Raw genomic sequence first — 72,089 nt, forward strand, 5'->3', positions numbered from 1 at the left:
TCAGTGTCTTCCCTAGCTTGAACAGAGACATTTGTTCAGATCTTCCCAGGAAAGTTATACAATGTTCCTGTGCAAAAAGACTTTAAAAGTGATTTCCCAGTGCTCAAAGAGATGAAGGAAAATGGGAATCAGTCCCGTGAGGACAGATGAGATGCACTAACCATATGATGAGTGCATTTCAGTTTCATTTACAGTCCAATTAACATGTATTGGCCCAACCAGAAGGAGGCAAGGACTGGGAATGTAAAAATCTAATAAAAATATTTGAGCTCTAAGTATTTATAAGAAGCTCTCAGATGAGATAGATTGATTTACAGAGCAGGGATATATAATAATGGGCAAGATCATTGGCTAGAGAATTGTGTGGCTGAGGGTTCAACATCCAGTATGCAGGCTGACAGTGGCCTGCCACAGCCTCCTCCCTACCACAGTATCTCTCTAAATTCTGAGTTTCTCTGTGCTTTGGAGAACATGAGTTGAGGGTAACTCAACTGCTAACATTCACTCAGTTAGAAGGACTCACTTTAATTTTTAACATAGCCACTCATGTAGGAAGCTACAAAGGCCATAAGAGGGGTCAGGAGGAACCACAGCCTGAAGAGGTGACCTGCAGTATGGGTGTTGTTTGTTTGTTGTTCGTTTCTTCGCTCATTTGTTTTAAAAGTGTGACATAAGAAATACAAATTTAGGGAGAGCCTCCTGTGGTGACTTGAATAAGAATGGCCCCATAAACTCATGCTTAAATGCTTGGTCATCAGAGAGTGGCACTCCTTGAGAGGTATTAGGAGGTGTGGCCTTGTTGCTGTATGTGTGGTCTTGTTGGAGGAAATAGATCATTGGGGCTTGGTTTTGAGATTTCAAAAACTCATGCCTGATCCAATGTCACTCTCTTCCTGCTGCCTGAAGATCTGAATGTAGAACATTAAGTATATCTTTAGCCCTAGGCCTTCCTGCATGCCACTGTGCTCCCCACCATTATGACGACAATAGGCTATACCTCTAAAGCTGTGAACAAGACGCAAATGCTTTCCTTTATAAGAGTTTCCATGGTCGTAGTATCTCTTCACAAAAATAAAATACTAAGACAGCAATTGGTACCAGAAAAGGGCTATTGCTCTAATAGAGCTGACTGTGCTTCTTGTTGACAGAAAATAGACATAGGGTTAGGAAAGCAGTGCGGCCTAATGGGCTACACTAGTAGGAGTGTAGAGCAATGTAGATTATGGCAGCTTGTCTCAAGAGGTTCCAGAGAAGAAAACTATTAATAAGTGGCCTAGAGATCCTCCTTGTGGTTGCTTTCTGCTCTTGTCCAAAAAAAAAAAAAATGTTTGAGGCTAAATTGAAGAGTTTCAAATTAATTACTTTGGCAGAGAAGATTTCAAGACAGCCTAGTATTGAACCTGTTGTTGGTTATTAGTATAATGCAGATCTATAATGATAAGGAGGAATTTGAGCAAAGGAAAGTATAAAATGTACAGTTTGAGGAGAAGAATAATGATGCCAAGTCCGGCTCTCAAAGATATTAAAAAGTTTAAGGAAAGGCCTAATATTAGGTGAAATAAAGGGAGTGGTGAACTCAAGACAAGACCACATCCAGCTAAGCTTCAAACATGTGAACAGGAACTACAGAAAAGAAAACTTAAGTAATGAAGACAACTATCAACTACAGCAAGCTGATGAAAATGTTATGGTCCATCCCCACCAAGCAGCAGAATTTGGCAGCTTCAGCTATGTGATTCTAGCTTTAGTGTCAATGATACAGGATGTTATGGAATCTTCCAACGTGACTAAGAAAAGCCACTGAAGCCAAGTGTGTGTCAGGTGTGTTTCTGCATGGAAGCCCAAAGAAGCCTTTGTGTGAAACTATGTAGGTGAAGCCTGGAATGTGTTGAAGACCCCAAGATATTGAAGATGGCATTATCATAGGATACCTGCACAGAGAAGCTGCAGAACAGGTGTGGAACCAACTCAAGAGAGAGAAGTGTGTGACAGACAACAAAGCTGAAAGGAATTGGAGGTCTGAAAAGCACTTTAACATTGGACATGGAGAAACAGAATTTAGAATTTGCCCTCCTGGTTTTTGATCTTGCTTTGATCAAGTATTTTTTCACTATGGCCCCTTCTCCCTTTTGGAATGGTAAAGTATATTCTATGACATTGTATGTTGGAAATATGTGATCTCTTTTTTTTTTAATTTTTATTATACAGAACATTACAGAAAAGAGATTGTCGTGAAACTCTGAAGAGACTTTGAAGTTTGCACTTTTAAATGGTGACAGTTTTGAGACTGTGGTATGTTATGAAGACTTTTGAAGTTGGACTGATAGATTTTTCCATAAGGATATGTCTACAATCCTATGGACGTGGGAACAGGATAGAATAGAGTAGTATGAGTAAAAAATGGACTCCTAGGCTCATATATTTATACATGAATGATTGATCATAAGGGGGTGGCACTAATTAGAAGGGACTGGAAAGTGTGTCCTTGTTGGAGGAAATGTGTCACTGTGGCTGGACTTGGAAGTTTCAAAAGCACAAGCCAGGCCCAATGTTGATCTCTCATCCTGCCATGTGTGGCTCTGGATGTAGAACTCTCAGCTACTTCTCCAGCGTAGTGTCTGTCCACATGCTGCCATGCTCCCTGATACTATGATGATGAGGATAACGATGATGATGATGATGATGATGATGATGATGATGATGATGATGGAGGAGGAGGAGAAGGAGCAGGAGGAAGAGGATGGACTAAACCTCTGAACTATAATCCAGCTCCAATCACACGTTTTCCTTCATAAGAGTTATCATGATCATGTTGTCTCTTCACAGCAGTAGAACACCAACTAAGACACTTCCACTTCTGGAACCTCTAAAATGAGAAGGATCTGGTTTTTGTACTAATGAAACTTCAAGGTCAGTTGTACCTAGATGGCCACAGAATTGGGGCTAAGAATTAGGGATTTCAGCTACATTCGATTTCTGCAGAAAGGAGAGACTCTAGGGGTTGATCACACATAAACAACGGCTTAATAAACCATATGTGCAAACCCTAAAAATTAGGGTTGACAGAGCTTCTAGTTCAGGAAAGCAGTCTGCCTGGAAAGGGTACAGCTACCCCAGACCATGCCCTTCTGCTGCTGGAAACCTCTCTTCCGTCTGAACACTCCAGACTTGCACCCTTTCATAATAGATTCTAATTCGGTAAGTAATCTGCTTTTCTCAGTTTCCCTGAGCCACTCTATGTAATTTACTCCATAATGGAGCAAGAAGAACTACCATTTATATCTGGTAGACCAGCAACACAAATGACCATGTAGACTTGTGACTGACATCTGGAGTAGAGGCAATTTTGTGGGCTTGAGCTCTTAACATGTAGGTTCTGACACTGTTCTAGAGAGGTAGTGACAGAATTCAGGGCACTCATTCATCTATCTGAGAAGAAAATTATATTATTCTTGAAAAAATCCTATTGATGTGCTTAAAGTTGAGTGAACCTATAAAGAAAACATTATTTATTTGTTCCTTGTTGACAGGCACAAGAATATAAGAAAAGATATGTCAAAGCCAAGATCACAAAAAAGTCATCAACTACAGTAAAAATAAATTGGGCTGGCAACTACAACACTTAGGTTGAAATTGAAGTCTCTGACCTTCCATCATTACATTTGACACCTCCTTGCCCAGGTCTCAGTGTTAACTTACTCACCTACTTCACCAGCTAACTGTTTAGAACACTTACAGCAACAAACACTAAATCTTCCTTGTCTATTTTTCCTATGTGGAACAAAGAATACTGGTGCTCCAAGACAAGTCAGAGCTACTATCTTCAAGAAGCATGGGATGAAAACCATGCCAAGGAAGGTATGTTCTAGGTGTTTGGGTCTAAGGGTTTCCTGGGAGCCAAGGGATTTTCTCTTTCTCCTGACTTATCATTGGAGTTGCTGGACAGCGTTGAGCCAGGGTTGGAAAGGAGAGGTCTTATTTCTTGATCATCCTTTGCTGCAGACAAATTCAAGAAACAACCATAGCACGGTCACCAACTGAGGGTAATTCTGGCCCCAGCTTTCAAAATGGAAGAGTGGACATGATTTTTTAAAGTTGCAGGAGTTGTGCTGGTCTTCTGTGGAGCTCTGATGTTTCCAATTGGCCACTTTCTTATTTTCAATATGTGGCAGCCCTTTTTCAGATGGCCAGTCAGAGTCACATCCAACATTAGAGGTGGGAACATAGAAAGGCATAGCAGGAAGTTTTTCATTCAGCTAAAGGATAGACTAGATCTCGGCTTAGTTCTAAACAATGCATGGATAATATTTTGGGTATCCTCACACCCATCACATGCCCATGCCCATAAAGGGATGCTCTAGATTTCAGTGTTAGCATAAGTTGTGGTCGCAAGTTCTTTTATGGTTATATGGTTATCATGGATACTTTGTCCAGTTGATTCAAATACTTGGTGCTGGAGCCATTTCTAATAGCCAGTGAGATAGACTTCTCATTATTCATATCCAGCACACACACATTGGAAGTATCCGTAGAGGGGACATAGATGATGGCTCTATCAGCTTCACTCCTCAAGTAACCCTAGCCTACTCTATCATAGACAACTATCAGATGAGGCCACAGCTTGGTCAGCACAGGGTCAACTAATCATGGATCTCATTCCTGAGAGGTGGAGATGAACTTTGCATTGGCGACAAGGTTTTATTGTTAGCTTTGACTGTGTCACCGAACTTGCCGCCAGAGCAATCAGAACTGGATGTAGACCTGGTAGATGAGGTTAATGAAGGCCACATTCATGAGAGTAACATCCCTTTTTTTTTCCAGAGTAAAAGCAGATTTGGTGATCATGCACTCTAATAGAGTCAATTCCATTTGCTCTGAACTTTTATCACCATGTCACAAGGACTCAGCTGCCTCTGAGAAAAATGCAGTTTCATGCAGAATGAAGAGGATCCAGGAGCCTAGTAGTTTCAAATTTTCATTAGGTATTGCATTCTTTGCAGACAATATCTCTAATTCTTAGAGCAATCCTGTTAAGTAATATTTATTTCATTTTCTGATAGAAGCATCTAAGAGATACGAGAGAGAAATATTTGAGCTAGAAATACATAAGATTAAATAGGTTTTCAATGACACAGACCTGGGGAATGATGACCTGGGATGTGATATTACTTAGATTCATTCCATAGTTGGCATGCACTGCTTCTTACACACAGCTTGCCAAACAAGGTAATGTCTTCTTGTGGGGGAAGGAAAGGAGTAGGCTGTAGTGGTGAGGTGCTTTGATTACCATCTTTTAATTGATTACAGAGTCTGTTCAGAGCTTCTCAGAGTGCATTAGGAGCTTCATCAAATTGTCAGGTGAAGGTATCTATAGAAACAAAATGGTTATGTAACCATGAGTGTTCTGTTACCCTGCACCTGATCTGGAATGCCAGTTCAAACATTTTCTTTAAACTTTGGGCACCACATGGTGAATGTGATTGGATGTTACGAGTTTCATCTGGATTAGCTAGTGGGGTCCATGCTGATGACAGGCCAGAGGATCATAACTGAACTAGGGCATTCAGTGGCAGATGGAAGGGATTGAGGAAACATCTTTTCCTGTTTTATTTTTTTGTTTGTTTTGGGTTTTTTATACATTCAAACTGCATGAAAGAGGAGATCTTAGATTTTATGCTATTTTTTAATCATAATACATAATAATCTCCCTTTTTATTAAGGAAAGAGAATATTCAGGCTCCAACCTTCCACTGGGAAATTTTAGCTAAGAATCTCTTTAATAAGATAGCTCTGTTTATTTTCACAGTTCTCTCCTATTTATGGAAACTGATTCTAGTTTTTTTCTCCTTATGGTAATGACTTCCATTTCTCTATTATAAAACTTTCATTTAAGTTTGCTTGAGCGAAACCAAAGTGGGTCAATTTGAAGAAGTTATCAACTAAATAATAGACTACATGATACTCAGGCAGGGCAGGAAATCAAAGTTCTTGTAGATCACTGAAACTCATCAAACTGAGTTTTAGGATCCTGTCAAATCCTGACAAATAAGAACCCATGGTGAACAGCACCAAAAACCAGACTAGACAGAACTCAAACACTCTCCGTGGTCATCTCTACTTCTGCCCTCCCTAAGTTCTGAAGATCTTTTTCTCTTTCCCATGCTTTGTTCTGTAGAACTTTCTTTTATATCAGCAACCCATTTCTTTTGTCAAAATTAAAAAGACACTTCTTTCTATTGCATACAACTCACAATGAGGGCAGGTGCACCTTCAGGTCTGCCAAAGGGCTTTCCATCATGGGTGAGACATGAAGGTCTAGGACCAACTGAAATACCTGTATTCATAATTAAAGACATTTTTATTAGTGAGTGTTGTCAAGATTTCTAAAAACAAGTCTGTATGTAGAGAAACTCCAAACGTTCCTCATTTTTATTTTAAGGGTAATTACCTATCTCAGTAACCACAAATAAATGACAAGAATGTAAGTGCAGATGATTCTGTTATGATTTATTAAGTGCCAGCTGTTTATTAGTCATTATTTCCAGTCCTGAAGACAGAAAATATGTTTAATATTCCAATAGCTACAATTCGCTGCATGCATGCAATTTGCAGTGCAGCTTAGTTCTAACAACAAGCCTGTAAGATAGAAGACACTGCATGTTAAAGACAAAGAAGCTTGTATCCACAGAGTTTAGAGAGATCATCCAAAGGACCAAAGCTTACAAGTGACAGGATTAGAGGTTCAGTTCTTGGGTTCTTGTGTTGCACTGTTTTTCCTCCCAGACTCTCAACCATTGGTAGTATTTGACTCAGCAAGACCTACATGTCATTAATATACCTAGACTAACAGTCTATCTGGAACGGTGTTTGGTGAGAGATAAATAGGAACATGCAAAGCAGTAGAAGAGGAGAGGTAAGGCAGGGGCAGTGGCCTGTTTGGTTAAATAAGAGTCTGTGTTAATAATCAGAGGAACAGAAGAAGAAAGGTTGACTGTGCTGGGATGTACAAGCATTCGATGGGGAGCTTTTGGATTTATTCTACCTGCAAGATGCCCACTGAAGTCTCTTGAACAGGACAAATTGGTAAAGAATTGCTTGTTTTAAAAAAATCCATATGGCAAGAGTATTCAGATGAGTCACCAGGGGAAAGAATTAAGGAGGCTGGGGCTGTGGACTTGAAATTACTTCAAGATGATAAAAGTTCGACCTGAGTAGCCACCATCCAATCAAAGATAGGACACATGTGTCTCAGAAGCCACCCAAGGTTACATATCTATGGTGCCTCCCATGCAGTTTCAAGATTCCTCTTTAGAAAGGGGTCCACGGTAGTGACTCGGGGAGAAGACAATCAAAACTGAACCTTAGTGAGTCGGAACACTGGAGGAAACCAGCTAAGGGGTCCTAAGAGGATGTGTCTCAGGGTAGGGTAAGGAATCAATGTGGGTAGCATTGAAGGTAGGACTTTGGGGAGAGAGGAAGAAGGGCAGAGGAGAGCTCCCACACCAATGCTGGGTGTGGAGGGTGCAGAGAAGACTGTGGGCGTAGTAAACAGTGATCACTTATGTCATTGTTTTGATCCATTTTCAAAGACTTTGCCAGAACCAAGTCTGTGGAAACAAATATTTCAGATCTATGATATTGCGAGCTTGCTGCATACAGTCCACCAGGGAAGTATTTTGTGACTCACAAATGGCCATCTGTCCTGTGACATCACTGCCATGTGACAATCTGCGACCAGGTGAAGTTTCTGCTTGGCTTTATTATTTGACTGCCCATTTTTTGAAGTGTAATTAGCTAGTAAGCTATAAACAAGGTAGAGTTACACTTTCTGGCAAGTTCTTTAATATGACTGATTACCCTTGGCCAAAAACTGCAGTTGCATGAGATTCTTAAATAAAAACCACAAAGTGATCTTCCCATCTGTCTGAGTCTCATGATAATCAAAGGCATCCGCAGCGCATAGAATTAGCACGTCAGGATTTGTTCACAGGTTTGGAAGAATCCATCATCAGTTTGACAGATGGAACTGCTTTTGATTTCTCCATTTTGCTCTCATTTCTGCAGCTACACAGCCCCTATTAAGGGCTCATTGGAAGACTAAGACCTAGACCCAGGGTAATTCACTGCAGGCAGGATCTGCTAGGTTGCTGCATTGTTTGTCATCAGACATAAGCTGAGATTCTATCTGCACACTATTAGAAGGGATCAATCTGCCCTGCTATCCCCTCGACACCGGAGAGAGCTCTTAGGGAGGGCACAGGAGGACACCTGGCATGTTCTGTGGAAGGAAGAATGGATGACTCTGCCTCTCTGTGCGCTTCTCGGAGCACCTGCTGTGTTCTCAGCTGCTACTACAAGAATTAATGATGAGTCACCAGTTCTACCTGCACATTCTAGCTCTAGCTATGGCTTCACAATGACATATAACAACAATGACAAGGACAGTAGCTGGAGTTGTTAAGCATCATGTCCAAGGCATGGATGTCATGTGTATTCTTTGCTTTACTGGAACAGGAACAGGGATCCACAGAACCTAAGTCTTGACTGAATTCTCATACTTACTAACAGGATCAAAATGTAATTCTCTGCTCACAATAATCTGTATAAATAGCTAGCTACGTCTCATGGTAGACAGAATGATTTATTTCTTTTCCATACTCATGGAATGTCTATAAAGAAGACAGACGAGAAAATTAATAAATGTATTATTCATCTTGAGGTAGAAGTAAAAATGATACCCAAACCAGCTGAGAGATGAGTTCTAAAATGTATCTGTAAATTAGCTTCACGGCATCTATTTATGGAATGATATGTCTGGGAGATATTTCAACATAATGATGGGATAAGATTAGCTGCATCTGGTCATGTGCTGATAATTGTTGAAACAGGGCAATGGCTACACTGGGGTACTAATAGTTGCTGTTACTATTTGTGGAAGTTTTTCCATAATAAAATTCATGTATAAGCATGTGTTTGTGTGGGGATATTGGTATATATATGTTTGCATATGTGTGTATATTTGTATGAGTAGTATGTATGTGTGTGCCTGTGTATATGGATACAAAGATATTTAATATAAAGAATTAGGCCATGCAATTAGTGGAGAATGAGCAGTCCAATAATCAGCAGGGAAAGCCTGAGAAACAGGAGCACAGATTACATCGTCCAGTTGTCAGAACAGCAAATTCTGAGGCCTTCTGTGGATTACTGGGGTCTGACTGCTATGGGGTAAGCTGCTCTTCTAGTCTTCCAACCCCAATCTTAATGAGAAACATGCCCACAATCACGACCAACCAAGTTGACATAACTGTTGCCATTGTGGTTGTCTGATGTATAACATGTTTAAACATAAGACAACAGAGGAAACAGGCAAGTAAGTTATCTAATAAACTTCTCTATCCTTACATTAATAGAGAGAGCTGTGTAAATTTCATAGACGCATGGAGACACCGTTTAAAACAATATAGCATAACACCAGTAAAATACAAAATTTTCACACCCAACTAATATGAGGGGATCCCAGAAAGACACAACTATTTTTGAACCCCCAAATGTTCTGCTGGTCCCGGCCCACCCACACACCTTATAACATAGTGAGGAAATAGGGGAAAATACCAGAAAAATTCATCAAGGTCAATTGTGATAAATACTACGAAGAAAAGTATGGGGACATTCCAGTGCAAGAGTGAAGTGTGATTTAGGGTGGGGTGTCTTCTCTTTGAGAACAATGGCACATGGGTCTGAAATAGTGTTAGCTTCCTACATTGCCCCAACAAAGTGTCAGAAGCCGATGGCTTCAGCCACAGAAACGCGTCCTCTCACAGCTTAGGAGCCAGAGCTTAAGCTCCAGATGTTAATGGGTTTTTATTTATCCTGCTGTGTATGAGATCACCTCCTTACTTTACCTCCTAGACCATGCCTTTGTCTCAGTCTCCTTTAGGAAGAAGATAAAGTCACACTACGTTAAAACCTACACATGTGACCTAATTTTATCTTAGTCACCCTTAGTCAGCCATACTTGGAGACATAGAGAGGTAGAGTGCACTCATCAATATATGAGTTTTAGGTAAACTAAAAACAGGTGCAATATAGGAAGAAGAAGTTGGAATTGGGATTGGAAGGTACAATATAAATTTGGCAACAGACCATAAAAACACCCCTTTCTGATAAAGTCTACTTATTCTGGGATATATTAGGAACTGTCACTGGGAGAAGATGTTGAGGAGAGGGAGGGACTACAAGGTCTAGAACAGAGAAGATGTGCACTAGAAGTCACAACGAGGAGAAAGCTGGATTGTTGGGAAATGTCCAGGGCTCTGCTGACACCTGCAGGGGCAGGGTATAGATTTTCAACTTCACTAAGCAGCAAAGATGGGGGTAGTTCATTCCAGGTGGGTTTCTGTTGGAGGTGTGATTGGAGTGTTAATGCACAAGACACACATTGGGGTACAAAGAGTGGCACCTGAGCCAGGTAACAGAACTGGAGGAAGGGAGGGAGAGGAAGGGAAGGAGAAAGAAAAGGAGAGAGGGAAGGAGGGAGGGAGGGAGGGAGAGAGGGAGGAGGACTTCTGTTTTATCTCTGACTTGAGCAAAAAGAGTTTGATCCTGAGAGTCCCTGCTAATACTGTCCTGCTATACAGACCTAAATATCAAATGCCAACAGACACTCGTCAAAGAACTTATTTTAATAATGGTAGAATTCATTAATTTCAGAATCTCAACTACTCGACATTAAAATGCAGTTACGCCTTCCATTATAAACACATGTAAAGTATATTTTGCACAACTGTGCCAAGTGACATCTCCCAATCATCCAGCTTTGACTTAATGACTGTAGGGGTGGGCCTATTCCAATATTGATTAGTAAAATATTTATGATCCCAGAATCCTCATGTATGTGAGAATGTGATGAGGTATGTGGTGACCCAGATTCCAGCCATGCCTTCTCTAAGCCTGAACTCATTGTTCTAAATCCCATCGTCCGGCTGACTCAGCAAAAGGGCAGGTGTACTGCAGTTGTGAATCACGTCAGGACCTCTCCACTCACCACTCTCACCACTCAACCGCGACAAGCAAGGCAAGTGCTTGCCCAACAGAAAACAAAGCCTTCTGTTCAGATTCCAAAGCGGGTCCTTCTTGTTCTTGAAGCTCTTTGCCCTGTCCTGCCCTGTCCTGCCCTGTCCTGCCCTGTCCTCCTCATCCCTCCTTTAGGTTTCTTTGGGAACATAGTTTTTTCTCTGCTTTCACATCTGCTCTTCGGCTTCCCCGGGATAGTTTCATTGCCTTCAAAGCCAAGCCTGTTCCTCAAACCTGTGTTTTCTTGGATATAAATGCCGAAAGGGACTAGAGACAGCATATGTCCAAAGCTGTCTGCATCCACGTGAAATGGACTCCATGGGTCTAAAGCAGGGCACGCGGGGGTGGCAGAGAGGGTGGTGGGGGCTACAGTTAGAGCTGGAAGAGAAGTGGGGACGATTGTAACACAATGCACCAAGTTCATATATGAAATGCTCAAACAACAAATTTAAAAACAAAGTTTTCCACATAGCTCCTGCTGCCCGCTTTGGTAGAATGTTTTGAAGACGATATTCTACATATTTATTTTCCTAAGCACTACTCCAGAAGTCTCGTTGTAACGGACTGGCAGATAAGCTAATCTTCCTAAAGACTGATTCTTATTTCACTGTAACAACGAAGCAAAAATGTTAGACTTGTCATGATTAGAATTTAAAATGTTTTAGAAAGAGTAATACACTAACTACTGCAGCTCACAGGGAAGAAGTAGATGGCGTTAGATCCCAGACTTACCAACCCCGAGATTCTGCTGACCGCAGCATTTCTAGATACTCTTTAGAATGCGGGATATCAGGACCCACCCCAGACCTCCTGAGCCAAATTGCTCATCACTCGCGTGTGTCAAAGTCTGGAAATGAGTGTTTTAACACACTTGTGTTTAGAATGCATGCAGATGTGTATGTGATCACTCTCCAGCAGTTTTTGAAGTGGTAGGAAGAGGAAGCATTTGAGCCTCAAAGAGAATGATGTCACCACTTAGTAGTCTTATGACTTTGGTAAGCTACACAACCCACTCTAAGCCTGGAGTTATTCAGCTATATAGAAGAGGTTAGGTTACAGTTTCTCACAGTGGCACCAAAGAAATGCCAAGATCATCTAGGCATCAGAAGAAGTGGGTGTTGAATGGGGTCAGCCAGAATGAAGGGGCGGCATGATAGAGAGTGTGCCACCTGCTGGTGGGAATGTGTACTTGCAAGAGTTGGTTGACATCAGAAAAGAAGATTTGTTTTTTCTTTTGAATTTAGTTTTATTGTCTTTTTGCCTTTACATGACTAACATCTCGGAGAATCGTGGTACACTCCAAGACAAGCACAACCATGAAGAAGCAAAGGCGACATAAGGGCAGACACACAAGTTAATGAAAAAGTTCTTATAAAAAAACAAACTTACATCATACTAAGTGAGGTAACCCAGTCTCAAAAGATCAATCATGGTATGCACTCACTAATAAGTGGATATTAGCCTAGAAAACTGGAATACCCAACACATAATCCACACATCAAATGAGGTACAAGAAGAATGGAGGAGTGGCCCCTTGTTCTGGAAAGACTCAGTGTAGCAGTATAGAGCAAAACCAGAACGGGGAAGTGGGAAGGGGGGGAACAGGGGGAGGGAAGAGGGCTTATGTGACTTTCGGGGAATGGGGGGTCAGAAAAGGAGAAATCATTTGAAATGTAAATAAAAAGATATATCGAATAAAAAAACAGAAAAAAAAACAAACTTACAAAAGCATATGTAACATCTCTGACAGTTACTCTGGTGTCAAATGAATTGATGTTTTCTTCTATTATAAGCCCATAATTTTGGAATTCTAGCTTTCTATATGCTAATGACTTTTTAAAAATTAATAGAGGATATTAACTTTTTGAGGCAGAATAATGGTTTAATCAAAATGTTCCTGATTTCTTTGATTTATTGATATAATTTCAAAAGTGAAGGAAGGAATGAGGAATTCATCTATTCTAACATTGATTGGATAGGACAAAAATGTAAAACTTATTATATTAAAGAGGTTGTTTGAGCAGGCTCCTAGACAGACAAGTTTCCTTGAGTGATTCCTTTGTCCAAAAGTGGGCATTACCTGTGTTTCTTTGGATGATGGCATTGTACAAAGTATTCTGCAGGCAGCATTGTGTAGCAATGATACAAACAGCACTCATACATTTGTAGACTTATACTTTTTAAAACCTACTTTAATAAGGGTTCTCAAATGTTTTAACCTGCCTTTTAGCCCACCTCCCACCAGAGGTAGTGAAAAGGAAAGGATTATAAGGCAAAATGGGATGTGGGCCTGTTTAGAAATAGTTTTGGGGAAAGATTCCAGTTGTCATTGTTAGGATATCAGCAGTTCAGTTCACACGAATTAGGAAGAGTAGCTAGATCCACTTACAGACACCATTCATGAATCAATAATGGGAGTTCAATTCAGAAGAAACTATGAGGCTCTGCCAATCAACCCAAGTCCATAGAAGTAGCAAGAAGCTGCCAGAATATGATGAGAAGTTCTTTGGTGTGGTTCTCTCTACAAAGTCGGTACAAGCAATGATCAACGAAGAAGAAGGCAAGGCGAACCAATGCCACAGTGTCATCAGAGAAGCCCACCAGCAGCAAAGCCCAAAAAAGACCAGCAAAGAGTGACAAGGTGCTGCCCACAGCGTGGTCCAATGTCGGGTTATACTTATACCAAATATCACGTGCTCACTCTAGCAAAAAGTCTCATGTCTTTTTTCTAGGAAGCTTCTAGAAAAACATGTCTGTTCTCAGCAAATCATCCTTTCATGTGTCTGTTTCAGCAAACCATCCTCACATAAAAATATCACATGACACAACTGAGTCTCCAAAGAAACCAAAAATTTCCACTTCACACATTAAACTACAGGATGTGACTTTGTCTCACAAACCCATCACACCTTGAGTTCCAGGATCCAGAAACACAGGATTCCAAATCAGCATGAAAAGGAAATTCAAAGCTTTGTTTTTCCAGAGTTCTCAAAGCCTTACCACTATTTGATGTTGGGGAGGACGACTAAAAACAGTAATGTGGTATATATTTTTTGTGGCAGGAATTACTTGGTTCTGCCTGAATATCACTTTTGGATATTTTGTTCTTTTCTCTTAAGAAAATAGTTTCACAAATGAAGTTAGGTACATTTGAGTAGCCCTTGACAATGCTGTACAAACACAAAAACAAATGCTCAAAATGTGACTGTGTCATACTGGAAGCTACATGCATAAAGAAAAACAACTTCTCATGACTTACGGCAGGGCAAGATTTTTGAAAAGCTTCATTCTAATTTTGGCAAATCATCATATCTTCTTTACTCTCTGGAAAAAATAGAATAGAAAAATTATTCAAATAAAACTGTCCTATCAAAACCCAGAAGAATCCAGGCAAGATTTAGAGCCCATATTTCAAAGAAAGTAAGGAGATCACAGAAATCTAAAACAATGCATAATTCATGACCAAGCTTGGCATAGTTAAAATGTCCTTGAATTTTAATTGGATGCCCAGATAGAAGCTTCTATAAATTCTGCTCTATGATGGAGCTATAGGGAGTTTTTATACTTGTATAATAACTTAGTTCACCTCTGGAAAAGAAAAAATGTGAATTGAGAATTTCTTAATGAAACAAATGTGTGCTTCTGTTTGCAAGAGGAGTGGGAAGTCTGTAGTTCCTGACCAGCAAGGTTTGTGACTCTCATGTGTGGGTTTTGTTTGTTTGATTTTTTGTTTTGTTTTGTTTTACTGAGTATATGCATGTTTTGCCTGTCTGCATGCCTCAGGCACCAGCAGGCCAGAAGAAGGACTCAGTTCACCTAAAACTGGAGGTCTAGACCCTTGGGCACTGCTATATGGGTGCTGGGAATCAAAGCCAAGTCCTTGAAGAACTGCAAGTACCTCTAAGAACTGAGTCACCTCTCTAGCTCCTCACTCATGCTGTTGTTGTCTTCAATCATTGAGCAAAAAACAGAAAGTTTGCATCTCATTAAAGCCAATAAAACTATTCATGTGGGCTGACAGCTGGATCACCCAGTACCACCACTTAATGACTCAGTGACAACAGCTTAAGTGTACCTTCATTATTTCACTTCTCAAACATTAGGGTCAGAAGGTTACTACAGTGTTCAAACTGTTCTGTCTTCACTAGTATTTTTGGATGGAGGTATGTAAGTCATGTGAGCAACAAACGAATATAGTCTGAGAAAGGACAGATTTGAAGGTATTCATTGGCAATAATCAAACTATCTGTCTTCTGAGTATTACCCAATGTTAAAAGTCAATTTTCATCCAAGTGGCATATATTTAAAATAGCTTAGATGAAAGTTATTGACAGAAAACAAAGATAAATAGTTCCATGAGCTTAAAATTATATTGTGTCAGACAGAACACCTGCTAATAATATTAGTAGGTGTTATTATTTTCCTTTATGACAATAAACACACATCTGTTATATTTAGAGATTCATTCATCCCTTTTGAGTCAAGGTGGAAAAAATTCCCTCTAACATATAATCTCAATACAGAGAATGAGTCAAATATGCCTCACTGATGGGATCTTAACTGGTACAAATTCCTAGCACTGTAATAACAAAGTGTCACAAGCTATTGCTTAAAATGGTAAAAATATAAACTTCCTGGTCCAGGAGGCACAAAATCTGAAATCAGGTTGTTGGTCAGGCTCGACGTATTCCACAGACTCAGGTGAGCACGCATCTGCAATTCTTCATTTTCCCCATAGTTGCTGGTGACTTCCTGCTTCTCTAATGGAGTGCCTCATACATTTGATCCACCTCTGTGTCTGTGTTCACACAACCTCCTCCTCCTTCTTCTTCTCCTCTTCCTTCTCTTCCTCCTCCTTCCTCCTCCTCCTCCCCCTCCTCCTCCTTCTCCTTCCTCCTCCTCCTTCCTCCTTCCTCCTCCTCCTTCCTCCTTCCTCCTCTTCTTCCTCCTCCCTCTTCCTCCTCCTTCTCCTTCCTCCTCCTCCCCTTCATCCTCCTTCTCCTCCTTCCTCCTCCTCCCTCTTCCTCCTCCTTCTCCTTCCTCCTCCTCCCCTTCATCATCATCCTCCTCCTTCCTCCTTCTCCCTCTTCCTCCTCCTTCTCCTTCTTCCTCCTCCCCTTCATCCTCCTCCTCCTCCTTCCTCCTCTTCCTTTCTCCTCCTCCTTTCTCCTCCTCCCCCTTCCTCCTCCTCTCCCCTTCTCCTTCCCCCCTCCTCCTCTTTCCTCCTCCTCCTCCTTTATCCTCCTCCTCCTTCCTCCTCCCCCTTCCTCCTCCTCTCCCCTTCTCCTTTCTCCCCCTCCTCCTCTTTCCTCCTCCTCCTACTCCTCCTTCCTCCTCCCCCTCCTCCTCCCCCCTCCTCCTCCTTCTCCTCTGTCTTCTTCTTGTCTCCAGTTCTACATGTTCCTTTTGTATGACACCAATCATTACATTGAAATCCTCTACCATCTGGTATGACCTTATGTTATTTTGATCATATCTACAAACGTTATTTACCAATAAGGTCATATTTTGAGGTCCCAGTATTTAGGACTTCAACACAATTTTTTCTGTGGGACACAATTTCTACCCATAACAGTGACTAGGAATGGTCACCCCTTTCTTGCCTCATATGCAAGAAGCTAGCCATTCTCCATGCTCCTCTGGTACAGCAGTGGTAAGAGTTCATATCTTAAGCACTTTGTGGAAAACTCTATGCTGTCTTGCCTCATACCTTCAAGCTCTGACATTTTGTGTTTTTCTACCCACCACCCTCCCTTCTAGGATAACAACCTTGAGCATGTCCCCTGGGGGGGGGGGATGTTTCTTAGGATTCTCATAAAGGTGGCTTCAGGAATAGGAATGAGGTCAGCACAGTCAACATGGTCTCCAGATCCCATGGAATAAGGAATTCTACACTGTGTGTTGGGGTGTAGTCACCCTGAAGATAGCTGGCTCTGGGACTTCTATTCAAATCCTGAGGAGAAAACTACCTTCTCTCTATTTTCCTAATCCGATAGGGTATCAACTCAGAGGAATGTGAAAAAAGAAAGAGGTAACGTTGACAATAGACAGTTTATTAGGAAAGTGTATCATACTCATACTAAAATATCAAACAAAATACTAATTTATGAAATATAACACAGAAGACATCTTTTAGCCCTATCTAGAGTTCATGCTACAGGCAGGAAAAAAAATGTGTGGATGTTGGCGGTCCTGAGCAAAACACATGAATTTTAAAAGCATAAACATAATTAGCATGAAAGATCCATTCACACTTTCTAGTGCCCATAAAATATTGCAACTTTTAAAAGCAGATGCATTTTGTTTAAAAAGCATTATTATACTTTAATCCCCTCTTTTTCCTCAGTGGCAATTGGAATCATTATTTTCTCTCCTCTCCCTGTCTGGTTTCTGGTCCGTAACACTTTAAGGACAAAGGATGAGTTTTATTTATCTTTGTATTCCTAGAATTTACTTAGTGCTTAATTTACATTTTTAAGTTAATTAGTGGCTGAGTGAACAGTACATAAATGGTAAGGAAGCAATCTCACTGGTGTGTTCTGCTTTGTGCCACACTGAATCAAGAATGGCTAAGCCTCCTTCTCACTATCGTTTGCTCTTACATTTTTCTGCCTTCTCTCCTTCAGTGTTTCCTTAGATTTATTAGGGTAGTAAATTTGTCTTACTTAGGCCTGATCCTTAAACCAAGCAGTGCTTACGTTCAGCCTCCCAGGCAACCATGAGTCTTTACATCATAGCCTTTCACCGCAAAGGGAAGCGTCTCTGTTGTGAGTTGCATTTGTTTGTAGAAACAAATACTTAGAAGATCGTTTGGTGCTGTCAGTTTAGCTAAGCAAAGTTGGTTACCCTTGGTTACCTACAGTCTCACCAGTCATGGGTTTTTGACCAGGTTTACAGTACCAGTCATAGATTCTGATCTATGAAATAGAGCTGGAATCTAATTAAAGAGTAGTCGGTTATCCGTATAAGACTTGTGCTGCTATTGCCTAGGTAGGCAAATCTTGAGTGAAAAGCTGATATCACAATGTGTAGGGCTCACATCTGGATGAGACTACTGATTCTTTTTCCTGAGAGTAGCCTGGCGCCTTTAGGCTCTATGGAAGCTAACTTGCAGCTGGAAGTTTCCAGTTCAGTTTTAAGTTGATTTCTCTGTATCTTGCTACTTAGACATGTTATGTCTTTAGCAATAAGATTTTATCACTTCATTCTAGTGAGCAACCAAAAGGAATAATAAGACATTTTACTGTCTTGGGGAACTCTTTGGGTTTTCCTGGCTAGTGTCTCCTGTGGAAATAGCTTACAACTAGTGCTGGGATTTTTGCTTCTGTGAGAAGGATTATCTAACCATGCAGAGTTCCCCTCTTTCAACATTTTGAACATGTCTTACATTTTAAAACTGGGCTTCAGGCAGTGTGCCGCCACGTGGTTTTTCATACATATCACTTTTTATTGCCCACCCTTTCCCCGCCTTCTCGTTTCCTCAAAGCTCCAATCTCTCCCTGCTTAAGACTTTCTTCTCTCTGTATTCTCCTCCATACTTTTGTCTTACCTACATTCTACTAGTCCTCCTCTTTAGGGCATCCCTCCATGGCCTCTTTCTAATCTCCTGGCTTCCACAAGTACTCAAGTTAAGTAAACAAAACAGAAGAAGTGAGGATCCACATATGAGAGAAAATTATGTAGCCTAGGTGACCTCATTCAGTATAATTTTTTCAGTTCCTCCATTTACCTGAACATTTAATGATTTAATTTTTAAAAATTTCAGTGTGTGTGTGTGTGTGTGTGTGTGTGTGTGTGTGTGTGTGTATGTGTGTGTGTCTGTGTCTGTGTCTGTGTCTGTGTGTCTGTAGAAGTCTGAAGAGGGCGTTAGATTCTGTGGAACCTGCATTTATAGAAAAATGTGAGCTACCTCCCCTTGTGGGTACTTGGAACTGAACTCTGGTTTTCTGAAAAAGCGGCAAGTACTCATAACTGCTGAGCTATGTGTCCAGATCCCAAGCTCACTTTTACATATAGCTAAATAAAATTCCAAGACATGTGTTTATGACTTTTCTGTTATCCACATATTAGCTGATGAATCTTTATGCTGATTCCATGTCCTAGCAACTGTGAGCACAATGACATGAAACACAGATATGCAGCATCATCCTATCTTTCAAATCCATGGCCTCTTCTACTTAATTGTTATTACACATACATACATACATATATACATACATACACATATGCATACATGTATATAAATATAGCCAGCTGAGTTTGTTTAGTGTTGCTTATATGTTTATATGTTTAGATCTGACCTCTTAGAGTTGGATAACCTGAGGGTTCATCATTGGCAAAGACTAATTTTTCCATCCCTAGAAGCCATCTATTGCCTGTAGCTCTTGTTCCATGAATAGGACCTTGTGGGATTTTCCAATCCATATTGACATGCAGCTAGTGTGACTCTTGTGCAGGTCTTGTTTAGGTTACTATATTGTTGAGATTTCATGAGTATAATTCTTTGTCATATATGGAAAAACACCATCTCACAGGTGGTTCCTTGTGATGCTTCCTACAATCTTTCCAGCCCTTCTTTCCTGATATTCCATGAACCATAGATGTATGGATTTCTTGTTAATGAACACTTTTCTAAAGTATTCACTATTTGTTTGTTTTTGGTTTTGTTTCATTTTAAGAACTTTGTTTAATTCCATAGCCCATTTAAAATTATTTAGTTTGTTTCCAAAAAAGATAATATTTTAGTTCTTTGTGTTGTCTAGACATTTACAATATTATATCAGACGTATAGCTGTCAAAGATTCTCTCATGTCTTCGGAGTGCCTCTTTACTCAAATGACAGTGTCCTTCGATGTACAAAAGCTTTACAGTTTTATGAGATCCCACTTGTCAATTGCTGGGCTTACCTTGTAAGCTACCCAAGCCTGTCCAGAACGTCCACACCTCTGCCTTTAGGTTGAAGTTTACTCCTTATTTTTTTCCTCTAGCAGTTATACACTTGCAGGTCCCTTTTTAGATTTTTTTAGGTTATGTGTATGTATGAATGCCTTCATGTAGGTATGTGCACCTCATGTGTATCTGGTACCCATGGAGTTCTAAAGTCACAGGTTATTATGAACCACATCATGGATACAGAGAACTGAATCTATGTCCTCTGAAAAAAAAGCCAAGGGCTCTTAACACTAGCCATCTCTCTAGATGCCAAGAGCAACAAGTCTTACACTGATGTTGTTCCTTTTGGAGTTGCATTTTGTGCAGGGTGAGAGATGAGATTCCAGTCTAGTCTCATTCTTCTGCATGTTAAAATTCAAGCTTCCCTGCACCATTTGTTAAAAATGCTGTGTAGGCTTAAATTTTTTCAAAACCCACTTTATTTAGAGTTCTTAAAATCTTCAACCTCCATTCTAACCTACCTACTAGAGGTAGAGGTGGAAAGAAGGCCAATAGGAAAAATAGTCCGTAGACCTGTTTAGAAGTTGTTCCTGGGGGTGATTCTACTCTTTGTTGTCAGGATACCAGCAGTCCAATTCAATGGCAAACACCAAACATGAATCAGTAGCAGTAGTGGATAGAGCAGAAATAGAAAGACTCTGCCAAAAGGACATGGGTCAGTGGAAGCATTCAGAATCAGTGGGAATACCACAAGAAGTTTTTTGGTGCATTTCTCTCTACAAAGTGAAGATCAACGAGGACCAGCAAAGCATTTCTCACTGTTTGTGAGGTTCCATTTAAATTCTTTCTAAACTTCATGTGTCCTCTCAAGTATCTGTTTTCAGCAAAACATCATGTGGCATCTTTGTTTGCTACCAATGATTTTAGAAAGAGCCTGGAAATGTCATAATAAAGCAGAAAGCTACCTGGTTTTGGTCCATTGCTGCATTTCCATGCAATTTCTAAAATCATCCTTAGCAAACATGTTTACAAGCTTCATTGACCACACTTGCCCATTAACTTCCAGGTAGGTCCATGGTATATGAAGAGGCTGGATGCTCTGTTCTGGGTTTAGAAGACCTTTCCTGTGTGCATCCAGGAGCAGAGGCTGCTCTGATCTGCAAGAAAATCTAGCACAGCCTTAGGTATGATCAGTAGACACACAATCTCAACAGCAGCCCTTCACCTCCAACAACCAAAGCAAAACAGCCATGCTTCTGCTGCAGCCTTTGAGAAGTCAGGAGTGTGACGCTCATGCAAACACAAAGCAGACATGGCCATCCTTTTCAGTAATGAGGTAACCTTTGACAAGGCAAGTCCATCTCAAAAGAGGATATGAAGGGACTTCTAGGGTCCAATAACTCAAAAGTAAGATGACCAGAACTTGCTAATAGATACAAACTGGACTAACAGCCAATAAGACAGTGAAAAGCACATCTCTTGGTGTTACTTCTCAATGGCACAAAAATGACTTACATTCTTAACAGAAACAAAATCTGCAAGGTTCGTGTGAGCACACATGTACCTGTACTGAGTGTGGGTGAAGGCACCCCTCTAAGTTTTCTTGGATGGATTCATCACTTTTTAAGACAGTAAAAACTATGCTGACCTACTTTTCTGCCAGAGTTAAAATTTTTGGCTAATGATTTTTAACAAAGACAACAACAAAAAAAATAAGTGTCACCATCATTCAAGTACAAACATTGGTATAAACATCCAATCCAGAAAACAGAGCCCCAGTGAGTCCCGCCATGCTGCCTGCATTCAGCCTGTGGTCTATGATGAGAGGAGCAGTGACAGGTGCCACTACTACTTTGCTTTTACTATACTCAGATAACCATGTAGAGCAGGTAGAAATCTGAACTCTCTTTAGCATCTGACCCATTTTCACAGATTCATCACCCAGTCTTGGGGCCTGTCTCTCTGTCTGCTGGTTTTACTTGGTCTGGGGATACCTCAGCGTGTCATTTATTTAGCCATTAGAATGGCAGGAAGGCTTGGTCACTCATTATTTTGCTGATTTTGCTGTCTTTTGGAGGCTACTACAAAGACTAAGCCAGCGAGCAGAGCTGTAGCCAGGGTTCTGCTAGGATGCAGGGAAGACAGTGGCAGCCAGGCACCACCTGTGTGCAGAAAGGACAGCAGTGGGACATCCAGTCTGCCTAGTCAGGAAAAAGGATGGTTTGCTCTGCGTTGGAAAGAGTAATGGAAACATGTGATGGGAATTCAGGAGAGCCGATTCAAGGTCAGCAGGAAGAAATGGACTGGATTCTCAAAACCACATCAGAGAATACTGACCATCTCTTCCTCGATAGCAGGCATTTCCACACTTTTAATGTCATTAGCCCTTTGCCTGTCATCTGACTAATGCCTTCTCAGATCTTTCGTTAGTCTAGCTTCCAAGTCTGGGTACGTTTTAAACTGAGACCCTGGGTCTTGCTCCTATCATCCCTGTCACTAGAAGGAACTTGGGACTTGCTGTTGGAAGATTTAGTGGCAGATACTTCATTTGTTATGCACTATTTTTAAAGTACTTTGTGAGTTTGGAATGTTTCATATCTTTTCACACATGATCAGCATGGTCATTTCACACAAGCACACATGAGCACTCACCACAGACCATGCCACTCTATCTTCCTCCCTTCCTCCCTTCTTCCCTCCTTTCCTTCCCTCCCTCCCTCTCTCTTTCCCTCCCTCCCTCTTTTCCTTCCTTCCTTCCTTCTCCCTCCCTCCCCTCCTCCTTCCCTCCCTTCTTCCCTTTCTTCCTTCCCTTCCTTCCTTCTCCCTCCCTCCCCTTCTCCCTTCCTCCCTCCTTTCTTCCCTCCTTCCCTTCCTCCCCTTTCCTTCCTTCCTTCCTTCCTTCCTTCCTTCCTTCCTTCCTTCCATTTGCTCTCTCCCAACCATTCATTCATTCTCTCTCCCTATCTTCTAAGATTGTCATATAGCCCAGACTGACTTCCAACCTGCCCTTCTTCACTTTAGCCTCCTGAATGCTGGGATGGGACCACAGGTATGCAGTGTTGTGCCCATGCTTCTTCCGAAGAGAATCTTTTCAAGATGTTTGTGCATTTTATTCTGGATTGCTTGTTTTTAATTAAGAGCTTTAGTATGAATACCAGCCCTCTGTCAGAGACTATTCGGCAGCAGTTGGTGGTCAGGTTGTATGAATCCACTGCTTAATCCACTTAAGCTATTGTGTAATTCAACTCTGATAGTCTTTGTTGGATTTTTAATATATATGACCTGCCTACCCATCAATGATATTAAATAACCCACAAATACTGTATTGGGATTTATCTTTTCCTTTGTGTTTATTGGGTTTACTTTATAAAACTGGATCATCTAAAATAAGATGCATATGGATTTGCAATAATTATATTCTTTTTATAATTTAGTGTGAGTTTATGTATGGTCTATGATCATGTACACTGGAGCACAGTCCATGCTGAGTATGAGTCAGAGAGGGCTCACAGCCTTTTCAGGTCACACAAGTGTGGGAACACTCTAGCCACCCAGGATGTTGTGATGGTGGCAGCAGAGTGCATAGGATTCTCAGTGTGTGCTTACTCTAGCAGTGGAAGTAGAGGCTGTGTTAGGTGCTAAGCATTCCATCATGCACCGATGATAAAGGCTCTGATACTGCTGGGATCATTGGTACCTGTATCCTCTGATGAGAGGGAGGCCTGAAGCAGTCAGTCTACACCAATCAGACTGGTGTTTCACAGAAGAAGGTGGTACCAGGAACATCAGAATTTCCCAGCCTTGTGGAGCTCACACCTAGTTCTGACAGCTGTTTATGGGTATCCAAGGTGCAGACATAGCCAACAGTGGGAATCACATGGGGATAACATCTTTGGAACACATAATTTTCGACATACACAATAATACTGCAAGGTTCCTCCCAACTTTATCTGCAAACTCAATTCTCAACTTTAGAAACAAGAAGAGATCATCTTGTGTCTCAGAATTAAGATTTTCCATTGACCCTACTCTTGTTGCTGGTTTTCTTTCTATAGAAGGGAGCTCTCTTGGCTTTGTTTTCTGTCTTGGAATAGTGTCTGTTTGGAGAACTGGCCATTCTTCACCCACCTATTGTGGAAAAATGCACTTCATAGATCTTCTCTGAATACAGGATTCATTCATTCTTATTTGGGTCTTTCTAGCTTCCTGGCCTGATAAATGAAGTATGTTCATGCTTCCTATAAATCTCAGAGTGTTTCTGCTATGAGTGGTTTTTTCTGTTGATGTGCTGTAGGCTCTCCTAAATGCCTTCAATCTATGCACTGATGTTTCCTAAAGCATCCAAGATTATTGATTTAAAGCACATAGAATTCTACCACATTGGTCACCTAGGTGACATAAATGAAGGCTGCTGTGTGACTTGTGGCCTGAGTCTATTGAGTAGTGCCCATACCACGCATGATTGCTGCTAATTCTTATAGATCACTCAATTCTAATGTTTTTAATCTTATGATTTAAACACATGTATACATTTTTCAAGATAGTAAGACTGTGTGGGCTAAGATAGCCCTCAAGGGTCTCCACAGAGCAAGACTTGATGTAGGAGACAAGCCACGTCTTCTCAAATTTATTCCCTTCATCATGCTGGGATGACGCTCACATGTAATTGAGATTTTTGCATATGTTGCATTCTCATATTTAACCACCAGATTAAAATTATACAAAGTAAAACTTGCCTTTAGAAAAATAATTTTTTCCTTAAAAAGAACAGTGTGGTTTTCATTATAATCTATCTATATAAAATAAGGTAACTACCATTGAAATGGGTTGGCTTAAATTTTGAGAAAAACAGCATTTAATTAATTGTAATATTTTTTCCTAACAAAGGAGATGTCCTCCATGTCCACCACTGCTGACAGCTACAGGAAGATGGCACAGAGTATCAGATGCTGAATGAGTGGTCCTCTTCCTGAGTAGAATCAGCTCAGAATTCAGATCTCTCCCAGGGCACACTGTGTAAGCTGAGTCACTTCTCCTGGAGTCCATAGAGACAGATATTTAACAAAAATTCCCCTGTCACTTACAATAGCCTTTGATGTGCGAAACTTTGATGGAGGGTTGCAAGTCAATTGAAATAAAGAGCGAAAAGGTTTTCTAAATGAAGTTAATGAGCCCTTTCTGCTTTTAAAGTTAAAAAATGCATTTAAAAATAATCCTTGTGGGTTTTGACTTGCTCTAACAGAAATGTGCTAGTTGGAAAAATGTACTAAAGCCCTGTGATCCAAGGACCACTCAGCACGAAGGTCACAGAGGAAAACTGAGCCTACACATATGTAAGGATAAACTGGCTTTGTCATGACACCTTGGGGATTTCACTATATTCTTCTACCAAGAGCTGATCTTTGCAGAGATTAATGACTACCCTAGGAGCATAGGCACAACTTTATCATCAATATTTTCTAAAATAATTGTGTTACATTATTTATTTATTCATTCATTCATTTATTTGGGGGTATACATGTGCAGAGAAATCAGAATTGTGGGAGTTGTTTATCCACTTCCACCATATGGATCCTGGGGATCAAATTCCAGTTACCAGGTTTGGCAGCAAGTCTCTCCAACTACTGAACCATGTCAACATCCCTAAAAGATAAGCAATTGTGAATGCCAAGTATGGACCCGACTCCTAGCACTCTTTCTAGCAAGGATGCCACTGTAGTTAGTCAAGCCCCTGAGACTGGTCTAATCCAGGACAATGGTCCTGATGGAATAGCAACATCCTCTCTCCTATTGCTTAGTATTTAGAGACCATCTTGCGCTGTGGATATAGGAAGCTACTGAACTCCTCTAGAACACACGTGTGAACAGATGAGGAGAATGGAAAGCTGATTGAAAAGTCAAACAACAAACCTGCTTAAGAAACATCTTTGTGGACCTCAGCACTCTGGGAGGCAGAGGCAGGTGGATTTCTGAGTTTGAGGCCAACCTGGTCTACAGAGTGAGCTTCAGGACAGCCAGGGCAATACAGAGAAACCCTGTCTCAAAAAAACCAAAATCAAAAAAAAAAAAAAAAAGAAAGAAAGAAAGAAAGAAAGAAAGAAAGAAAGAAAGAAAGAAAGAAAGAAAGAAAGAAAGAAAGGGAAGGGAAGGGAAGGGAAGGGAAGGAAAAGAAAGGAAAGGAAAGGGAAGGAAAAGAAAGGAAAGGAAAGGGAAGGAAAAGAAAGGAAAGGAAAGGAAAGGAAAGGGAAAAAAAGAAATATCTCTGTGTCGGGATGTATGCTTGCATTGGTAACCTGGACAATGTGTCACACATAGCTTCTCTTCAGCCAGGAAAGCTTAGCTGATTGTGACACATGAATATAATCTGGGAGAAAGGCAGAATTTGCATGAAGAAAGAGAGAAAAACTAATTTATATAAGGCAAAAGATCCTGAATCTAGAGAAAGCCTGGGAATGTCTAAAGAATCAGTATGAAATATGGAATCTTACCTCAGAATAAATATGAAAGGAAGGCATCAACACATAGCATTCCATAAAGCAGAAGCCTGAAGCAAGACTAAAATGTACTAAACATCTATACCAAGGCTGGACCAGTGGCAAGATGGAAATGAGCAGGTTTTGGATATTGAGGCTCCATGATCATATTTGTGTTGACTCCCATTCTCAAAGTAGGAAATATTTGACCTGGAATAACTGTTGGATGATGAGAAGGGCAGATGACACCGACCTGAAACCCAGTGAGCCCCATACATGCCGGGACAGCTAATAGGCCTGGATAGCCTGGGCAGGATTCTGTGGCTTATATCTTCAGACCAGACTAATAGGAGATTGCATAACTCATGCTGACAGTGTCCATCTTATGATACTCTGGAAGCATAGGTGCTGTGAGGGAGAGTACGACTGGGGGACAGTTTCAGAGTCACAAGGAAGGGAGGGAGGAAGGGAGAGAGAAAGGGAGGGAGGGAGAAAAGGAGGGTAGACTAGAGGGAGGGAGAAAAGGGGTAAGAGAGATACAGGAAGGGCAAGTAGAACAGAAGGAAGGAAGTGTGCTAGAGAAGAAGGAAGGGAGGAAGGATGGGGTGGGAAGACATACTCTTGGGGGTTTATTTGATGGGTTGTTAGGGGTTTTTTTTCTTTTCTGTTTTTGTTGATTTTGTTTTTGCTTTTTTGGGTTTTTTTGGTTTTGTTTTGTTTTCTGTGTGACAAAGTGGGCCTTCCTGCAACTTGGTGAGTCCAGACATTGCAGTTTAACCATGAATGGTTTTTACCTTAAGGACTCATTGAAACTGAGGTACCAGGAAAAGGCAGCCTGTGCCTTTCAGAAGCCCCAGTGTACTTGCTGTGAGCCCTCAGGACCCCAGCCCCCTCTCTGAACTGCAGCAGCTATTTATAATCTCGTGGTTCTAAGCTTCACATTTCATAAGGCAGGCACGGAAGACAAACACTGCTTCACCTCACTTCTATATGAATCCAGAAATGTTGATCTCCTGGAAAACGCAGGCAGAATTACTTCACTAGAGGCTGAGGGAGGGACATTGTCTGAAGGGAGTTGTTCAATAAGTCCAACGTTGTATTAGTCAGGAACAGACAGGTTCTGGCATCTTACATATCAGCAGGGTAATACAAAGCAATAATAAAATACATATACCAAAGTGGGAACGTACCATAAAAAACAGTAAAAGTTTAATGTAATGTATATGCTAATTTCCCTAAGTTGATCCTTATACACTATAATCACAAATCCAAAATTGGCATTGTAACTCCTAAATATGTAAAAATAGTGTGTGCCAATCAAAAACAAAATAAACTTTAAAGTTTATTTATAAAGATGGCAATTAAGCTGTTGTCTTCATAGCGTTGCTGTGAAATAAGATGTGTAAGCTATCACACTGACAGGTCTAGAATGCAGACTGCACTGGGTTGTTTTCATCAGCAGATACAGCACAGGCTAGCTATGTCATCTGAGTCATTCGGAGAAATCTTGCACAATCGTGAAGTTGTTCCCAGTGAACTTTTCTGTGAATTTCAGTTTGTGGGGAAAGATAACAGCTCTTTCTGAAAGTAGCTTGTCTTAGAAGCAACTTGTAGAAGTCACCAATCTCTCAGTAAACTTGGATTTATGGTCGTAGTCTCATGGAAACGCTTTATAAACGCGTGATGAGACAAAGCTCACAGGCTTTTGTAAGTGGCAGAAATGGAGGATGGTGGACTGCAGGGAGGTGGTCAGCATTATACTCAGCTAGTTGAGTAGTCAGATATAGCTGTAGCTGCTCTCCAGGTGCTGCCAAGAGAGAGAGACAGAGACAGAGAGAGAGAGAGAGAGAGAGAGAGAGAGAGAGAGAGAGAGAGAGAGAGAGAGAGAGAGAGAGAGAGGTGTCAGAAGCAGGAGCTTCCATAGTCCTTCTTTTACCGATTCCTCCCTCCTTCCTTACCTGGTACTACATGTCTCTTCCCTCCATGTCTTCTCCAGACTCTGCCCATCTTCTTTCCTTTTTCCCCTCCTCCCTTCCTCCTTCCTTCCATCCATGAGCTCTGAAACCCTGTTCTATTGTTACCAGTTTCATTTTAAGTTTGCAAAAATAGAAAGAATAAAATGAGTGTGACTACAGAGATTCTCAGTGAACTTTTACCAAGGAGTCCAGATTACCAAGTTGGTTCGTTTAATTCCAGAACCCATTCCAGCACTTTCTTATCTTGAGGGCCATCATCCTCTCTCGGTCCTGCCTTGGAGTTTTGCTTTTTGCCTTGTGTCTTAATTATTGTAATATCATTTGTATAAACAAGCTTCACCTCGCCTGACACCCCATTCTATGCCCTGTGCCCCCACAGGTGTGTGGGAAGGGTGGAATCGGTATGCAGCTTGAAACCAGTGTTCCCCTTCACCTGGCATGAGCTCACTCCTCTGCATTCTCTCCACAAGCAGAACAGATTCCAGAGCACTGAACTACATGGCTCAGGAATGCCCATGTCACTAGGAGAATGGACAAATAAGAACTAAGGACTCATTTCCTCCACCATGGCACTTCCTCTCAAGAAGGCAATTCAGTTTTTAACTCTCTAATCCTCTTGGAGATTTCTTCTAAAGTTCTTTAGTGTAATTTCACTAGTTGCATACAGAGAGGCAAAGTGTGCTTGTTTCAGGTTTTTCAGTGGTGGCCTACTGCTGCAGAAGATTTGGACCCAACTCTAAATTTTGACCTTTCACACTCACAGCCAAATCCTCCCCAAGAGTACACAAAGATTCCATCTTTCCAAGGCCAATAGCAGAAGTGGGCTTCCTTTCAGTCAACAGTCATAGTTCCTACCCCAAGGCTTTTGAGAGAGTGAAAATAACTGAAAGAAAAAAAAACAGAGATGGATTTGTGACTTCATCTTTTAAAAATAACTTTAAAGTAACCACATTAAAATTTCAAAATAGTAGAAAACAAATCATCCTTGTGTTTTCCTATCCTTCTAAACACTGTTAGGATTTACATGTGTTTCTTACTTGGTTTTTCTATAGGAAAACATTAGTGGCTGCAAAGGATGCAAATATGTCTCTTCTTCCTCATAGAGGTTAAGTGGCCACTGGACACACACCTGTAGTGCTGGAGCAAAGTCAAGAGATGCCAAGATTCATCATCTGTTGGAAAGGATTCAAAAGTTTGAAATGTTCTCCTTTGGGTAGGCAGGGGTAGCACTAAATTCCCTTTTTAGTGTATACAGTGGGAAAAGGATGAGGTTTATCTGTTAAAGGTTTATGTTAGTGTATAGCCTAATCATAATTTCTCATGTGCACAGACATGTGTGTGGCAATGATCAGTAAAAAATTATCTGTAGAGAGGAAGAAAGAAAGAAAGAAAGAAAGAAAGAAAGAAAGAAAGAAAGAAAGAAAAAAAGAAAGAAAGAAAGAAAGAAAAAAGAAACAAAGAAGAAAGAGAGAGAAGCAGGGAGGGCAGGAAAAGGAGAAGGAGGAGGAAGAGGAAGAAGAAGAAGAAGAAGAAGAAGAAGAAGAAGAAGAAGAAGAAGAAGAAGAAGAAGAAGAAGAAGAAGAAGAAGAAGAAGAGAGGAGAACTATTTAAACCTAAACCTATGTCAGTACAAGAATAGTTAAGCATTCATAATTCAATACATGATTAAAAACATGAAGCAGTATGAACAAGAATGGTGTCAGTTAGAAAAAAGTTCGCAACACATGCCATTAAATAATTAAGGCATGCTGCAGAACAATCAATTTAATATAATCTTATTATTTAAAATGACACATGAAAATGTGTACAGACTTTGAGGAGTGTCACTACATCATTAACAATGAGTAAGTACATCTGGAAACAGAAGAAAAATAAAGAGTAATAATTGTTACTTTTATGAATATTTTGAAAATTTTAAGAATGCAATTACATGCATGGATTTGAAAATCTGTAATGCAATTAATTATCTGTATTGTATAATTTTTTAATGTTGAAATAAAACAATGTAGCATTCGTATACTTCAGGCTCCCACAGAATTAGACAGGATCATTTTCCATGCTTTTAATAATTAATATTTTCGTAAGGCCCAGTGACTCATCAGGTAAATGGATGCTTTAAACACTAGAACCCCAGAACTGGGCTTTCATGCTCTTACAAACTCATTCTTTGTCATTAATCCCTGTAAAAGATTTATTTATGATTGTTGAGTCCACAGATATGTATGGAATATATATGAGTACAGTGCCCCTATATGTCAGAAGAGGGTATCTGATCCCCCCAATCTTGAGTCACTGATGGCTGTGAGCCACCCTATGAGTACCAGTTTCCAAGCCCAGATCTTCTGTAGAAGCAGTGAGTGCTTTTAGTCATCGAGCCAAATCCATTCCCTTCTTTAATTCTTGGTAATGCTATAGTAGGGGTTTTGTTGGGTTTTGTTTGTTTGTTTTGTTAGGGGGCTGGTAGAATTCCCAATTTTCTTTATTCTGAGATAAATGTCTAGGTTTCAGCTTGAAGAGAAGAGTTGGTAGAATACCAAGAATCCTAATAAAATTGGAAAAATCCTATAGAAACCAATCCTACTGCTCTTGAGTATCTTGGTTACAGTCGTCTATTGCCAAGAAGTCTCTATATTAACAAGACTATTGCCTATTGGCAGTACTTCCCTATATGTCTTTAAAATAACAATTTAATGAATGACATTTGTGCCATCTTGAAATGCATAGGAAAGCCTGTTTTGAAAGGTTATCCTCCATTCCAAACAACTGCCACCTTGGGATCTGCTTGACAAAGATCATCCCAGCTGGGCTAGTTAACTGTTTTAACAGTTTTCACTTGAAAATCTACCTGCTCCCTGTCACCTGTTGTATACACATAATTCTGCTCTGATTTCATGCAGTCTTGGGTGGGGCTAGAGTACAGATGCTGGGAAAAACTAAGTGGGGAATCATCTATGCATCTATGCAAAAGCCTCATTTCTGCGGGATCAAGATTTTCCATTTTTGCCTATTGTGGGAGGAGCATCATAAGCCTGTTATAAGTTCTCACCTAGGCTCTATAAGCAAATGCAATAAACTCAATGGTTTCCCAGGGAAAACTTTAATGGAATAATGCCTTGTTTGTCATCGGGACTTTTGCAGAAGGGGTAGCCCAACTCCAGCATAGCAGGTTAAAGCAAGATGGCAGGAAGCCATTTCTTTCAGCCAAATGAGCCAGCACTTGGATTGGAACATCAGCTTCTTGCTTTTCCAGAAAATACTCTCCAGTTGATGATGACAACATGCTGGGAAGTATCTCTCCCAGAAAGTGAGGGAATGAACTGGATGGAACAGCACTGCTTGTGTAGAAGAAAATGTGCTACAGGATAGATGGCCTGGAAACTTGCTTTTGGAACAAGGTCTATCTGAAACTCTCTGAACTGACTCATGGAGCCAATCAATAGTATTCAGGCAACCAAAGACAAACACATTCATCTTTTCTTCTTGTTGTTGATACTTTCCCCTGGACAACTGATAGTTTAAAATAATATAAGAATTCTTAAAACCTTTACACAAGTCATGTAGGGTTATAATTAGAAAAGACAAGAGGTTCACATTACACTGGACATCTTACGGTGTATGACAGAGTAATATAAATCACCAGTTAGAGACATTTACATCATAATGCTTCTTTGGTATAAAGGATCATTCAGAAGGGTTAAAGAAAATGTTGGGGTCTGAGCACCTCATCTATATGAGGGCAAGTGTTAAAATCCTAGTCTGATATTTTTCATTTCCCAAAGACTATGGGAGCAAACACTCCCTGACCCTCATTAGCCACTCAAGATGATTCTCCACAAGCTATCCTTCTCTTCTCTGCCAAGTCCCTACCACATATACTTATAAGACATGTATGTATCCCAGAAGCTCTTGGGTATATCTCTACTGCTTCCGACAATACAGTCACTCTCTAGGGTTGGGTCTCCTCATTCTTAAACCCTCTGAAGAAAGCACCATGGATATTAGAGGAAATGATTTAAAGTAGTGGAATTAGGAAGTGTATAATATCTCTAGAGTATAGTCAAAAAGCACATATAATTCACTTGGATGTAAATTCTGTGACACTCAGAAAGAAAAATTCCATTAACTTTCTCAACAAACTTACAAAATACTGTTATTTTTCACCTCTTTTACAGATGGCTTCTTTCCATATTCATTAGACTGCACCTTTCAGAGATGGCCACAGCAGTGCTGTAGGCCCACACATTCTTCCAGGTCCCTTCCATTCTCCACTCAACAGGGGAGTCTATTTCTTTCTTGTCTTTTGGAAATTGGGAGCAAAATTTGGCTTTTCTCAGTGAAAAGATGTCAGAAACAAAGTCACAGTAGTGCAATGAGAAGCCCGATGGCTTCTCCAGGTGATACCACCTGGGAGTTATTTGAAACTTAGCCACTAGTTCTGAGAAAAGGCATCAGTGTGGAAAGGCCATGCAGGGGTGTACCAGACTGCATAGTTCAAAAGTGCCATTCACTGCCAGGCTTTATCACCACAAGAGGGAAAATCCTCCAGATCCACTCTCAATACCCACATCTACCCAGAAACAGATGCTTGGTGGTTTCTGGAACTATTTCTCCTTTTTTAAAACTAGAAGGAAAGTGTTACTGGTATCTCTCAGGTAGAAGTCAAGATGCTTCTAGAATCCTATAGTACCCAGCCCTTCACACAAGGTGAAAACATTTTCTTCTGTCAGCCTGTGTCCTGCAGCTTTTTGAACCACACACACACCAATGCCAAGTGTATATGAGACACTCTGTCCCTGCCAAATTCTTCCCCAACACAGTTTCATAAGGCGAGGTGTTTCACAGCAATAACTAATTGGCATCAGATAAGTGGAAGAGCTGAGTCACGTCCGCAGGTCTCTGGGAGTCAAACTTGCACACCTTCCCAAGCCACCTTGTAGGGACACAGCAATACAAACTATCTATGTAGCTCTAGCCAAAGCATGACTGTGACTGGGGCAGTGATCGTGATATAAAGAAAGATTGTTATAAGGAGAAGGAAAAGGGCCCTTTTTCCATTCTCCATCTCCAGGAGAATACTTCCTTTTCCTTCCTTTGACTGAATATATATATTTGCAGAGACTGTGTCTGCTTCAAAAGTGACTTGTGAATGTGTGTATGTATGTACTCACACATGCATGTACTCACAGATATGCTAGTCTTTGCATGTGGAGGGTAGAATCCTCTATTGATTTTTTACCCTACATTTTGTGTCAAGGTCTCATACTGGACCTAGAAATTGGTGGTTACAAACCTCAAGAATCCACCTGTCTCTGTGTCCTCCTAACTAGCACTATAGACATACACCCCTGTGCCTGGGTTTTTACATGGTGCTAAAGAATAAACCTAGGTCCTCACACTTGCTTGGTAAACATTTGACAGACTCTACCATCTCCCCAGCCCCATGGGTGTGATTTAGAGGTTTTCATGTCAAGTGGTCCCAAGTAATCCTCTCATGATTCCTAGCACCCAAGACTATAGAACTCTGCCTAGAAGTCTTTAGAGGGTCACACCACAACAAGATTGGAACCTTTAAAAGGTCAGTCACCAGGATCTCACTTAACCTGCATCTCACTTTTAGTTCAGGACAATTCTTTTAAGTATGAACCAGTATCAACAGCACTTTACCACTTGAAATGGAAAAAATATCAGTAATTTCACCTGGAGGTATCTATGCTAAGAAAAGAACCTGAAATTTAGAGCAAATATTTATATGCAAAACTGTTTAATGCAAGGTTATTTGTAAGACTTAAAATCTGGAGGACCCAAATCCCTTTAATTAAGGTAAGAAAGTAATGGTAGCATGTTACACTATATACCTGCATCAGGACACTATGGAGATGTTCCTGGGCTGCTCCAGGCAGGCTACCTGGTTCATCTGCTATTTTTTTCTATTGCTGTGGTAAAACACCATGACCAAGGCAGCTTATACAAGACATACTTTATTTGGGGTTATGGCTCCAGAGAATATGAATCTATGGTGGTAGAGCAGCAAGGGTATCACAGGTGGGTAGAAGGTAACAGGCAGCCTGTGTGGCAGCAGGAAGCAGGAAGTAAGAAGCAGGAAGCAGGAAGTAGGAAGTAGGAAGCAGGAAGCAGGAAGCAGGAAGCAGGAAGCAGTCAGCATGCATGGCAGAATAGTAGTTGGAAGTTTACATCTTGAACTATAAACAATAAGTAGAAGAATGGAAGCCTGCCCCCAACAATACACTTCCTCCATCAAGGCCACACCTTCTAAGCCTTCTGAAACAGGAGAACTATCTGGAACTACACATTCAAATGTCTGTGACTACAAAGGGAAGAGGTATTTCACGTTCAAACCATCCTAGCCAGTATTCAACTTCCCTACAAATGATCTATGCTGGCAAAGGCCTATTCCTGTTTCTCAACATTCATTTCTAAGCCTAGACCAAGCCTATTTAAAGTTCACCATATGTTTCTGAATGGACAGTGTTCAGTGTGCAACATCTCCTCTCTTCTCAGTGGCTGTCACCATCCATCAGATCTAAGCAGAACAATTCTCTCTTGCCTGCATGTCCCATATCCAATAGAACTCCAATCACTCCTATAATTCCATTACTGCTGTTCTCTCCCAGGTCATGATCTTCTGTTACCTGGGTTACTTAAAGTTTCAAAATAGTGTTCAAGTGCTCTTCTGAAATCCACTTCAATGTGACAAACAAAGCAAACTTTCAAAGCACACACCTGGTCATAGTATCCATTTCTTTAGGCCAGTAAGATAGCACAACAAATAAAGTCACTCATCACTAGATAAAGCCCACCTGGTAGCCTGAGTTCATATAGTAGAAGGGGAGACCCACTTGCAGTAACTTACAAATAACTATTATTTTGTTTTCCCAGAAAGCTCCCCTGCAACTCCCCATTGTTTGGCCCATACTACTTGATGGGGTTTGAAAAGCCATGTGGCCAGAGTTCTGCTTATCTTACTGCCTCCTCCTGGAACAGTTCACTTCTTCAAATATCTTTACAATTTCTGCTCCAAGCAGATTGTAGCTCATACTTCTTTCTGCACTCTGCAGATCCCTTTGTTTTCAGCTAAGTTGCCCTGTACCGTTCATTGCCATCACTGTTCATATTCTAATGCTCAATTTTTCTCCCATCTAAGCTCTTGAAATTATAAAGCTCCCTTGCCTCTGATCTTACCTTCTCTTCTTTTTGTGGGACCACTCTTCAATAACACACACACACATACACACACACACACACACACACACACACACACACACAAACACACACTACTAAGAACCAATGGTGTCCATAAAAAGCACAGTAGGTTTATTGTGGAAGACAAAACTAATAATCAAAACCATATTATGTGGCTGGTACACATAAAGAAATTAATGACTACTCAGTAACAAGGGAAATAAAAAGCATTAAATAGTCTGAGGCTGGGTTTGTTTGGCGAAAAGTCCACCTAGCAGACATGTCCAACTATGGCATTATGTTATGATTTACAAAGCTTGTGATTAAGAACTCTTGTGTTTTAAGGATGTTCATAATTTTTGTATTGAGCAGCACTCATAACTGTCATGTGAAATCTGTGGCCCACAAGATGAAGTTGGACAGACCTGGTAGATGATAATCATCCAGTGAAAAATATATCTTCCACCAAAGCCACTAGGATCCTGCCACTGAGAGAGGCAGCAATGTGACTTGAGGTTGACTGCTGGCATCTGTAAGGCAGTGATGGTGGTAGAAATGACAGTCAAAAATTAGACTCTTCAATATACATGATGATGCCAACAGCCCAAAGCAGTACATACCAGGAGGTCACTAATGGTAGGCATCCCAGCCATTGATAATGATTAATAGAGCTAGAAATTACCATAGATAATTAATTAGCCATTCCATCTAGAAATACAAATCCTCAGTACTGGGAAATTGTATATATATATATATATATATATATATATATATATATATATATATATATATATATATGGAATATATATATATATATGGAATATATATATATATGGAATATATATATATATATTCCATCATTCTTTTCAGAGTAATGCCTAAAAATTTATTTCTCTGCTTTTTGACTTCATCTGGTTCTATATTTGACCTTTGTAACACTTCCTAACATATCACCCAACCCTTTTGTAAGTTTGTCACCCATTTCCTATGTTTTATGTTTGAAATGGTACAAATTCTTTCTTGGCTGGATGTTCCCTTCATGAGCTTCTCTTTCATTGTGTTTTAGGTATGGTAATTTTCTCTTGTTACTCTGAGAATACAGATTACAGGATGCAGATTAAGAGGCTTCTAACTTTTGTTCTTTATTCCTCCTGAAGGTTTCCTTTGGATTCTGTTTGCTTTGGCTTCAGGTTCAAGTGGATTTCGCTGTTATCTTTGGGGCCTTGTGCATATCTAATGGTCAAATTTCAAAATTAACAGGCAATTTCCTGGGGAAAGGATGAGGGGAAATGAGTGGAATCTAGTGCTTCTCAGGGTCCATTGTAGAGCCTTTGGGTAGGAAGGGATTGTACCCATGAATGATTGGTGTTTGGGCAATTCCTTAGTTTCTCAGGAAACTATTTCTATTGTAGTCAGCCTGGGGAAGGCAAGTGATGCTAGCTTTCATAGGAAGGTATTGGAGGGGACTCATGATACCCCTAATACCTCACTGTCTACTGTCATCTAGGTTATCCTATTCTCTTTCTTAAATTAACCACTTCCCCCCACCATTTTCCAAAAACAACCATTTACATTGGTCTTTCATAACTCATTTTTACTTGTTCTATGTCTTAAAATTTCTTCCTACTGGTAATAGGGTTTCCTAGATTAATGTGGTTAGGAGGAGAATGAATGAATACATTCAAACATACACTGATCTTTCCATCTCTCTGTAAATGTGTTTTCATCACCTGTAACATTGCATACTAAAATTGGTCTATAATTGGCAATGTTTTCAGGGTTTCTAATCTATTCTATGATACCTAGTGATGTTCCAGTAACAGATTTCAAATTATCATGAATTTAAAATATACTTTTATATTTGGCAGCATAATTTTTAATTGTAATTCCTCTTTTTGAAAATTTTAACTTTCTTGGCTGTTCTTATATCATCTTTGTTTAACTCTAAAATTAAGTTGGGCCAATTTTTTTGAACCAATTTGAAATGAAAATTGCTTTCTTTTATTAGCTGTCTGCATGCAAGTACTCAACACTAGTCTCTGCTTATTAAACACAATTTTGTATCAGTATTGATTAATTCTCCAATCTGTTCACAAGGATTTCATATTTGACATTTATTTGGAAGAAAAAGTTTTAACTTAAACTTTCTAACATACTTTGTTAATAAAAATGAAATACTTCAGACTCTCCCAAAAGTCATTTCACAATTTGAAATTTTGTTACTAATCTTTCCTGATAGGATTCTTCTTTAATCGTTTCTGCATTATAAGAACAAAGCATGATACCTACTTTGCCAAACTACCACATGAAATGGAGCATTGAATAATGATAGCAATCTTGGACACTATTCTATTATAATCAATTATCACAGGAATGACTTTAGTGTGATTTTGCTAAAAATAAACTATGTGGTCACGATACCATTCCTTGGTATGTTTCTAAGGATATTAAATGAGTATGTTGAAGAGATGCTACAGGACCCAGGTTCTTTGTGACACTACTTATAACAGCCAACTGAGGGTATATATATATATATATATATATATATATATATATATATATATATATATATATATATATAAACTATTTAGTCATAATAATAGTTTATATATATATATATAAACTATTTAGTCAGAAAAACAATGAGATTCTGTCATGTGTCTGCCAGAGCTCCATCACCTTCCCTTCAGAGGAGGTCCACTGGATCCTAAGAACATTCAGGACTTTGGGCCTCAGAAAAACCAGGTTAGACCCAGTCTATCACCTGCCTGCCAGGTCCAACCAGGGTACAGCCACAGTGATGAGCAGCATACTGTTCCCTGAACTCCAGTGTTAGACCCAAGGCTCTTCCTGCCGTCTCAAAGAGTCCTGTCAGAAGCAGGAACATCCAGACAATACCAGGGACAACCAGAAGGCTAAAGGCCAGGGTAAAAACACAATCAAAAACAGCCAGAGCAATTGGCACCAACAAAGCCCAGGAATCCTACAATAGCAAACACTAGATATCCTAAAATAACAATAAAAGACGACCTTAAATCCAATCTTATAAAGATGATAAAGGTCGTTTTTATTAGTTATATTCTTTATTTACATTTCAAATGTTGTCCCCATTCCTGGTTCCCCCTCCCCCCAAAATCCCATGAGCCATCTCCCCTTCCCCAATCAATCCTCCCGTACTTCCCTGACCTGGTATTTCTCTACACTAAGGCATCAAGTCTTTCTAGAGCCAAGGGCCTCTTCTCCCTTTTGTGTGTTACAAGACCATCCACAGCTACCTATGTGTCAGGAGCCATGGGTAACTCCATATGTACTCTTTGGTTGATGGTTTTATCTCTTGGAGCTCTGGGAATACTGGGTGACTCATATTGTTGTTCCTCCTGTGGCGCTGCAAACCCCTTCAGCTCCTTGGGACCTTTCTCAAGCTCCCCCATTGGGGACCCTGTGCTCAGTTCAATAGCGGGTTGAGAGCATCCCCCTCTGTATTTGTCACGCACTAGGAGAGCCTCTCAGGTGACAGCTATATCCGGATTCGGTCAGCTAGCACCTGTTGGCATCCACAATAGTGTCTGGGTTTTGTAACTGTATAGGGGATGCATCCCTGGGTAGAGTTGTCTCTGGATGGTCATTCCCTCAGTCTCTGCTCTACCTTTTGTCTCTGTATCTCCTTCTGTGGGTATTTTTCCCTTTTTGCAAAGGACCCAAGGATCCATACTTTGTTCTTCCTCCTTCTTGAGCATCAGTTGATATGTGAAATGTGTCCTGGGTATTCCAAGCTTCTGGGATAATATCCACTTATCAGCAGGTGTATACCATGAGTGTTCTTTTGTGATTAGGTTACCTCACTCAGGATGATACTTTCCAGTTCCATCCATTTGTCTAAGAATTTCTTGAATTCATTGTTTTTAATTGCTGAATAGTCTTCATTGTGTAAATGTGCCACATTTTCTGTAACCATTCCTCCGTTGAGAGACATTTGGGTCCTTCCCAGTTTCTGGCTATTATAAATAGGCTCCACTCCTAGTGACTTGCTTCTGATAGCCAGGTCCTACCTCCTAGTAACTTGCTTCTGATAGCCAGGTCCTACCTCTTCAAGTTTCATACACATTCAAGACATGAGCCTGTGAGGCACATCACAGATTCAAACCACAACAAAAGTCTTGGAGCTGATCAGCTACCAAGAGGAAGGGTAACCTGGAAAAAACAAGAACTCATTGGCTGGGATGCGAAGCTTCTCAAAAAGCATTCAGTGCTGGATCGTCATTTTCTTAAAGTGATTAAAGTGATTTATATGAACTTGTCAGATGGTTTATGCTTTAAATGGTGTATAAAGTTGTACATATTAATAAAACACAAAACCAACTTTATATTCTGTGTGGGTGAGTGCATGTAAACCCCTTCCTTGTCACGTAATTAATGTCCTGCAATGTCACCTGTGCTGCCTCACAGGACAGATTCATTAATTCATTTATTTTTTTTTTACATCTCGATCACAGTCCCTCCCTCCTCCAAGTTCCATCCTCACAAGTCCCTTATCCCCTTATGCCCTCCCCTTCTCCTTAGAGAAGGGGAGCACACACCCACCCATCTGTACCAACCTTCCCTGGCAAGTCTCATCAGGACTAAACACATTCTTCCACTGAGGCCAGACAAGGCAGCCCAGCTAGGGAAAAGGGATCCAAACACTGGTAAGAGAGCCCAAGTCAGAGACTTCCAATGCTGCAATTGTTACATGAAAACCAAGCTCCACGTCTGCTACATGTGTGTGTATGAAGAGGGGCTAGGTCTAGTCCATACATGCTCTTTGGTTGGTGGATCCGTCTCTGTGAGCACCATGAGCCCAGGTTAGGGGCTCTGTACGTCTTCTTGTGGTATCCTTGACTCCTCTGGTTCCCTCAGTCCTGTCCCCGACTCCTTCACAAGTCTCACTCTGACTAATGTTTGGCTGTGGGTCTCTGCATCCATTTCCATCGACTGCTGGATGAAGCCTCTCAGATGACAGTTATGCTACTCTCCTGCTGTAGGCATAGCAGAGTATTATTAGTAGTACCAGAGCTTGTCTCTCTCACCTGGGGTGGGTCTCAATTTGGGCCAGTCATGGGTTGGCCATTCCTTCAATCTCTGGTCCTTCTTTATCCCTGCATATCTTGAAGGCATGACAAATTTGGGGTCAAAGGTTTTGTGGGTGGGTTCTTACCTGACTACAGGAGGTGGCCACTTCAGGCTCCATATCCCCTGCTGATAGGAGTTTCGGCAGTTTCACACCCATGTTCTCTCAGGAGCCTCCTCTGTCCAGGGGCTCTGGCTTGTCCCTAAAATAACCCCCCACTTATTTCACTTCTCTCTCTCAGCCCTCACTCCTGCCCTCATTTCCCTCCACAACTCATGGAGTTCCCTCCCCATTCACTTCTGATGTCTATTTTACTTCCCCCTCTGAGTGAGATTCAAGCATCTTCCCTTAGACCCTTCTTGGTCCTTAGCTCTTTTGAGCCTGTGGATTATAGCATGATACTTTTTGGCTAATATTAGCTTAGAAGTGAATACAAGCCATATGTGTCTTTCTGGGTATGGCTTACTACACTCAGGATGATATTTTTCTAGTTCCACCCATTTGGTGGCAAATTTCATGATGATTTTGTTTTTAATAGCTGAGTAGTATTCCCTTGTGTAAATGTACCACACTTTCTTCATCTATTATTCAGTTGAGAGACATCTGGATTGTTTCTAATGTCTGTCTATTATAAATAAAGCTGCTATGAACATAATTGGATAAGTATCCTTGTAGTATGGTTGAGTATCTTTGGGGTATATGCCCAGGAGTGGAATAACTGGTTCTTGAGGTAAACTTTTCCCAAATTTCTGAAAAACCACCACATTGATTTTCAGAGTGTCTGTGCATATTTGTACCTCAACCAGCAATGGAGGAGTGTTTCCCTTGCTCCACATCCTTGTCAGTATGAGCTGTCACTTGAGCTTTTGTTTATTTGTTTGTTTGTTTTAGTCATTCTGACTGGTGTAAGATGGAATCTCAGAGTCATTTTGATTTGCATGTCCCTGATGCAGTCTTTAAGTCTTTATTGGCCATTTGAGATTCCTCTGATGACAATTCTCTGTTTATCTCTGTACCTCCTTTTTAATTGGGTTATTTGGTTTGTTAGTGTTTACTTTTTTGAGTTCTTTACATAATTTGGATAATAACCCTCTGTCAGATGTAATTTGGTTAAGATCTTTTCCCATTCTGTAGGCTGCCATTTTGTCTTATTGATAGTGTCCCTTGCCTTACAGAAGTTTTTCAGGTTCATGGGGTCCCATTTATTAATTGTTCATCTTAGTGCCTGAACCATTGATGTTCTGTTCAGGAAGTTGTTACCTGTAATGAGGCATTCAAGGCTATTCCACACTTCTTCTATTAGATTTAGTGTATCTGGCTTGATGCTGAGGCCTTTGATACACTTGAACTTGAGTTTTGTGCACAGTGATTAATATTGACCTATTTCCAGTCTTCTATATGACAATATCTGGTTTGATAAGCACCATTTCTTGATGATGCTATCTTTTCTCCAGTGGATATTTCTGGCTTATTTTTTTAACCAAAAAAATCAGGTGTCCCTAGGTCTGTGCATTTAAGTTTCGGTCTTAAATTCGATGCCATTAACCAAGATGTCCATGTTTATGCTAATAATATGAAGTTGTTTTTTTATTGATATATTTTTATTTACATTTCAAATGATTTTTTTATTCAGACCAAAGATTAGCCAATATTAATTAATGTTTTTGTTAAATATTTTTATTTTCTATATTCTTTGTTTACATTCCAAATGATTTCCTCTTTCCCAGATCCCCCCTCCCCATATGTTCCATAAACCTCAAATGATTTCCCCTTTTCTGGGTCCCCACTCCCTTCAAGTCCCGTAAGCCCTCTTCCCTCCCCCTGTTCCTCCATCTACCCCTTCCTACTTCCCTGTTCTGGAATTCCCCTATACTCTTGCACTGAGTCTTTTCAGAACCAGGGGCCACTCCTCCATTCTTTTTGGACATCATTTAATATGTGGATTATGTCTTGGGTATTCAAAGTTTCTAGGCTAATAACCACTTATCAGTGAGTGCATACCATGATTGACCTTTTGAGACTGGGTTACCTCACTTAGTATGATGTTCTCCAGCTCCATCCATTTGTCTAAGAATTTCATGAATTCATTGTTTCTAATGGCTGAATAGTACTCCATTGTGTATATATACCACATTTTTTGCATCCACTCTTCTGTTGAGGGATACCTGGGTTCTTTCCAGCTTCTGGCTACTACAAATAGGGCTGCTATGAACATAGTGGAGCATGTGTCCTTATTGCATGCTGAAGAATCCTCTGGGTATATGCCCAGGAGTGGTATAACAGGGTCCTCAGGAAGTGTCATGCCCAGTTTTCTGAGGAACCACCAGACTGATTTCCAAAGTGGTTGCACTATCTTGCAATCCCACCAGCAGTGGAGGAGTGTTCCTCTTTCTCCACATCCTCGCCAACACCTGCTGTCTCCTGAGTTTTTGACCTTAGCCATTCTGACTGGTGTGAGGTAAAATCTCAGGGTTGTTTTGATTTGCATTTCCCTAAGGATTAATGATGTTGAACAGTTCTTAAGGTGTTTCTCAGCCCTGAAGTTCTTCATGTGAAAATTCTTTGTTTAGCTCTGTACCCCACTTTTTAATGGGGTTATTTGGTTCTCTGGGTTCTACCTTCTTGAGTTCTTTGTATATATTAGATATTAGCCCTCTGTCGGATTTAGGGTTGGTGAAGATCCTTTCCCAATCTGCTGGTTGACGTTTTGTCCTTTTAACAGTGTCCTTTGCCTTACAGAAACTTTGTAGTTTTAGAAGGTCCTATTTGTCAATTCTTGATCCGCATAAGTTATTGGTGTTCTATTCAGGAACTTTTCCCCTGTGCCCATGTCCTCAAGGGTCTTCCCCAGTTTCTTTTCTATTAGTTTCAGTGTGTCAGGTTTTATGTAAAGGTCCTTGATCCATTTGGAGTTGAGCTTACTACAAGGAGATAAGAATGGATCGATTCGCATTCTTCTGCATGCTGACCTCCAATTGAACCAGCACCATTTTTTGAAAAGACTATCTTTTTTTCCACTGGATGCTTTCAGCTCCTTTGACGAAGATCAAGTGACCATAGGTGTGTTGGTTCATTTCTGGGTCTTCAATCCTATTCCATTGATCCACTTGCCTGACATTGTACCAATACCATGCAGTTTTTATCACTATTGCTCTGTAGTAAAGTTTAAAGTCTGGGATACTGAATCCCCCTGAAGTTCTTTTACTGTTGAGAATAGTTTTAGCTATCCTGGGATTTTTGTTATTCCAGATGAATTTGAGAATTGCTCTTTCTAGCTCTATGAAGAATTGGGTTGGGATTTTTATGGCGATAACATTGAATCTGTAGACTGCCTTTGGCAAGATGGCCATTTTAACTATATTAATCCTGCCAATCCACGAGCATGGAAGATTTTTTCCATTTTCTGAGATCTTCTTCGATTTCCTTCTTCAGAGATCTGAAGTTATTGTCATATAGGTCTTTCACTTGTTTGGTTAGAGTCACCCCAAGATACTTTATGCTGTTTGTAGCTATTGTGAAGGGAGTCATTTCCCTAATTTCTTTCTCAATCTGCTTGTCCTTTGAATATATAAAGGCTACTGATTTGCTTGAGTTGATTTTGTAGCCAGCCACTTTGCTGAAGTTGTTTATCAGCTGTAGGAGTTCTCTAGTAGAGTTTTTACAGTCACTTAAGTATACTATCATATCATCTGCAAATAGTGATAGTTTGACTTCTTCCTTTCCAATTTGTATCCCTTTGACTTCCTTATGTTGTCTAATTGCTCTAGCTAGGACTTCAAGAACTATATTGAAAAGATATGGAGAGGGGGGCAGCCTAGTCTAGTCCCTGATTTTAGTGGGATTGCTTCAAGTTTCTCTCCATTTAGTTTGATGTTGGCTACCGGTTTGCTGTATGTTGCTTTTAATATATTTAGATATGGACCTTGAATTCCTGTCCTGTCCAAGACTTTTAGCATGAAAGGATGCTGAATTTTGTCAAATGCTTTTTCAGCATCTAATGAAATGATCATGTGGTTTTTTTTTTCTTTGAGTTTGTTTATGTAGTGGATTGCATTGATGGATTTCCTTATATTGAACCATCCCTGCATCCCTGGGATGAAGCCTACTTGATCATGGTGGATGATCATTTTAATGTGTTCTTGGATTCGGTGGGCAAGAATTTTATTTAGTATTTTTGCATCAATATTCATAAGGGAAATTGGCCTGAAATTCTCTTTCTTAGTTGGATCTTTGTGTGGTTTTGGAATCAGCGTAATAGTGGCTTCGAAGAAGGAGTTGGGTAGTGTTCCTTCTGTTTATATTTGGTGGAAAAGTTTGAAGAGTATTGGTGTTAAGTCTTCTTTGAAGGTCTGATAGAATTCTGCACTGAAACCATCTGGTCCTGTGCTTTTTTTGGTCAGAAGCATATCTATGACCCCTTCTATTTCTTTAGGGGTTATGGGTCTGTTTAGATGGTCTATTTGATCCTGGTTTAATTTTGGTAATTGGTATCTGTCTAAGAAAATGTCCATTTCCTCCAGATTCTCCAGTTGGGTTGAGTACAGGTTTTTGTAGTAGGATCTGATGATTTTTTTCAATTTCCTCAGTTTCTGATGTAATATCTCCCTTTTCATTTATAATGTTAATTTGGATACTTTCTCTGTGCTCTTTGGTTAGTCTGGCTAAGGGTTTATCTATCTTGAAGATTTTTTCAAAGAACCAGCTTTTGGTTTTGTTGATTCTTTGTATGGTTCTCTTGGTTTCTACTTGATTGATTTCAGCCCTGAGTTTGATGGTTTCCTGTCTTCTTCTCCTCCTGGGTGAATTAGCTTCTTTTTGTTCCATGGCTTTCAGTTGTTCCGTTAATCTGCTAGTGTATGCTCTCTTGAATTTCTTTTTTGGAGGCACTCAAAGCTATGAGTTTTCCTCTTAGCACTGCCTTCATTGTGTCCCATTGATTTGTATATGTTGTGCCTTCATTTTCATTAAATTCTAAGAAATCTTTGATTTCTTTCTTTATTTCTTCCTTGACCAAGGTATCATTGAGTAGAGTATTGTTCAGTTTCCATGTGTATGTGGGCTTTCTGTTGTTTTTACTGTTACTAAACACCACTTTTACTCCATAATGATCTGATAGGAGGCATGGGATTATTTCAATCTTCTTATATTTGTTGAGGTCTGTCTTGTGACCAACTATATGATCTATCTTGGAGAAGGTACCATGAGGTGCTGAGAAAACAGTATATTCTTTTGCTTTGGGATGAAAAGTTCTATATATATCTGTTAACTCCAATTGGTTCAAAGCTTCAATTAGTTTCATTGTCTCCCTGTTTAGTTTCTGTTTTCCTGATCGGTCCATTGGTGAGAGTGGAGTGTTGAAGTCACCCACGATTATTGTGTTAGGTGCAATGTGTGCTTTGAGCTTTAGTAAAGTTTCTTTTATGAATGAGGGCACCCTTGTATTTGGGGCATAGATGTTCAGGATTGAGAGTTCTTCTTGTTGGATTTTTCCTTTGACAAGCAAGAAGTGACCTTCCATGTCTCTTTTGATGACATTAGGTTAAAAGTCAATTTTATCTGATATTAGAATGGCCCATTTGCTTGTAGAATTGTCTTCCAGCCTTTTATTCTGAGGTAGTTTTTGTCTTTGACACTAAGGTGTGTTTCCTGTATGCAGCAAAATGTAGGGTCCTGTTTACATACCCAGTCTGTTAGTCTATGTCTTTTTATTGGGGAATTGAGTCCATTGATGTTAAGAGATATTAAGGAGTAGTGGTTATTGCTTCCTATCATTTTTGATTTGATAATCAAAATTATCATACGTGTGAGGTTATCTTCTTTGGATTTGATGAAAGAAGCTTAATATCCTGCTTTTTCCAGGGTATAGTTTCCCTCGTTGTAATGGTGTTTTCCCCCATTATCATTTGTAGGGCTGGGTTTGTGGAAATATTGGGTAAATTTGGTTTTGTCATGGAATATCTTGGTTTCACCATCTATAGTAATTGAGAGTTTCGCTGGGTATAGTAGTCTCGGCTGGCATTTGTGTTCTCTTAGAGTCTCCATGAGCTCCGCCCAGGATCTTCCAGCTTTCATGGTCTCTGGTGAGAAATCTGGTGTAATTCTGATATGTCTTCCTTTATATGTTACTTGCCCTTTTTCTCTTACTGCCCTGAGTATTCTTTCTTTGTTTAGTACATTTGGGGTTTTGATTATTATGTGACGGAAGGTATTTCTGTTCTGGTCCAGTCTGTTTGGAGTTCTGTAGGCTTCTTGTATATTCATGGGCATCTCTCTCTTTAAATTAGGGAAGTTTTCTTCCATAATTTTGTGGAAGATATTTGCTGGCCCTTTAAGTTGTAAATCTTCACTCTCATCAATGCCTATAATCCTTAGATTTGGCTTTCTCATTGTGTCCTGGATTTCCTGGATGTTTTAGGTTACAACCTTTTTGCATTTTGCATTTTCTTTAACTGTTGAGTCCATGGTTTCTATGGTATCTTCGGCATCTGAGATTCTTATCTCTTGTATTCTGTTGTTGATATTTGCGTCTATGGTACCTGATTTCTTCCCAAGGTTTTCTATCTCCAAAGATGTCTCCCTTTGTGCTTTCTTAGTTGTTTCTACTTCTGTTTTTAGATCCTGGAAGTTTTTGCTCAGTTCCGTAATTTGCTTGTTTGTGTTTTCCTCTAATTTTTAAAGAGATTTTTGTGTTTCCTCTTTCATGACTTCTGCCTGTTGATCAAAGTTCTCCTGTATTTCTTTAAGTGATTTTTCCGTTTCCTCCTTATTGGCTTTTGTATTCTCCTGAATTTCTTTCAATGATTTTTGTGTTTCCCTTGTAAGGGCGTCTAATTTTTGATCCATTTTCTCCTGAATTTCTTTAAGTATGCCCTTCATGTGTTTCTGTACCAGCATCCTTACCAGTGCTTTTAAATCCAACTCTTGTTTCTCTGATGTGTTGGGGTATCCAGGACTTGCTATTGTTGGAGAATTGGGTTCAGATGCTGCCATAATGCCTTGGTTTCTGTTAGTAACGTTCCTACGTTTGCCTTTAGCCATCTAGTTCTCCCAGGTGTTAGATGGTCTTATTGTCACTGGCTGGTGCTTCAACCTACTGTGGATCTTTAAGGTTATTTCTGCAACACTGGATGACTGGGTTTCCTCTGGTACAGATTACTGATGTGCTGCCTTCCTCTTTTGTGCCTTTGGAGCCCTGCTCAGTCTTGCCTCAAGCAATGTTATACTTAGGTTGTCAAGATCAACCAGGTGTTCTCTGTCTGCTCTATTATGGAGCAAAGATGGTGTGGTAGGGGTCACTCCCTCTGTTGATTCTCACCTAGGACACAGGACTGGCTTGCAGATGAACCGCCTATGTGCTCAGTTCCTGAGTGCAGGCAGACCCCTGGAGATGTGCACCCCCAGAGATCTAAAGCTCAGGGTGATCCAGTACCTAGTGATGAATATGGCCACAGGGAATCTCTTCCTCTTCTGCTCTCTGGGCAGGACACAGGCCCCACTCCCGGCGGGCTGGCAGAAAAACAGCCTATGTGCTCAGTTCCTTGGCACAGGCAGACCCCTGGTGGTTTGCACCACCAGAGATCTAAAGCTCAGGGTGAAACAGTACCTAGTGACCCTTTTCTGTCCCATCTGGCAGCGAATATGGCCACGGGGCTTCTCTACTATGAAGTTTTTATTACCATAGTTCTGTAATGCAATTTGAAATAAGGAATAGAAAGATCTCAAGCAGTTCTTTTGTTGTTCAGGATTGTTTTAGCTATTCTGTTTTTTATTGATTTATTTTTTTTATTTTATATTTCCATATGAAGTTGATAATTTTTCTTTCAAGTCTTTAAGAAATCCATTGGCATTTTGTTGGGGATTGCATTAAAAATCATACACTTCTTTCACTTACTTGTTAAGAATTATCCCAAAAATATTTTTATATCTTTTGTGGCTATTGTGAAAGGTGTGTTTTTTATTTCTTTCTCATTCCATTTGTCATTGGCATAGAGGAAGTCTACTGATTTTGTTTTAAAGTTAATTTTGTATCCAGTCACTTTACTGAAAGTGTTTATGAACTATGTGAGTTCTCTGGTAGAATTTTGGGGGTCACTTATGTATACTACCATATCATCTGTCACTAAAGATGCTTTGACTTCTTACCTTTCAATTTATATCCCCTTAACTCCTTTAGTTGTCTAGTCAGAATGTCAAGTATTATTTTGACTAGATACAGAGAGAGTTGATGGCTTTAATTTTCATTTTTTTTAATTTATTGATATATTTATTTACATTTCAAATGATTTCCCCTTTTCTGGACCCCCACTCCCGAAAGTCCCATCAGTCCCCTTCCCTCCCCCTGTTTTCCCACCCAACCCTTCCCACTTCCCTGTTCTGATTGTGTTCTATACTGCTTCACTGAGTCTTTCCAGAACAAGGTGCCACTCCTCCGTTCTTCTTGTACCTCATTTGATGTGTGGATTATGTTTTGGGTATTCCAGTTTTCTAGGTTAATATCCACTTATTAGTGAGTGCATACCATGATTCATCTTTTGAGTCTGGGTTACCTCACGTAGTATGATGTTCTCCAGCTCCATCCATTTGCCTAAGAATTTCATGAATTCATTGTTTCTAATGGCTGAATAGTACTCCATTGTGTAGATATACCACATTTTTTGCATCCACTCTTCTGTTGAGGGATACCTGGGTTCTTTCCAACTTCTGGCAATTATAAATAGGGCGGCTATGAACATAGTAGAACATGTATCCTTATTACATGCTGGGGAATCTTTTGGGTATATGCCCAGGAGTGGTATAGCAGGATCTTCTGGCAGTGAGGTGCCCAGTTTTCGGAGGAACCGCCAGACTGATTTCCAGAGTGGTTGTACCAATTTGCAACCCCACCAGCAGTGGAGGAGTGTTCCTCTTTCTCCACATCCTCGCCAACACCTGCTGTCTCCTGAATTTTTAATCTTAGCCATTCTGACTGGTGTGAGGTAAAATGTCAGGGTTGTTTTGATTTGCATTTCCCTAATGACTAATGAAGTTGAGCATTTTTTAAGATGTTTCTCCGCCATCCGAAATTCTTCGGGTGAGAATTCTTTGTTTAACTCTGTACCCCATTTTTAATAGGGTTGTTTGGTTTTCTGGAGTCTAACTTCTTGAGTTCTTTATATATATATTGGATATTAGCCCTCTATCTGATGTAGGATTGGTGAAGATCTTTTCCCAATTTGTTGGTTGCCAATCTGTTCTTTTGATGGTGTCCTTTGCCTTACAGAAACTTTGTAATTTTATGAGGTCCCATTTGTCAATTCTTGATCTTAGAGCATATGCTATTGGTGTTCTGTTCAGAAACTTTCTCCTCTCAGTATAATTTGATGTTGGCTATCACTTGCTATATATTGCCTTTATTGTATTTAGGTAAGAGTCTTGTATTTCTGATCTCTCTAAGATTTTAATTATGAAGGGGTTTGGGATTTTGCCAGAGGTTTTTCAGCATCTAATGAGATGATTATGTGATTTTTTTCAGTTTGTTTATATGATGGATTTCATTGATGTTTTTCCCATTAATCAATAAATTAATTAAAAAATACTTATTTATTTATTTTAATTCCAGTATCAACCCTCCTCTTCTTCTAGTACCCTCTCACATAGATTCTTCCCCTGAAACTCCCCTTTTTCTCTGAGAAGTGTGAGTACTTCCCCTCCCCCTCCCCCCCCATCATACCCACTGTAGCTCATCAAGTCACTGCAGGACTAGCCACATCCTCTCCCACCGATGCCAGACAATGTGGCCCAGCTACAGCAACTGAGTCTATACACAGACTCAGAAACAGTCCCCTCTCTAGTTGTTGGGGAACCCTCATAAAGACCAAGTTGTCCTGCTACATATGTATCGGGGGGGGGGGGGGTTCCTAGGTCCAGCCCATGATCATTCTTTGGTTGGTGGTTCAGTCTCTGGGATCCCCAAGGATCCTTCTGGTCTTCCTGTAGAATCCCTGTTCTCTTTGGGTTCTTCCACCGGTTTTTCCATGTGACTCCATGGACAACATCTAATGTTTGGCTGTGGGTCTCTGCATCTGTTTCCATTGGCTACTGGGTGGAACCTCTCAGAGGACCTTTACTCTAGATTCCTGTTTGCAACTATAGCCGAGTATCATTAATAGTGTCAGGGATAGGTTCTTGCCCAAGGAATGGGTCCTAATTTAGGGCAGTCATTGGTTGGCCATTTGCTCTGTCTCTATCCCATCTTTGTTACTGCATGTCTTGTAGGCAGGAAACATTTGGGATCAAATGTGGGTGAGTTGCTGTCCTTATCTCTCCACGGGGAGTCCTGCCTGGCTATAGGAAGTGGCTACTTTAGGATCTACATCCCTTACTGCTAGGAGACTCAGCTAGAAGTGCCTCTATAGACACCCTGCAGCTTCCCTGTGCCAGATGTTTGGTGCTTCCTAGAAAAATATCCCCTACAATTTCTGTTCTCTCTCTCCTCTCCTCCCTACACCTAATCCCCTCCACCTGTGCCTGATGCTATATCCCCCTTTTTATTCCTGAATTTATTAATTTAGATGCCATCTCTCTGCCTCTTAGTCTGGCTAAGAGTTTGTCTATCTTGTTTATTTTCTCAAAAAACCAACTCTTGGTTGCATTCATTCTTTGTATTGTTCCCTTTGTTTCAAATTTATTGACTTCAGTGGTCATTTTCTGCCATCTACTCCTCTTGGGTGTGTTTGCTTCTCTTTGCTTTAGAGCTTTCAGGTGTGCTGTGAATTTCCTGTTATGAGATCTCTCCAGTTTCTTTATGAAGGTGTTTATGCTATGAACTTTCCTCTTAGCAATGCTTTCATTGTGTCCCACAAGTTTCAGTATGTTGTACCTTTATTTTCATCGAATTCTAGAAACTCTTTAATTACTTCCTTTATTTCTTCTTTGACCCAGTGGTCATTGAGTAGAGTGTTGTATAGTTTCCATGAGTTTGTAGACTTTCTCTTATATCTGTTGTTATTAAAATCCAACTTTAATCAATGGCGATCTGTTTAGATGCAAGAGGTTATTTCAGTCTTTTTGTATCTGTTGAAGCTTGTTTTATGACTGATTAAATGGTTACAGATTTTGGAGAAAATTAATACAGTACTGAGAAAAAATGTATATTTGTTTGGGTAAAATGATCTACAAATATCTGTTAGGTCCATTTGAATCATAACTTCTGTAAGTTTCATTATTTCTGTTTAGTTTCAGTCTTGATGGCCTGTCCTTTGTTCAGAGTGGGATGTTGAAGTCTGCCACTATTAATGTGTGGAGTTCAATGTGTGATTTAAGCTTTAATGATGTTTCTTTTATAAATGTGGGTGACCTTGTGCTTGGAGCACAGATGTTCAGAATTGAGAAGTCCTCATGGTGGATTTTTCCCTTGAAGAATATAAGATGTCCTTCCCTGTCACTTTTGATTACTTTTGGTTGATAGTCTATTTTATTAGATATTAGAATGGCTACTCCAGCTTATTACTTGGGTCCACTTGCTTGGAAAGCATTTTTCCAGCCCTTTACTCTGAGGTAATGTCTATCTTTGTTGTTGAGATGTGTTTCTTGTATACGGCAGAATGATGAATCCGATGCATCCATTCTCTTTGCCTCTGTCTTTTAATTGGTGAATTGAGTTCATTGATTACTAATGATTATTAAATTCCCTGTTGTTTTGATATTTGAGGTAGTTCTCTCTGTGTGTATGTGTATTTCTCTTGTTTTTAATGCTGTGAAATTCTTTATTTCTTGTGTTTTCTTGGGTATAGTTACCTTCCTTTGATTGGAATTTTTCTTATTGTATCTTCTGTAGGGCTGGGTGGGTGGGAGGATAGTGTTTAAATTTGGTTTGGTATAATTTAATTTTGGTATAAATTTAATTTTGCTTTGGTTTGGTAGAGTATATTGATTTCTTCTTCATCATCTATGGTGATTGAAAGTTTTTTTTGGGTATATAAGTCTGGGTTCACATCTCTGATCTCTTAGGGTCTCTAATGCATTTCTGCTGAGAAATCAAGTATAATTCTGATAGGTCTGCCTTTATATGCTACTTGACCACTTTCCCCTGCAGATTTTAACATTTTTTTGGTCTGTGCATTTAGTGTTTTATTATTATGTGATGGAGGTGTGATTCTTTTCTGGTCCAATCTGTATGGTGTGCTGTAAGCTTCTTGTATGTTTGTAGGCATCTCTCTTTTTATATGGGGAATTTTTCTTCTTTGATTTTGTTGAAGATGCTTTCTGGGCCTTTGAGCTGAGAATATTTCTTATTATTCTTATGTTTGGTCTTTTCATAGTGTCCTAAATTTCTTAGATGTTTTATATCATGAACTTTTTTGATTTTTCATTTTCTTTGACTAATGGATTGATTTCTTCCATTGTATCTTCTGAGATTTTATCCTCCATCTCTTGTATTCTGTTGGTGATGTTTCCATCTATAGTTCCTGTTCCCTTTCCTATGCTTTGCCTCAAATTGCCTCAGTTTTTGTTTTCTTTATTGCTTATATTTTCATTTTCAGGTCTTGAGCATTCTTATTCATTTCTTTCATGTGTTTGATTTCATTTTCCTGAATTTCTTTAAGGGATTTACTCATTTCCTCTTTAAAGACCTTTATCATCTTGCACTCCCACCAGCAGTGGAGGAGTGTTCCTTTTTCTCCACAACCTCTCCAACACCTGCTGTCTCCTGGGGTTTTTATCCTAGCCATTCTGGCTGGTGTGAGGTGAAATCTCAGGGTTGTTTTGATTTGACTAAGGATGTTGAACATTTGCTTAGGTGCTTCTCAGTCATTCAATATTTCTCATGTGAAAATTCTTTGTTTAACTCTGTACCCTATTTTTTAATAGGGTTATTTGGCTCTCTGGAGTCTAACTTCTTGAGTTCTTTGTATATATTGGATATTAGCCCTCTGTTGGCTGTAGGGTTGGTAAAGAACTCTTCCCAATTGGTTGGTTACCATTTTGTCCTATTGACAGTGTCTTTTGCCTTACAGAAACTTTGTAATTTTATGAGGTTCCATTGTCAATTCTTGATCTTAGCTCATAAGCGGTTGGTGTTCTGTTTAGGAATTTTTCCCCTGTGCCCATGTGTTCAAGACTGTTCCCCAGCTTCTTTTCTATTAGTTTTAGTGTGTTTGTTTTATGTGGAGATACTTGATCCACTTGGACTTGAGCTTAGTACAAAGAGATAAGAGTGGATCAATTTGCATTCTTCTGCATGCTAGCTTCCAATTGAACCAGCACCATTTGTTGAAAAGGCTATCTTTTTTTCCACTGGATGGTTTTAACTCCTTTGTCAAAGATCAAGTGACCATAGATGTGTGAGTCCATTTCAGGGTCTTCAATTCTATGCCATTGATCTACCTGCCTGTCACTGTACAAATACGGTGCAGTTTTTATCACTATTGCTCTGTAGTACTGCTTGAGGTCCAGAATACTGATTCCCCCAGAAGATCTTTTACTGTTGAGAATAGTTTTAGCTATCCTGGGTGTTTTGTTATTCCAGATGAATTTGAGAATTGCTCTTTTTAGCTCTATGAAGAACTGAGTTGGGATATTGATGGGGATTGCATTGAATCTGTAGGTTGCTTTTGGCAATATGGACATTTTTACTTTATTAATCCTGCCAATCCACGAGCATGAGAGATCTTTCCATCTTCTGAGGACTTCTTCGATTTCTTTCTTCAAAGACTTGAAGTTCTTGTCTGTCAGATATTGCACTTGCTTGGTTAGAGTCACACCCAGTTATTTCATATTATTTGTGGCTATTGTGGAGGGTGTCATTTCCCTAATTTCTTTCTCAGCATCTTTATCCTTTGAATATAAGAAGGCTACTGATTTGGTTGAGTTAATTTTATGTTTAACCACTTTGCTGAAGTTTTTATCAGCTGTAGGATTCTCTGGTGGAATATTTGAGATTGCTTAATTATACTATCTTATCATCAGCAAATAGTGATTGTTTGACTGCTTTCTTTCCAAATTGTATCTCTTTGACCTCCATTTGTTGTCTAATTGCTCTAGATAGAACTTCAAGTACTATATTGAATAAATATGGAGAGAGAAGGCAGCCTTGTCTAGTCCCTCATTTTAGTGTGATGGCTTCAAGTTTCTCTCCATTTAGATTGATGCTGGCTACTGGTTTGCTGTATATTGCTTTTACTATGTTTAGGTATGGGCCTTGAATTCCCAATCTTTCCAAGACTTTTAACATGAAAGGATGTTGAATTTTGTCAAATGCTTTTTCAGCATCTAATGAAATTACTATGTATTTTTTTATCTTTGAGTTTGTTTATATAGTGGATTACATTGATGGATTTCTGTATATTAAACCATCGCTGAATCCCTGTCATGAAGCCTACTTGATCATGGTCAATGATCATTTTGATGTATTCTTGTTTTCAGTTGGCAAGAATTTTATTGAATATTTTTGCACCAATATTCATAAGGGAAATTGGTTTGAAGTTCTCTTTCTTTGTTAGATCTTTGTGAGTTTTTGGTATCAGCATAATGTGGCATCATAGAACAAGTTAGGTAGTGTTCCTTCTGTTTCTATTTTGTGGAATAGTTTGAAGAGAATTGGTATTAGGTCTTTGAAGGTCTGATAGAATTCTGCACTAAAACCACCTGGTCTGGGGTTTTATTAGTTGGGAGACTTTCAATGACTGCTTCTATTTCTTTAGGGGTTATGAAACTGTTTAGATGGTCTATCTGATCCTGATTTAACTTTGGTATTTGGTATCTGTCTAGGAAATTGTCCATTTCCTCAAGACTTTTCCAATTGTGTTGAGCATAGGCTTTTATAGTAGGATCTGATGTTTTGTTTTTTTTTTAATTTCCTCAGTTTCTGTTGTTATATCTCCTTTTCATTTCCAATTTTGTTAATTTGGATACTGCCTCTGTGCCCTTTGGTTAGTCTGGCTAAGGTTTTTTCTATCTTGTTTATTTTCTCAAAGAACCAGCTCCTGGTTTTGTTGATCCTTTGTATAGTTCTTTTTGTTTCTACTTGGTTGATTTCAGCCCTGAGTTTGATGATTTCCTGCCATCTATTCCTCTTGGGTGTATTCACTTCTTTCTGTTATAGAGCTGTCAGGCATACTGTTAAGCTGCTAGTATATACTCTCTCCAGTTCCTTTTTGGAGGCACTCTGAGCTATAAGTTTTCATCTTAGTACTGTTTTAATTGTGTTCCATAAGTTTGGGTATGCTGTGCCTTCATTTCCATTGAATTCTAAAAAGTCTTTGATTTCTTTCCTTATTTCTTCCTTAACCAAGTTATCATTGAGTAGAGCATTGTTCAGATTCCATGTATATGTGGGCTTTCTGCTGTGTTTGTTGCTATTGAAGATGAGCCTTAATATGTAGTGATCTGATAGGAAGCATAGGACTATTTCGATCTTTCCATATCTGTTGAGGTCTGTTTTGTGACCAATTATATGATCAATTTTGGAGGAAGTACCATAAGGTGCTGAGAACAAGGTATATTCTTTTGATTTAGGATGAAATGTTCTATAGATATCTATTTAATCCATTTGGTCCAAAACTTCTCTGAGTTTCACTGTGTCTCTGTTTAGTTTGTGTTTTCCTGTTCAGTTCATTGATAAGAGTGGGGTGTTGAAGTTACCCACAATTATTGTGTAAGGTACAATGTGTGATTGGGCTTTAGTAAGATTTCTTTTATGAATGTGGGTGCCCTTGCATTTGGAGCATAAATGTTCAGGATTGAGAGTTCTTCTTGGTAGATTTTTCAGTTGTCAAGTATGAAGTGTCCTTCTGTGTCTTTTTTGATGACTTTTGGTTGAAAGTCTATTTTATTGGATATTAGAATGGATACTCCAACCTGTTTCCTTGGACCATTTGCTTGGAAAATTGTTTTCCAGCCTTTTACTCTGAGGTAGTGTTTGTCTTTGACACTGAGGTACGTTTCCTGTATGCAGCAAAATACTGAGTCCTGTTTACATATCCAGTCTGTTAGTCTATGTCTTTTTATTGGGGAATTGAGCCCATTGATGTTGAGATATTAAGGAATAGTGATTCTTGCTTCCTGTTATTTTGATGTTATATTTATGTTTGTGTGGTTATCTTCTTTTGGTTTTGTTGAAAGAAGATTAATTTCTTGCTTTTCCTAGGGTTTAGTTTCCTTCCTTGTGTTGGAGTTTTCCATTTTTATCCTTTGAAGGGCTGGATTTGTGGAAAGATATTGTGTAAATTTGGTTTTGTCATGGAATATCTTGATTTCTCCATCTATGGTGATTGAGCATTTTGCTGAGTATAGTAGTCTGGGCTGGCATTTATGTTCTCTTAGGGTCTGTATGGGATCTACCCAGGATTGTCTAACTTTCATCATCTCTGGTGAGAAACCCGGTGTAATTCTGATAGGGCTGACTTTATATGTTACTTTATGTTTTTTCCTTACTGCTTTTAATATTCTTTCTTTGTTTACTGTATTTGGTCTTTTGATTATTATGTGATTAGAGGAATTTCTGTTCTGGTCCAGTCTTTCTAGAGTTCTGTAGACTTCTTGTATGTTCATGGGCATCTTTTTCTTTAGGTTAGGGAAGTTTTCTTCTATAATTTTGTTGAATATATTTACTGGCCCTTTAAGCTGTAAATCTTCACTTTCTTCCAAACCTATAATCCTTAGGTTTGGTCTTCTCTTGTGTCCTGAATTTCCTGGAGGTTTTGGGCTACATGCTTTTTGCATTTTACTTTTCTTTGACTGTTGAGTCAATGCTTTCTATGGTGTCTTCAGCAGCTGAGATTCTTTCTTCTTTCTCTTGTATTCTGTTTTTGATGCTTGCATCTATGACTCCTGATTTCATTCCAAGGATTTTGATGTGTAAGTTTTCTAAAATTTTCTTTCCAGTCCTTGAGTTTATGGTAATTTATAAATTAGATTTTTATCAATGAAAGGGCATGAAATTTGTAGATGGATATTAAGAAATCTAAAATGTAATCGGGATTTTAAATATCCACCAAAACATGGTGCATATTATTGTTTGTTTAGATTATTATAATTGAAATATACTTTTATAACATGTTTATATACTGTTTTATTTTGTTTTTACTCAAATCTAAGACTATTTCTTTGAGTCGGTATTTGATTCTCCACATATCATTTGATCACACACATATTTGTGTTTATTTCTATTATATTATTCTGGTCAGAATTTGCTATATTTTTTCTTTCCTATATTGGCTCACAAAATTTCAAAATTTTATTTATTTTACTCTTAAATAATTGGTCCCCATTTAAGTACCCTGTCATACTTCCTTAAGTAAATGTTTATAAACAGCAAATCATTTGTTCACTGTTGAATAATCCTTTATCTGGCAAGCATACTTGTGCAGCTTCACATTTTAAATTTTTCACATCCCTATCTCCAGACACCTATAATTATGCTGAAGAAATCTGATGTAATTCTTCATGATTTTACTTGGAAGTTAATTTGATGTAACAAATTAATGACTTTTAATTAATGGCTTAAGAGAAAGCAGCCCAATCTTTTGTGCTTTATTAAAGAACTCAGATCCAGCATATTATGAGAGAATTCTTTCCTGTTATCTCAATGCTAGTGCTTTGTTTTCCATATTTAGAATCCCTGTTGTATGGGATTAAAAACAACTTCACCATTTCTTCTTTTAGCAGTTGCTGTTCAGGATTTCTTCATGTTAGACATGTTTTAAATATTTTATAAATTTCTCTTTACTTCAGACTTTCAGCTTGAAAACATCAACTTGACTTTCATGCAGTTGCATTCCATAAATCTGACAATTACCTTACCTATTTTACAAATGCTTACCCATAACACTTGTGGAAATTATCTGGTTTTTGTTGTCTTTTTTGTTTTAACTTTTTATATGTTTTTTTTTAAAGGAATGTAATTCAAATTACTTTCCCAAAGTCCAGGTCTTAAAATGATTCATCATTTTTACTTTACTGTTGCTTTAAACTATTTTCTCATAGTTTTAAGTGTTTTAAAATTCATTTATTTCTTGTATGGGTTTTGTATTTCAAACACTGGTTTGCTTTTGAGTGTTTGTTTGATTTTTTTTCTTGTTTGCTTAGATCTGCGCATGCTTACAGATGCAGATTGCCTGTGCAGAAGGACTTACATGTGTCTATTCATCTTAAACCTTAGGTTCTTGTTTCTATTTCTCATCTGTCTTCAGCTTCTAAATGTCCCGCCCATCTGACCCATTTACCTCTCTTGAAAGTTCCTACTAAAAGGTTCACAGATCATAATATCATCTAAACATAACAATGATTACAGACTCCTGAGGCCTCTGGCGGGAGCCTTCTGGTCTCTGCTTTGGGATCAGGAACAGCCTGGGCCAAGGCACCTCGTCTCCAGGCCGTACAAGAGGTCAGCTGTGCACCCGGGGGCCAGCTGGAATTAGGCAGTGTGCTCTGGTGAGTCCAGCCCTGCAGAGCAAAGTACCTAGTCCTGAGGCCTCTGGAGGGAGCCTTTCGGTCTCAAACTCTGGATCTGGAACAGCCTGAGCCACAGCACCCCATCTCCAGGCAGTGCAGGAGGTCAGCTGCGCACCTAGAGACCAGCTGGGAAGAGGCAGCTTGCACTGGTGAGTCCAGCATTGACAACAAGACCAGCTAACACCAGTGAAAACTAGATGGCAAAACACAAACATAGGAACGTTACTAACAGAAATCAAGGCAATATGGCAGCATCTGAACCCAATTCTCCATTAACAGTATGTCCTGGATACCCCAACACACCAGAAAAACAAGATTTGGATTTAAAATCACTGGTCATGATGCTGTTACAGGAACACATGAAGGACATCAATCTCTTAAAGAAATTCAGGAGAAAAAGGATCAAAAGTTAGAAGCCATTACAAGGAAAACACAAAAATCATTTAAAGAAATTTGGGAGAATACAGAAGCCAATAAAAAAAAGGAAATGCAAAAATCACTTAAAGAAATACAGGAGAACTTTGGTTAACAGGCTGAGGTCATGAAAGAGGAAACACAAAAATCTCTTAAAGAATTACAGGAAAACACAAACAAGCAAGTGAAGGAGCTAAGCAAAACCATCCAAGGTCTAAAATCAGAAGTAGAAACAACTAAGAAATCTCAAAGGGAGACAACTTTGGAGATAGAAAACCTTGGGAAGAAATCAGGGGACAGAGATGCAAATATAAACAACAGAATACAAGAGATAGAAGAATCTCAGATGCTGAAGATACCATAGAAACCATGGATTCAACAGTTAAAGAAAATGCAAAATACAAAAAGCTTGTAAGCCAAAACATCCGGGAAATCCAGGACACAATGAGAAGACCAAACCTCAGGATTATAGGCATAGATGAGAGTGAAGATTTGCAACTTAAAGGGCCAGCAAATATCTTCAATAAAATTATGGAAGAAAACTTTCCTAACCTAAAGAGAGAGATGCCTATGAATATACAAGAAGTTTACAAAACTCCAAAAAGATGGGACCAGAACAGAAATACCTCCTGTCACATAATAATCAAAACCCCAAATGTACTAAACAAAGAAAGAATATTAAAGGCAGTAAGAGAAAAAGGGCAAGTAACATATAAAGGAAGACCTATCAGAATCACACCAGACTTCTCACCAGAGACTATGAAAGCTAGAAGATCCTGGGCAGATCTCATGCAGACTCTAAGAGAACACAAATGCCAGTCAAACCTACTATATCCAGAAAAACTCTCAATCACCAAAGATGGAGAAACCAAGATATTCCATGACAAAACCAACTTTACCCAATATATTTCTACAAACCCAGCCCTACTAAGGATAATAGGAGGAAAACACCAATACAAGGAGGGAAACTTCACCCTGGAAAAAGCAAGATTGTAACTTGTTTTTGATTAAAGTAGTTTCTTTCATCAAACCCAAAAGAAGATAACCAATCAATTTTTTTTAATTTATTGATATATTTATTTACATTTCAAATGATTTCCCCTTTTCTGGACCCCCACTCCCCAAAAGTCCCATCAATCCCTTTCCCTCCCCCTGTTTTCCCACCCAACCCTTCCCACTTCCCTGTTCTGATTTTGCTCTATACTGCTTCACTGAGTCTTTTCAGAACAAGGGGCCACTCCTCCGTTCTTCTTGTACCTCATTTGATGTGTGGATTATGTTTTGGGTATTCCAGTTTTCTAGGTTAATATCCACTTATTAGTGAGTGCATACCATGATTCACCTTTTGAGTCTGGGTTACCTCACTTATGATGTTCTCTAGCTCCATCCATTTGCCTAAGAATTTCATGAATTCAATAACATCAAAAATGACAGGAAGTAATAATCACTATTCTCTTAACATCAATGCGTTCAATGCCCTAAAAAAAGACATAGACTGACAGACTGGATACGTAAACAGGACCCTACATTTTACTGCATACAGTAAACACACCCCAGGGTCAAAGACAAACACTACCTTAGAGTAAGAGTTTGGAAGACAATTTTACAAGTAAGTGGTCTTGAGAAACAAGCTGGAGTAGCCATTCTAATATCAGAGAAAATTGACTTTCAACCCAAAGTCATCAAAAGAGACTCTGAGGGTCTTGCTGGTCAAAGGAAAAATACACCAAGAAGAACTCTCAATCCTGAACATCTATGCTCCAAATGCAAGGGTACCCTCATTCATAAAAGAAACTTTACTAAAGCTCAAATCACACATTCCATCTAACACAATAATTGTGGGCGACTTCAACACTGCACTTTCCTCAATGGACTGATCAGGAAAACAGAAACTGAACAGGGATAAAGTGAAACTAATTGAAGCTTTGGACCAATTAGATTTAATAGATATATATATATAAAACATTTTATCCTAAAGCAAAAGAATATACATTTTTCTCAGCACCTCATGGTACCTTCTCCAAAATCTATCATATAATTTTGATCACAAGACAGACCTCAATAAATATAAAAAGATGGAAATAATCCCATGCCTCCTATCAGATCACTATGGAGTAAAAGTGGTCTTCAATAGCAACAAAAACAACAGAAAGCCCACATACACATGGAAACTAAACAATATTCTACTCAATGATACCTTGGTCAAGGAAGAAATAAAGAAAGAAATCAAAGACTTTTTAGAATTTAATGAAAATGAAGACACAACATACCCAAATCTATGGGACACAATGAAAGCAGTGCAAAGAGGAAAACTCATAGCCCTGGGTGCCTCCAAAAAGAAAATGGAGAGAGCATACACTAGCAGCTTAACAACACACCTAAAAGCCCTGGAACAAAAAGAAGCTATTTCACCCAGGAGGAGTAGAAGACAGGAAATCATCAAACTCAGGGCTGAAATTAATCAAGTAGAAACAAAGAGAACCATACAAAGAATCAACAAAACCAGGAGCTGGTTCTTTGAGAAAATCAACAAGATAGATAAACCCTTAGCCAGACTAACCAATGGGCACAAAGACAGTGTCCAGATTAACAAAATTAGAAATGAAAAGGGAGATATAAAAACAGAAACTGAGGAAATTCAAAAAATCATTAGATCCTACTATAAAAGCCTATACTCAACACAACTGGAGAATCTGGAGGAAATGGACAGTTTCCTAGACAGATATCAGACACCAAAATTAAATCAGGATAAAACAGATCATCTAAACAGTCCCATAACCACTAAAGAAATAAAAGGGGTCATAGAAAATCTCCCAACCAAAAAAAGCACGGGACCAGATGGCTTCAGTGCAGAATTCTATCAGACCTTCATAGAAGACCTAACACCAATACTCTTCAAACTATTCCACAAAATAAAAACATAAGGAACACTACCCAACTCATTCTATGAAGCCACAATTACACTGATACCAAAACCACACAAAGATCCAACAAAGAAAGAGAACTTCAGGTCAATTTCCCTTATGAATATTGATGCAAAAATACTTAATAAAATTCTTGCCAACTGAATCCAAGAATACATTAAAATGATCATCCACCATGATCAAGTAGGCTTCATTTCAGGGATGCAGGGATGGCTCAATATAAGGAAATACATAAATTCAATCCACTACATAAACAAACTCAAAGAAAAAAACCATATGATCATTTCATTAGATGCTGAAAAAGCATTTAACAAAATTCAGCATCCTTTCATACTAAAAGTCTTGGAAAGAACAGGAATTCAAGGCCCATACCTAAACATAGTTAAAGCAATATACAGCAAACCAGTAGCCAACATCAAACTAAATGGAGAGAAACTTGAAGCAATCCCACTAAAATCAGGGACTAGACAAGGCTGTTCTCTCTCTCCATATCTTTTTAATATAGTACTTGAAGTTCTAGCTAGAGCAATTAGACAACATAAGGAAGTCAAAGGGATACAAATTGGAAAGGAAGAAGTCAAATTATCACTATTTGCAGATGGCATGATAGTCTACTTAAGTGATCTGAAAACCTCCACCAGAGAGCTCCTATAGCTGATAAACAACTACAGCAAAGTGGCTGGTTATAAAATCAACTCAAGCAAATCAGTTGCCTTCCCATACTCAAAGGATAAGCAGGCTGAGAAAGAAGTTAGGGAAATGACACCCTTCACAATAGCCACAAACAATATAAAGTATCTTGGTGTGACTCTAACCAAACAAGTGAAAGATCTATACAACAAGAACTTCAGGTCTCTGAGGAAGGAAATCAAAGAAGACCTCAGAAAATGGAAAAATCTGCCATGCTCGTGGATTGGCAGGATCAATATAGTTAAAATGGCCATCTTGCCAAAAGCAATCTACAGATTCAACACAATCTCCATCAAAAACCCAACTTAGTTCTTTACAGAGTTAGAAAAAGCAATTCTCAAATTCATCTGGAATAACAAAAAACCCAGGATAGCTAAAACTATTCTCAACAGTAAAAGAACTTCTGGGGGAATCAGTATCCTAGACCTCAAGCAATACTACAGAGCAATAGTGTTAAAAAAAAAAAAAAAAAGAACTGCATGGTATTGGCACAATGACAGGCAAGTGGACCAATGGAATAGAATTGAAGACCCAGAAATGAATCCACACACCTATGATCACTTGATCTTCGACAAAGGAGCAGAAAACATCCAGTGGAAAAAAGATAGCCTTTTCAACAAATGGTGCTGGTTCAACTTGAAGTCAGCATGCAGAAGAATGTGAATTGATCCATTCTTATCTCCTTGTACTAAACTCAACTCCAAGTGGATCAAGGACCTCCAGGTAAAACCAGACACACTGAAACTAATAGAAAAGACACTGGGGAAAACCCTTGAGGACATGGGCACAGGGTAAAAGTTCCTGAACAGAACACCAATAGCTTATGCTCTAAGATCAAGAATTGACAAATGGGACCTCACAAAATTACAAAGTTTCTGTAAGGCAAAGGACACTGTCAAAAGGACAAAACGGCAACCAACAAATTCGGAAAAGATTTTCACCAACCCTACATCTGATAGAGGGCTAATATCCTATATATACAAAGAATTCAACAAGTTAGACCCCAGGAAACCAAATAACGCTATTAAAAATGGGGTACAGATCTAAACAAAGAATTTTCCCCTTAAGAAATTTGGATGGCTGAGAAGCACCTTAAGAAATGCTCAATATCATTAGTCATTAGGGAAATGCAAATCATAACAACCCTGAAATTTCACCTCACACCAGTCAGAATGGCTAAGGTTAAAAACTCAGGAGACAGCAGGTGTTGGCAAGGATGTGGAAAAAGAGGAACATTCCTCCACTGCTGGTGGGGTTGTAAGATGGTACAACCACTTTGGAAATCAGTCTGTTGGTTCCTCAGAAAACTGGACATGACACTTCCGGAGGACCCTGCTATACCTCTCCTGGGCATATACCCAAAGGATTCCCCGGTATGCAGTAAAGACACAGGCTCCATTATATTCATAGCAGCCTTATTTATAATAGCCAGAAGCTAGAAAGAACCCAGATGTCCCTCAATGGAAGAATGGATACTGAAAATGTGGTATGTTTACACAATGGAATACTACTCAGCAATTAAAAACAATGAATTCATGAAAATTTTAGGCAAATGGTTGGATGTGGAAAATATCATCCTAAGTGAGGTAACCCAATCACAAAAGATTACACATGGAATGCAATCTCTGATAAGTGGATTACATTTGGAATGTAAACAAAGAATATAGAAAATAAAAATATATAATAAAAAAAGAAAAGTAAAATCTTATATGTGTGTGTGTGTGGGGGGGAAGAACAATGATTACAGGAGACTCTTCCCTTGAAACCTTGAGAACCAGTTACTATGTTTTATGGGCAGATCAAAGTACAGAAAAACCCACTAACACATGGCTTACCTGAGATAAGGAGCAATGCCGAAAAACACAGAAAAAGTCAGCAAACACAATGGCAGCCGACTCTTGTGTATGTCAGTGGCTTGTTTCCTACTAGAAGAGCTGCTAGAGTTCCGTTTAAAAGGCAGAACAATATTCTTCTGCACTATAACTCTTTAGGAAAGGAGGTGTTGCATAAACAAAAGGCTCTCTTGCCTCTTGATGAGCATAAGGATATGAGTGGCTAGTTATGCTAGTCCAAGTGGCTCACAAAGCCATGGGCAGTATTGATGTAGTCTTGGTTGCCCCTTGGAGATTGAGGGCAAACCCCTATTACTGAAGACATTATACACTTAGGACACAGGACTGGGACAATTTAAGATGGATCTGACCAGAAGGCTTCTTGCCTGTGGTCTCACTTCCATGGTTCCAGAGGACAATATGCAAGCTGCCAAGGGAGGGAGAAAAACAATCTTACCAAGCTGTAACACCTGGGAGCCAGGACAGTAAGATATACACAGGGTGCAATAAGGGGCACTCACAGGACAATGACAACCAACAGCTGCCTGGTTGTACTTAAGGTCCACCCAGCAGGAAGGAAATCATGTCTGATAATACAGCCAGTTTCCCAGAGGACTAGAGAGGTCATAGCCTTAGAAAAGAATCTACTGTCACCACTTTGCTAGACCAGCACAATTCCTTACTGCGTTCTACATCTTATCTTTACACTCTCAGGTAAGTAGCTACTACCCGCCATCAAAGAAGCTGCTCTTTACAACACGTGGAGACAATTGATCTAACAGATATATGTATACCACAGCAGGGACCACCAAGGCAGAGGGGATAGAGAGATTTTAAGAGACAGAATACCAGGACGTCTGCAGTGAAACAGAAATGGCTGTCTAAACAAGACCAGAGCAATGGTGAAAGTGAAGTGAATATGGAGGTGTTTTCAGGGACCCATCTCAAGGACTAAGGACCGATGGGAGAAGGAGAGGTAGCCTCTTTCAGGGATGAGCTACTTTTTTGGTTGTCTAGTGTATGTGTGTGTGTGTGTGTGTGTGTGTGTGTGTGTGTGTTTAATAAAAGGCTATCAACTTGAAAGTGGAGGAGCAGGAGGGAGCTTGATGGAAGAAAGCAGAAAAGAGATGTCATTCTATTTCAATTAAAATATTTTTTTTAAAAAAATGAACAAAATATCTTTAAAGGTAATTGTTCTTTGCTTTCAGAGTGACTCTTACATGGATGGTGAGACTGGATATCCAGTCATTCCTCTTCCTGAGCCTCAGGGAGAATTGGACATAGGGACAGAAGTGAAGTCAGTCACTCACAAGGACTGACATGCCAAGTAGGGCATAGCAAAAAATAAGAAAAGTGCAAGAACATAACTACCACCCACTGGGTTTTCTTTCCTTTTTCAGAAAGAAGAGCATACCTTACAGAGTCTCACAGAAGCACCATGGTGATTAACACACACACACACACACACACAATCTCATGTATATTATATAGTAATAAATGAGTGTGTGTGTATGCCTGTGTATTTATTCTGTCCTGTGTTCTGCCTTAGAGAACATATTCTACCAACACTGACATTTGATAACCAATTAAGCTTAATTTTTCACACCCTTTAAAGAAACTTGTTTAACAAACACTTATATATACTGATCACTGTTGTAAGAACTTTATAAATAATTCATGGACTCCTAACTATTATACCTTGATTTTCAACACTTTCAAATAGAGGAAACAGACAAATAAAATATTAACTACCTTGTCCAGATTTAAAACACTAGTGAATGGTGTGCACGATTTTCTGTCTTAAGCAACATGGCTGTTCACTCGAGGTGTGGACAGTGTCCACCTAACCTTGAAGCATTGCTCTGTTGCTTATTCATTTGAAAGCATTGCAAGGCTTCGCATTCGAGAAAATATCTGTAGGAAGCCACAATAGCATGGGCAAAGCCCGAGAGAGGATCAAAGACAAAATGTTAGAGAAGGCTAGAGCAGTGATCTAAAGCAAACTGAGGGTAGTAACAGCTGCCATCAAGCCGTGGAAAGTTGGAACACTGGAATCAGAATGAAACCCATGAGATCTGATTGGCTTCCTAAAGTGGCATTGGACAATCTTGAATATTTTAGGAGATTATCACAGAACCACAGACATCTGGATTGACTTAGACTTAATGTAGGATATGTATATGTGTCATCTATGATACCCACAGAGGTATCTTGCAAAGAACTAGGTAGAAGGAAGATGACAAGGCAGGAAGTCATCACAGAAAGCAACAGGCATAATAGTAAGAAGAAAAATCTGTGGGATTACATCTCAAATTGAAAATAGGAAACAAAAAGAGAAAACTCAAATTGCCTCCAGGATTTAAACTCCCAAGTCCTCCCTCTAGTGACATACCTCTTTCAAAAAGGTGACCTGTGTAGCCTCCGCAAATATTACCACCCACTGGGGACCAAGTATTCAAATGCCTAAGACTAAGGGAGATGTCTTGAGCAGAACACCACATTCCTACTTGTCATAAGTAGGCACTGGATAACTACATTGTTGATATGTGGCATTTCTAGAGATCTTGTGTGTCCTTCCTTCAAAACAGCCCAATATATCTATCAATAAGATGTCCTATAAAGGTTATCCTTCTCTAACAAAAGAATAACCTGATGATTTAGTCTAGGAAAGCCTTCTTCCACCCTTCCTTGTGATATAGGGTATCTTGTTTTGGCTTGATTCTTTTTCCCCAGCTGCTATAAGCCTTCATCTGTGTCTCAGAGAAAACTGTATTTGGTTTTCTTTCCTGAGGCTCTAAAGTTAGTAGGATGCAGGGAGAGCTTGTGCCTTCCCACAGGGAAGGGCAGGCCTGTGTTCCAGGACTGCACAGCCCATAGAGCTTACATATTACCGAATCTGGCTGCCAGCATGTAATGTAATCTTTGCCCCTTCTGTACCTCATCTTCTGTGTGCTAACCGCAAGGAAACAATCTCAGATTTCATATCAGTGACACTGCTCTTTTCTTAGCCATTACCCATTTTTTTTTAGATTCAGCTAATCACATTGATTGTCCCAGTAAAGCAAAAATTCCACTTTAGGTACTGGCCTCTTGCTAAGCCTGGTTGGCTCTTCTTTCTGAATCAATCTAAACTGGACATTTTTAGTTCAAATATATGTTATAAACAACCTAATCAACTCTTTAAGGGAGTCAGACTTCCCCCCCTTTGATTTGCAAACCAATCAATATTTCTCTCAGCATTTTCAATGCTCCCACAGAAAACATCATCAAACTTTTAGTACTCAGTGGTTCTTCAAGCTGAATGTTCCAAACTCTTCCCATAATCCTGTCTCAAATCACATGGTCCAGTATGCCACAGAAACACCACGTGATCCTGGCAGCAATTTCTGACCTAGTTTACTTCTTATTATTGTGATAAAGACCACAGCCATAAACAGCTTGGAAAGGAAAAGGTTTATCCCAGCCAGCACACAGGTTTCATCCCACCATGAAATACAAATCAGGGTAAGAACACAAGCAGGAACCTGGGGCTGGAATTGAAACAGAGACTACGGAGAAACATTGCTTCTTACTGGCGAGCTCTCTCTGGATTGCTCAACCTGCTTTCTTATATATTCTAGGACTATCTTCTCAGAATGGCACTGCCCATGATGGCCTGGCCCTCCTTTGGTTTTTTGAAAGATTTATTAATTTCATTCATATGAGCACACTGTAGTTGTCTTCAGACATACCAGAAGAGGCGATCGAACCTCATTACAGATGGCTGTGAGCCACCATGTGGTTGCTGGGAATTGAACTCAGGACCTCTGGAAGAGCAAGCAGCCCGTGCTCTTAACAGCTGAGCCATCTCTCTAGCCCTGGCCCTCCTTTTAATCAAGAAAACGTCCTACAGTTTTGCCAACAGGCTACTTTCTAGATTGAGCTTCTATCTTTCCAGATGACCCTATCTTGTATCAAGTTGGTATAAAATTAGCCAGCCCATTGCTTTTTCTTTATTTTCTTAACCTTGATACTTGCATTGTTTATTGTTGTTTTGTATTTTAATTTTATCCAATTTTATTCTAACATGTATTTATTTGGTAAAAAATGTTTATTCTTTGTTTATATACACATGTTTATGTATGTGTGTGGTGCTTGTGTGTTTCAGAGATTAAGTACACAAGTAAATGAAGGATTAGAGTTGATGATGTAAGTCTTCCTCAATAGCTCTCCACCTTATTTTAAAAGATAGGGTCTATTCCTGAGTCTTGAACTTAGCAGGCCAGCAAGCCCCCAAGGACCCTCCTGTCTCTACCTCCACAGAGTCAAGATTACAGAAGCACCACAACTCCCATTACTTTTCCACATGGGTTCTGGGGATCCAAACTCTATACCCCTTATCAGTGAAATCATATGGAATTTATGTTAGTACCTGGCTTGTTTTCTATAGGATAATGTGCTCAGGGTCCATGTGATTGTAGCGTGTGTCAGCTTTTCTACATTTTAAAAATTAGATGATATGCCATTGCACTTAGATAGCACATCTCACTTTTTAAATCACCTGTTGGTAGAGCCTTGAGTAACTTCCAAAGTCAACTATGGCCAAAAATGGCATGAATGGCAAAAACATTCTTAGCATCTTGCTTTCTGTTCTTCTAAGTGTATGTTCACTGTGAAATTGCTAGACGACCTGGCAGCTTTGTCTTTATGTGTCATACCATCTTCCACGGGATCAAGCTGTTGTTCCTCACTGTGTAGAAAATTCATACCAGACACTATATTTCCTACAGTGTGATGGAAAGTTCCACACAAGAAGTTGTCTGACAGTAAAATGGGAACTTCCATGTATGTGCTTTCTCATGTTCACATGCTTTTAAACACCCACTAAATAGACATGCGATACAACTCAACTATTATTTTAGAACATGTTTATTTCTTATAGAAACATAATTTCAAAATTCTACAAACTTATAAAATGCAATGGCTTAATTTTGTCCAGAATTTATCCACTATCTTAGAAATAAGTTTTCAATAGTAATGCTTTTATAAAGCTTAACTCTAATCCAGCATATACCTGTCAATCTATGTCTATAGTTCTTATACTTACTTGTCTGTATATATTATTCCACATAAATATTCTACCTATGTATCCTACATACATATATTCTCTCTTTCTATATACATAATAAATGTACATGTATATACATATATATGGCTCTTTCATTGTGCCATCTACAATTACTAGTAACCATATGTTTCATACACTTTAGACCACCTTTAATGTGTGTTATGTTGTGTCATCTAGCAAATGCAATACATACCACTTAATACCTTCTCACAACTACAGTTTCTTAGATTTACCAGTTGCCTTCAGACTCTCCCTTCTGCTAAAAGGGAATTGTTAATACGTATTCTTTGCTGGTAGGAGATGAATAACTGTACACAGAGTCTCCAAATTCAGTAAGACTAGTTACCTTGTCTTCCAATGGTTTAGTCCCAAGACCAAACAAAAAGAGAGAGAGAGACAGAGAGAGACAGAAAGAAAGGAAGAAAGAAAGAGAGAGAGAGAGAGAAAGAAAGAAAGAAAGAAAGAAAGAAAGAAAGAAAGAAAGAAAGAAAGAAAGAAAGAAAGAAAGAAAGAAAGAAAGAAAGAAAAATAAATGCAGGCAGGTACTTGGCAGTTTCTATTTCATATAAACACAGGAAAGATAAAGAGGCAGAAACAAGATTCAAAAGGCTCGCCCGAAAGACAGAATTGGCACTTTCCATAGCTGCACTGGACAAATCATCACACTTTACATGGTCACACTGGCTTATTCACTACAAATCTATTTTTAGGTGTATCTTGTGACTGAAAAAAAAGCCCCATTCAAATATGCTGGAATAAAAAACATACACTCTGGGGAGCCAGGTGGCCTTTTATTCATAAAAGTCTATCACTTCAGGATGTCAGAAAAGCTTCAAAAAAGCAGAGTCCATAAAATGTACTGAATTTCAACTGTAGACAAGGAGTATTTTTAAAACACCAACAATATAATCTACCCATAAACAATAGTAGGTGAATGTGGATAACTTATTTTGATTTTAAGCCATATTACAATAAGAAGATCTCTAAGTAGATTTTTGCCATTGGGAGTATTTCCTTCCCCCTTTGAGTGACAAGGACAAGGACAAATACCCAAAAGGATGACTAGAGTAAAGGAAGAGAAATGACAAGCTGACTTATTACTATCAGGGAATCAACATCTTGTAGATATTTGTGTGTAATATTTGACATTATGATGTACAGAGTTCTCAGATGTACAAACAAAATTCTCTTTTTCTGTGAAGCATTCATCTCCAAAGGAAAAAAGTATGGACCAAACTATGAATAAGAGTGAAGAAGAAAGCACGCTGGGGGAATGAAGCAGTGCCCTGTAAGAAAAAGAGTAAAAGAAAGAAAGGGGAGGAGAAGGAGCATGAGCAGTGGTTACTGAGGACAAGGAAAGGAAGCAAGACAGACATTTAGCTAGACATCGTCCTCCACAGTTTTATGACAGGGACTGACCATGTTAGCTACTGCTATCTCCTCATAGACATGACTTGAACAGCTAACCATGCACTGTCCCATTAGCAAGAGGGCTAAGGAAGTTAGCAACTGACTCCCATGCTCACTAGGAGTTCAACAAAATACAGACATCCTTTGAAGAAAGACTTGCCCATGTCAGCGCCATCATCCTCAACTCCAAGATGCTATCCAGAATAAAAGAGAATTAGGCCCAGGCCTCAGATCTGAAAACGGGTGCCAGTACATAATAAGATCCAGTGCTTGACAGAGCCCATGACCACCACTGTCAGCACAATAGATTTTGATTGACTCACAGGACTACATTAGACCAAGTAGCAAAGAGATTGACACCAGCACCACCAAAAACTTTGGCTGACAGAGTGTGGAGTCACACTCCACTAGCTAATCAACTTGCATGGCAACTACTTAGCACACAGTGTCAGGCCGGCTGCAGGTTTAACATCCGTTAGAAGCTGGGGTCTTATTACAGACTAGAGTTCAGATAGAGATGCTTGACCAGTTCTAACTTCTGGAGGAGATATGTGCA

Source organism: Apodemus sylvaticus, chromosome 4 (assembly GCF_947179515.1).
Source record: "Apodemus sylvaticus chromosome 4, mApoSyl1.1, whole genome shotgun sequence".
NCBI classification, from domain to species: Eukaryota; Metazoa; Chordata; class Mammalia; order Rodentia; family Muridae; genus Apodemus; species Apodemus sylvaticus.